The sequence below is a fragment of the Lagenorhynchus albirostris genome, chromosome 11, assembly GCF_949774975.1.
Source record: "Lagenorhynchus albirostris chromosome 11, mLagAlb1.1, whole genome shotgun sequence".
NCBI classification, from domain to species: domain Eukaryota; kingdom Metazoa; phylum Chordata; class Mammalia; order Artiodactyla; family Delphinidae; genus Lagenorhynchus; species Lagenorhynchus albirostris.
In genome coordinates, this window is record NC_083105.1 from 17045117 (window position 1) to 17117205 (window position 72089).

The 72089-nt window shown below is 41.5% G+C and overlaps 1 protein-coding gene across 2 annotated transcripts; it reads right to left on the reverse strand.

Moving 5' to 3' along the window:
- Positions 1-14866: 14866 nt before the first annotated feature.
- Positions 14867-52567, reverse strand: C11H12orf75 (chromosome 11 C12orf75 homolog). Of its 2 annotated transcripts, none has more exons than XM_060164714.1 (6): positions 52293-52567; positions 37854-37878; positions 20942-20977; positions 20043-20122; positions 18657-18687; positions 14867-15741 (listed from the first exon to the last, which is right to left on the reverse strand). In XM_060164714.1, exons 1-6 carry the CDS (start codon positions 52336-52338, stop codon positions 15693-15695), a joined length of 267 nt encoding a protein of 88 aa, XP_060020697.1. In that variant the 5' UTR covers positions 52339-52567; the 3' UTR covers positions 14867-15692. The 2 variants fall into 2 exon arrangements, with proteins under 2 accessions (XP_060020697.1, XP_060020698.1); XM_060164715.1 differs by having other exon boundaries at positions 18657-18692.
- Between the last annotated feature and the right edge of the window lie 19522 nt (positions 52568-72089).

Here is a 72089-nt window from a genome sequence, read left to right on the forward strand (position 1 = left end):
CCAAAGCTCTGGTCCATAAACCATGCAACATACGTTAAAAAGCAAAATGGTGGTGACCCCCTCCCGCTTTGCTACATGGTAGGATATGATACATTTGAGTCTTACTGTTCTTTTTAATCAATTTTATTGAGGGATAGTTAACATGCAATAAAATGAACCCATTTCAAGAGTATATTTCAATGAGTTTCCTAGATAATTAAAATTAACTTTAATAATGGTATTCTAGATTATAATCTTTAGCATTTACATGAGATCTAAACTTTCCCATCTTAAAAATAAGATCCCTCGGATTAACATGACCAGATATTTTTAAATATTATAAAGCTATAATAATCAAAACAGTTTGAGACATTGAAGCACTGTATTAGCTTGCTAGGGCTGCTATAACAAAGTACCACAAACTGGGAGAAAGGTATTGTCTCACAGTCCTGGAAGCTGGAAGTCCAAAATCAAGGTGTTGGCAGGGCCATGCTCCCTCTGAGACATGGGGAAGGATCCTCACCTCTTACTGACTTCTGGTGGTTCACAGGTACTCTTTGGCCTTCCTTGGCTTATAGGTACATCAACCCGGTTCTTCTTCTTCGTATGACTGCCTTCCCTCTGTGAAGGGGGACATCTATCTCTGTGTCCAAACGTCCCCTTTTTATAAGGACAGAAATTATATTGGATTAAGGTCCACCCTAATGAACTCATGTTAACTTCATTACCTATGTAAAGACCCACTTTTCAAATAAGGCCACATTCTGAGGTCCTGGGGGTTAGGACTTCCACATGTCTCTTTCGTGGGATACGGTTCAACCCATAATAACCAGGAATAGCAGATGAAGTAGAATTTTACCAGAATTGACCCAAACACCAAAAAAGTGATACAGGTGCCATTTCAAACCTGTTGAGAAAAGATGGATTATTCAATACATGATGCTTGAACAACCAGGCAGCCGTCCAGTTGTATCAACAACTAAGTTGTATACTTTGCACTGTGTACCTGATCACTTCCCAGTTCCTGGTTCTAGTCCCTGGGGAAGCCTCACTGGCCTTGGGTTCTATGAAATACTCCATTATCCCTCCAAATAAATTCACGTTTTTACAAGGACTGGCTTGAGTTGGTTTCTGTAGCTTGCAACCATTTCAGAGGCTGATGGCCTCCTAACTGGGCCTTCCTTCTCACAAGGAAAAGTTTATATGTTCTTCTTTAAAAAAAAAAAAAAAAAAAAAAAAAAAACCTTTCCTCTCTGTCACCCTGCCTCCTTCCCAATTCATCTGGCTTCTCGCCTCCACCTGGAAGTAGGCTACTTGAAGTCAGTTGGTTCCTTCTGCGTCTTCCATCATTCCAGGCCTCCCAGGAGAAGTGATCAGTCCGACCAGAAGCTGTCCTTTGAGGGCCACTAGGAAGTCTGCAAAGCCAGCTAAGATCGCAACTATTTTAAAACCCAGACATCAAAGTATTTGGATGGGATCCAGAGTTTCCTGCCTCCCCAAGACCTCCTTCCAGAAGAGAATCAAACTGTCGAGGAGGAGGAAAAATCCACCTTAATTGGACCTCTGATTCCCAAAACTGCTATTGGGCTTCTCACTACAGAAAGGAGCTCCTTGGTAGCTGGCTTATTAAAATATTTTTCTGAAAATTGGTGAGATGGAGGGCAGCCCTAAAACCAGACAAAGCACACTTCATGCCAGAGGCTTTCTCTCTGTGAGGTTTCCTCTTACAATGTCCGGTTTTGCTTTTCAAACAGCAGCAAGAGCCCCCATCTATTGAGCACTTATGATGTGTCTGGCGTGTGTAAGACTCACGTGATTATATTCTTGAATCCTCTCCATGGCCGCATAAGGTAGGTTCTATTTTTATTCCCACTTTACATATGAGGAAACTGAGGCTCAAGGAGGTGAAGTAGATTGCCCAAACCCACACATTTAGGAAGTAAGGAGCACAAATTTGAACCCAGGGTTTGTCTGACTTGAGTCTGCTCTCAACCGCTAATCTGAGAATCCTAAGTCAAAACGTCTAAAGGCGCCAAGTGGGAGCAGAGAGGATGGTGTGGACCAGGGGTAAGACATGGGGAGCGGCAGGCAGAACGGGGAGCCGGAGGGCCCCCATCTGAAGAAGGCACCAACTGGCGGCAGCAGCCAGTCCTAGCCCTGTGGGGAAGTGTCCCAGTGTGGCCAGATTTTCCATTTTCCAAGAGAAGCTTGAAATCTGGATTTTATATGAAATCTCCCAACTTTTATGGGAACTGATTCAAATATTTTTAGGAAAAAACACGGTGCAGCCTGGAAAACTGGCATCCGCAGTCCACTGTTAGGCAGGAACTCTTATTCCCCACTCCTCGTGTTTCCTGTGGGAAGAACTTTACCTGGACTACCTCCAGTCCCCCATCCTTCCCCTCTGATTGGTCAGTTTCCAGGAGGGAACTGGGCTTGCTCAGCTAATCTCCATCCTCCTCCTGAGCCAGCCTGCCCTGGGGTAAAGCTTCAAAGAAAGGCTGGGTGGGAAAGTCCATCTATTGAGGGATGCGGCACTCACAAACCCACTTCCTTGTGAGCAGAAAGTCATGTTCTCCAAACTGCTTTTGTGGTGTTTTAATTTCCTGTGGATGCCATAATGAAGTACTGCAGAATGTAGTCTCTCACAGTTCTGGAGGCCAGAAATCCAAATCTAAGGTATCAGCAGGGCCATACATCCTCTGAAGATTTTAGGGAAGAATCTTTTCTTGCCCTTGCTAGCTTCTGGTGCCTCCCGGTAATCCTTGGCATTCCGTGGCTTACAACTGCATCACTCCCACCTCTGTCTTCATCTTCATATGACATGCTCCCTTTGTGTCTTTGTTTTTCCTTCTTGTAAGACACCAGACATGTTGGATTTAAGGCCCATTTAAGCCGGTATGACCTCATCTTAACTAATTACATCTGCAAGGACCCTATTTCCAAATCAGGTCACATTCTGAGGTGCTGAGTGGACATGAATTTTGGAGGGGGATGCTATTCAACTCAAGAGATTTTTTTAAGAGTGATATTTGAATCTCCACCTGTCTGATTCCTGTGTCTATCTCTACACTGGTTCCAACTAGGAGAGGAAGAAAAGACTGTTGTTTCTTTATCTCCTAAAAGTCCAGCTGTCGTATCTAACACGAATGTTGCCTATTTGCAATCTCTAAACCAGCGGTCCCCAACCTTTTTGGCACCAGGGACCGGTTTCATGGAAGACAATTTTTCCACGGATGGGGGGGATGGGGGGATGGCTCAGGCGGTAACGCGAGCAATGGGGAGCGATGGGGAGCGATGGGGAGCGGCTGATGAAGCTTCGGCTGCCGCTCACCTCCTGCTGTGCGGCCCGGTTCCTAACAGGCCGTGGATCGGTGCCAGTCCGTGGCCTGGGGGTTGGGGACCCCTGCTCTAAACCACACAGTAATGAGGTCGTCTCTCTCCTGCATACTTTTTTCTTTTCTTCCCTGTCATTTCCTCTTATCTCTCTTTCTTTTTGCTTTTTAACCACTCTTTTGTTAGTTAAGTCTGTGACAAATATTACTATGCTGTAGTAGAGAGTCTTTGAGGTTGTACAAACCTAGACTCAAGCCCCACCTTGCCATCTACCAGCCCTTTGGGCCTGATTCCTCGTGGAGTCAGGGAAGGCTTCCTGGAAGAGGTGGCTGAAGACGGGCAGCAGTGGCAGGACTTCTGCTATCCAGTCACAACAGCATGAGTGTCCAGTTCCATCACCATCAGTGTCTGCACTGAGCGGCAGCAGCAGTGGTGGGATCTTCACTGGGGCAGCCCCCATGGGATGGCCTGGGTGTTGCTTCTGGCTGAAATAGCCTCAGAGCCTGACACTCTCTGCCTTCCTTCTTCTCCCGCACCCCAGATTCTTGCACTCCTAATATCCTTTCATTAATTCATTTTATGCTAAAATTTGTTAAGGCAGACTCTGCTGTTTCAACAAAAGCCCTGACTAGTGTCAGGGGTTGTCACTGGCAGTGGACACTCGAGGACAAGGGCATCAAGGATGGATTTCTGGCTCGGCTGGCTCTGAAGTTGGGAGATTACAGCTAAAATTGTAAGATGGGACTCTAGTAGTGCATGGCATTCCATGGGTAAATCCAGCAATTATATTATCACCTGTGATCTCTGGAAACAAAATGTCCTTGAAAAGTGAAGCTTAAGCGGGGGGCCAGGGGTCACATGGCCATTAAACTGAGCAGTGCGATGGGCTTGAGGGATTCAAGGACTGTGGGTGGTAGGATGGATCATGGTCTGCACTTCTGCGTTCCTGTCTAAAAGGATTCCCCATCCTGGCAACAATAAGAAAGAAAGGATGGAGGGATGGAGGGCGGGAGGGAGGGAGGAAGGAAGGAAGGAGGAAAGAAAGAGAAAGAAAGAAAGGGGGAGAGAGAGAGAGAGAGAAATGAAGGGGGGAGGGAGGGAGGGGGAAGGAACGAAGGAAGGGGAGGAAGGAAGAAAGGGAGGGAGGGAGGAAAGGAGCGGGGAGGGAGGCAGAGGGGGAAGAAGGAAGGAAAGAAGAAGGGACTTAGATTCTAAAGTCTTCAGGTTAAGTTGAAAGACCATGGATGAGACTTCACTCTGTGCTGGGTAGGAAGCTGGACAGATTCAGTATGTACTTGCACAGCAACAGTATTGGTAAGAACCGGCAGTTTCAGGTAACAGGCATTGCAGAGCAGCTGCCTGTTTCCCATGAAGCAGCCATGCTGTCATTATACCACTCGTCTTCAAAGTGAAATGGGCACCAAGCCCATCTTTCCCTGGAACGTCCTATGTGCTGGTCATTCCCTAGCACATTCTCTTAATACTCCCTCAGCTTTCTGTGTGCTGTCCTCTAGTGCTCTATTTGTTTTTTTAAAAAATCAAGTTCCAAAATGTACTCCCTCCCACCTTCAATTATCGGCCTCCATTAGTATTGGACTTGATTATTTAAATTGTCAGAAGGTCAATTTTTAATTTTGCATGAGCAGCCCTTTGATCAAGATTCAAATGTGGGACTTCCCTGGTGGTCCATTGGCTAAGACTCCACGCGCCCAATGCAGGGGGCCCAGGTTCGATCCCTGGTCAGGGAACTAGATCCCACATGCCACAACTAAAGATCCCTCATGCGGCAACTAAAAAGATCCCGCAAGCGGCAGCGAAGATCCCACACGCCGCAACTAAGACCTGGTGCAGCCAAATAAATAAATAAAATAGTTTTTTAAAAAAGAATCAAATGTAATGTCAGTTGTTGAACATTCAAATGTTCACAGTACATATATTGAATTTCTTTACACAATACCTATTTTTTCTTTTTAAGATGCAATGTAAAAAAATTTGTCTGGAATTTCCCTGGTGGCGCAGTGGTTAAGAATCCGCCTGCCAATGCAGAGGGCACGGGTTTGATCCCTGGTCTGGGAAGATTCCACATGCTGCGGAGCAACTAAGCCTATCAGCCCTTGTGCCACAACTGCTGAGCCTGTGCTCTACAGCCTGCGAGCCATAACTATTGAGCCCACACGCCACAACTACTGAAGCCTGCGCGCCCTAGGGCCCCCATGCCGCAACTACTGAGCCCACGTGCTGTGACTACTGAAGGCCACGTGCCTAGAGCCCGTGCTCCACAACAAGAGAAGCCACTGCAATGAGAAGCCCGCGCACCGCAATGAAGAGAAATCCTCACTCGCCGCAACTGGAAAAAGCCAGGGTGCAGCAACAAAAACCCAATGCAGCCAAATATATGTATAAAAATAAATAAAACTTTAAAAAAAAATTTTCTATGAGAAAATCCATATGTTAGCTGTGTTCTCAACTTGATCTGTGTCCCCAGTTCTTTAATTTCTGTTGGTATCAGCAGCATGATGAATTTCGTAAAGGAGAATTGAGGGAGAGGCCAGTGCTTAGAATAATACAAGACATGAGGGGACTCAGTACATATTTTTTGAGTAGATGAATAAAGCAATGGGCAGCATAATGAGGTACATGAATAGCTTTGGGCACCATCCTGGTTCCCTCATTCACACTCCCCATCCTCAGACCTGGGAAAATATGTGGAGATCCCATTTACCAGCAGACAATCACAAACTAATATAAATACTACATCTGCCCTTTTATCCTTTCTTCCCCTCCCCTGAATTTCCCAGGGCAGTCAGCAGTGAAATAGGCTGACCTGACATCAGCCCCTGGAGAAATGAGGAGTTATGTCCTGACTTAAGAAAAGTGTCTAGAAGAATACATATAAATAAACACAGTTTACTCTTTGATATAGTGTATGTTTCATTATGCAAGTAATTGGCATGTGTTACAAATGGGAGTAATCCAAACATAAATAAGGATCCATGTGGTCCATGGCAATGTCTTTGGCACAGTCTTGTAATCCTCATAATGTTGATGATGTTACTGCACACTTACTCCAGTCAGGCCATCTTCAAATCACTTTACATATATTAACTCACTTGATTCTCACACCTCTGAGAAGTAGAAACTATTTTTCTCTGGGTCTTTGGTTTCCTTGTTTTGTAAAATGGAAATAACATTTGTTCTTATTATGATAGGATTATTGTGGAAATTCAATGAGTTAATGCATGGCATGTAGGAAGCACTTGACACCTACTGCTTTTTTGATATTTTATTGTAGTTACTTGTCTCCATTTTACAGATTAGGAAACTGAGACACAGAGAAGTTAAGTAAATTGCCCAAGATACACAGCTAGTAAGTGGCAAAGCCAGGATATAAACTCTTGGCCATTATGAAGAAACTGATGAATCCTCGTATGCATGAATATATTAAGGAAAGTAAGATAAGGATTACTTCCCACCAGCAATAAAGGGGGAAAAAATTAAGCTGCTATTAGATTTGATTCCACCAGAGGGCAGTAAATGTATGCATTACACAGGTATGACCCTAGCCCATGGAGTTTGTCTTTTTTTTAAGACGTTAAAGTCTGAAAGTTATCGCAGATTTTATGCCGATTGTTAAGGAAGAAATCAATTCAAACTTCTTCCTATCACCTTAAAGTGTAGAAGATTGCTGTGAGGGTTAAATATAATATAGTTTAAAATGTCTTATAAACTGTCAAGATCTGGTAAACTGATGAAAGGACTTCATCCATCAATATTCACTTCATTTTTTATTCACGCCTGTGAGCCTCACTTCATTTTTTATTCACGCCTGTGAGCCTAACACTTCACTAGTGCTAGGGGTCAGGGTGTACCAGGCATGAAGGTCACTGAACAGTGAGAGACAAGGACCCTCCCCACCACTGCACTACCCCCACTCACCCTTATTCTGTGTGTACACACACACACACACACACACACACACACACGGGATAGTTCTGTATATAATTTTTATCTCTGCTTTCTGAAATATACTATGCATATTTTCCCATTGAATTACATATTCTTCAAAAGCATGATTTTTCTGACTATGTAATATTCCTGTGCAGCTGACTCATAATTTTTAAGTATTCCTTTATTGTTGAACACAGCAAAGGAGACAATTGAGTGAAGAGAAACTTATGAAATGGGTGGAAATATTTGTGAACCATATATCTTTCTGATAAGGGGTTAATATCCAAAAAATATAAACTCAACTCAAGAGCAAGAAAACAAATAACCCAATTAAAAAATGGGTAAAGAACCTGAATAGACATTTCTCAAAAGGAGAAATACAAACAGCCAAGTACATGAAAAGGGTTCAACGCGACTCATCATCAGGAAAATGTAAATCAAAACCACAATGAAGTATCACCTCACACCTGTTAGAATGGTCATCATCAAAAAGACAAACAGTAAATCCTGGAGAGGATGTGGGGAAAAGGAAATCCTTGTACTCTGTTGATGGAAATGTAAATGGTGCAGTCACTATGGAAAACAGTAAAGAAGTTCCTCAAAAAATTAAAAATAGAACTACTATAGGATCCAGCAATTCTCCTTCTGGGTATATAGCTGAAAGAAATGAAATCACTATCTCAAAGAGGTATCTGCACCCCCATATTTACTGCAGTATTATTCACAATAGTCAAGACATGGAAACAATCTCGGTGTCTGTTGATGGAGGAATGGATAAAGAAATGTGGTGTACATATACAATGGAATATTACTCAGCCATAAAAAGAAGGAAATCCTGCCATTTGCAACAACATAGATGAACCTGGAGGACATTATGCTAAGTAAAATAAACCAAAGAGAAATACTGTCTGATCTCACTTGTAAGTGGAATCTTACGACAACAAAAAATGAACTCATAAAAACAGAGAGTAGGGCTTCCCTGGTGGTGCAGTGGTTGAGAATCTGCCTGCCAATGCAGGGGACACGGGTTCGAGCCCTGGTCTGGGAAGATCCCACATGCCGCGGAGCAACTAGGCCCGTGAGCCACAACTACTGAGCCTGCGCGTCCGGAGCCTGTGCTCCGCCAACAAGAGAGGCCGCAACAGTGAGAGGCCCCCGCACCGCGATGAAGAGTGGCCCCCGCTCGCCGCAACTAGAGAGAGCCCTCTCACAGAAACGAAGCCCCAACGCAGCCAAAAATAAATATAAATAAATAAAAATTTAAAAAACAAACAAACAGAGTAAAACAGTGGGTACCAGGGTCTGGGAGAGCGGGGGAAATGGGGAGATGTTGGTTAAAGGGTAAAACGCTGCCATTATGGAGGATGAATAAGTCTAGACATCTCATGTACAGCATGATGACTATAGTTAACAATACTGTGTTGAATACCTGAAATACGTTACGAAAGTAGATTTCAAGTGATCTCATCACACACACAAAAATGTATGGGAGATAATGTGTTAGCTTGACAGTAGCACTCATTTCACTATGTATATCAAATCATGTTGAACACCATAAATATATACAAATTTTATTTTAAAATACATTTTAAAACATTAAAAAGCAAATGGTCTGTAATAGTCCTGATCTTCCTCCCAAACCCCCTTCCCAGCAGCCCTCTAACCTCTACTATGACTCTCCCATCTGCCATCCCTTTCCAGCCACACTGAGTTCTTTACTCTTCTTCAAATATTCCAGACACACTTTTGCATGGGGCATTTTAACTTGCCAGTTCTCCTTAAAATGTCCTTCTGCTGGAACCCACACGGGTAGTTACTTCTCCGTCAGTTCTTCGCCTTCAAATGTCATCTTTTCAGTGAGTAATTCCCTGATTGTCCTATTTAAGATTAAAATTGCAATACCCACCTTTCCAGCTAGCTCTTTATTCCCCCTTCTCTAGTTTAGTTTTCCCCATAGAACTTATTACTCTGACAACTACATATATAATATTTATTCACTTAGTGCATCTCCCCTCTGTAAAACCTACAACACATGATATCAGGGACCTTTGTCTGATTTGTTCACCACTGCATCTCCAATACCTAAAACAATGCCAGGCCTAGAGTAGACACTCAGAAAATAATAGTTTGATGAATGAATCAATGAATGAATTAATTCTGCTAATAATCCTAGAGGAAAATTAGAATAGATTTTGTCCCATTCATTGAAAATTTCCAAGGCACAGAAAAGCCAAATGATTTACCAAAGGCCTTAAATCTGTTCCAAAGATACTACTGCTCTAGAGAAGACACCACAGTCTGTCCCTGTCTGAGAGTCACAAATTATCTTGCTTTCACACCAACCCAAGGCCATTTCTTCATAATACGTTCCTGGGACCCAATTCTAAGAAGAATGGAAAAGAATATACAAGGCACCTGCATTCTAGGGAGTCTGCAATACTCTTCTATTAAATATTTAGAGGATAAGCAAAATAGGTAATCAAGTGCTGAATTATCTAAGTGTTACAGACTCTACTTGTGGAGAAAGAAGTTTGTCTTCATTTAAGGGATTGCTTTAGTGGAGAGAGAAGTGGGAGAGCAATGTGATGGCTTCAACATTATCAAAAACCCAATTACTAAGCACCTGGTTATACCTGCTGCTAGGGTAGGCATTGCCCTGCCCTATGGAATGTTTCTGACCTTCCTAATGGAATGTTTTGTTTGGAATATACACTTCTGTTTCTTCATTTTCCTTGACTCTCTGTGTTGGTTTCTATGCATTAGATTAAACAGCCAGCCACCTCTCCAGTCTGGAAGGAGTGTCTCGTATAGGAGATGGACCTTATTGTTTGTCTAACAAATGTTTCTACAAATTGCACTGTGTCTGAAAACTCCAAGTCTTTTGTATTATGGATTAAATGGGAAAGGCCCACCTTCACAAAACACAACTGCAAGTATTGATCATGCTTCCTACAGAGAGAGACTCACAAACCAGGAGTTGGAACAGACCATAAGACAAAGCCTTCTGATGGCCCCCAGGTGAATGGAGGGACCCAGCAGGTAAACCTCACAATTGCTTCTGTCCACAGTGGTTTCGCACAGGCTTCAGGAGAAGGTCCAGCGCGGCCCATGATGCTCTCCGCAGCTCACCTCGCCCACCTCTCCGACCCCATTCCCACCTCCTCCCACCCACCCAGGATGAACTCCCAGCAGTTCCCAGACCACGCTGAGGGTCCTCAGGGCTCTGCGCCTTTGCACCTATGGCTCTCTGCCCAAACTTTTCCTCTTTTCCTGCCTGTAGTTGGCTACCTGGTGCTCTCCCTTGTGGCTCTGCAGGGGACTGCTCTCTGGGGAGTCTTCCCTAAGCCATGAGTCTGACATGGGTGCCCCTACGCTGTGCTCCCAGAGTCATCATGGTCCCCTGGGCGTTGCTCTGTGTTTATTACAGGTTAACCAGTGTAACCCCACTATGCTAAAGAGCCCCGAATGTAGGGGGTGGGTCTTCCAGCAGTACCCTTGGTAACTAGTGTGCCCCAAGTGGGGCACAGCAAGAACTCAAGTGGTGATGATTGATAAACAACTAAAAATCAGAACGGGGTATCAGAACCCAATCTATGGAAAAGCACATCATTTTGTACTGCTGGGATTTATCATGTGCATTAAGTAAAAGTAATGTAAAGAAAATGTAAACTATCTTCCTGCAAATGAGTTCCTTACATAACTTTTCCCTCCTGAAATTCTTCACAACTTTGGGCATAGATATAACATGACTACATAAAGCTCCCATTTGCAAAACGGAACCTGTTTTCTTCTCCTCTTCAAGCTCTTCTCAATTCAAAAGCCCAGAGAGATAACTTCCCAGTTGTACTAACTTAGCCCCTTCTGTCATTCTGTTCCTCTCCCCAAAGCCTAGTCCAGCTCACTTTTTTTTTTTTTTTTTTTTTTTTGCGGTACGCGGGTCTCTCACTGCTGTGGCCTCTCCCGTTGCGGAGCACAGGCTCCGGACGCGCAGGCTCAGCGGCCATGGCTCACGGGCCCAGCCGCTCTGCGGCATGTGGGATCTTCCCGGACCGGGACACGAACCCATGTCCCCTGAATCGGCAGGCAAACTCTCAACCACTGCACCGCCAGGGAAGCCCTCCAGATCACTTGTGAGAACTCAGTTCATCAAGCCAGCCACTTTTCCATAAAATCCCAGAAGTCAGTTGTACTTGCCAAACCAGATTTCTACATTCCAGAGACTGAAACAGTTCTTCCAAAACTAAATTCTAGCAGTCTCCTTTAACCAAGTCTAGGAATAAATGTCTCCTGACCTAGAAGGTTTCTTAAGAAAACCTTTTCTAATCTAAACAAACAATTTTATTAATCAGAAATTCTCTGAAACTCCTCTCTCCAGTACACATACATTTCAATAACAATCTTACAAAGAAGCAGAATATAGTTTGAAAAGCTATTAACTCTTAAATTTCAGGCATTTTAAAGGCTTCTCTAATCTCTCACTTTTCTTTTGAAAGCTCCTAATGTTAGTAATTATTCTTCTCTAAGACTTTCACTCAAGATCTTTGCAATACTTAATAAAAATGATAATCATTAACCTTAAGACATAGGTAAGTGGGTGGTAAGTATTATTAACTGGTAAGAATCATGAGGTTCTAAATTTAAATAATGTCTAGTTGAAGGAAAATGGTAAGACTTGTCATAATATGGAAAACACTGTTCATTTATAATTAAATTTGATGAAGTTTTAGGAATGCGTTTTAACTAACTTTTGAATTGGATTTTTATTCTGCTTGCTATTAAAAGTCAACCTAAGAAGAGAAAAAGGATGGGGTTTGTCAAGAACCAACATGAAAACACTACCAATGGGCAAAGCTTGAACAATTTGAGCAATAAAATAGTGACTATAGTGTTGGATTATAACCTAAAGAAATTAATATCTATGAGTCCATATGGATATAAATAAATGATTGAATAAAAAGTAAATTTGGGAGATAAGACAAAATATTCCTTAGAGAAGAATTCCAAGTAACACATGCGAAGGAACAAGGGGAGTAGAAAATCAGCATTGGAACACAACAGTATATGCTACAGGCAAGGTCCAAAGGTGAATGCTAAAATTAGCGGACAAATCTTTAAGGAGAAACAGGACATGTGCAGAGTCTCAAAGTATCTCCCCCCAAATAATTAATAATTACTGTGGTGCTTGGTTTTTCCCCTTTCCCTCTTGATCTGAAGTATAACTGACCTACAACATTTTGTTAATTCCAGGTGCACAACAGAGTGACTTGATATTTCTATACATTTCGAAATGATCACGAGTCTAGTTACCATCTGTCACCATACACAGATGCTACATTATTATTGACTATATTCCCCACAATGTACATTTCATCCCTGCGACTCCTTTTCTTGTAACTGGAAGTTTGTACTTCTTAATCTCCTTCAGCGATTTCACTCTTCCCCCCAGCCCCTCCCCTCTGGCAAACAGCTGTTTATGTCTACGACTCTGTTTCTGTTTTGCAATGTTTGTTCCTTTGTTTTGTTTTTTAGATTCCACATATAAGTGAAATCATACAGTATTTGTCTTTCTTTGTCTGACTTATTTCATTAAGTATAATACCCTCTAAGTCCATCCATGTTGTCACAAATGGCAAGATTTTCATTCCTTTTATGGCTGAATAATATTTCATTATATACATAATATATACTGCTTATATATAAAAGTGCACGCACACATACACACACACACACATATATTAAAAATGCTTTTAACAAATTCCAGGGACTTCCCTGGTGGCGCAGTGGTTAAGAATCTGCCTGCCAATGCAGGGAACATGGGTTCGAGCCCTGGTCCAGGACAATCCCACATGACACAGAGCAACTAAGCCCGTGCGCCACGACTACGGAGCCTGCGTCCTAGAGCCCACAAGCCACAACTATTGAGCCCGTGTGTCACAACTACTGAAGCCCGCTCGCCTAGAGCCCGTGCTCCGCAACAAGAGAAGCCACCGCAATAGAAGCCCGTGCAACGAAGAGTAGCTCCCACTCGCCACAACTAGAGAACACCCGCGCACAGCAACGAAGACTCAACGCAGCCAAAAATAAATAAATAAATTTTTTTAAAATGGCTAAGATAGTAAATTAAAAAAAAAATTCCAGAAATTTCTTGATACTCTTTCCTCCAGGAGGTTGAGCTTAATTCCCCTCTCCTTTGAGTGTGGTCTAAACTTATGATTCACTTATAAGGAACAGAGGATGGAAACAGTAAACAAGAAACCTTACAGTGGAGAAACCTGACAGACGCCCCTATCCAAGTGATCATGGTTAATATCACCAATAACAAGTTATGTTGAAATCATGAGATATTATGATATGATGTGATGAGAGGGGCGCTTCACCTCTGTGGTGAAAAACAAAGAAAGACTGAGAAAAATGCCAGGGAGAGGAGACTCAGGAGACAGGATGACTAAATGCGGCAGAATGCAATGCAATCTTGGGTTGGATCCCGGAACAGAAAAAGGATAGTAATAGAAAAACTAATGGAATCCAATGAGAGGCTGCAGTTTAGTTTATAGCATTGTACCAAAGTTCAATTTCTCAGTTTTGACAAATGTGCTATGTTTTGTAAGATGTTATTTAACATTAGGGGAAGCTCGTCAGACATAGAAAGACAAAGAAGGACAAATATCATATGATATTGCTTATATGTGGAATCTAAAAAAAAAATGGTACAAATGAACCTATTTACAAAACAGAAATAGAGTCACAGACGTAGAAAACAAACTTATGGATACCACGGGGGAAGAAGAGAGAGGGATAAATTGGGAAATTGGGGTTGACATATACACACGACTATATATAAAATAGATAACTAATAAGAACCTGCTGTATAGCACAGGGAACTCTACTCAATACTCTGTAATGACCTATATGGGAATAGAATCTAAAAACGAGTGGAGATACATGTATACGTATAACTGATTCACTTTGCTGTACAGCAGAAACTAACACAACATTGTAAATCAACTATACTCCAATAAAAATTAATGTTTTTAAAAATGAAGGCATATAGGAACTCTCTGTACCATCCTTATACTCCTCTGTAAATCTAAAGTTATTTCAAAATTAAAAGTTTTCAAAAAATGAATCTGTTATCTCTAACGGGATAAACTGCTGATGTTTCACCTAAATTCCATCATGGATATGGGACAGGAGTAGGTGTATCGTAATCATTTCTCAGTGACTCTAATCTTCAGCTTTATTTTTCGGATCACTCGGATGTCCCTCTAGAGGGGTGGGAGAGGGAGGGTGGGAGGGAGGCTCAAGAGGGAGGGGCTATGGGGATATATGTATACATATAGCTGATTCACTTTGTTGTACAGCAGAAACGAACCCAACATTGTAAAGCGATTATACTCCAGTAAAGATATAAAAAAAAAATTTGATGTCCCTATGATAGTTGTATGGACCAAATATATAAGATAATGCTTTTCTTCTTGTGAAAAATTTTGGTTTTTCATAGTAATCTATTTATACATTTTTATTTTTATACTGATATATCTATACATCACAATGTGTGACTTATTTGAAAGTGCTCTTTTGAAAAATAATGAAGAAATCCAGGTAAAGAGGGATAAAAATGTTTTAATTGTTGAAATACACTGGTAAATTGAGTGATTTACATTTCAGTACTAAGTGGATACACATGATCACTATCGAATTAAGAACTTTCCAAATATCCGACTAACATCAGTGACAAGTCCTTGAAAACAGTGTAGAATTAACATGATGAGATGCTCTGATCACACACAGGTAGAATGGGAGACTCAATGGCTAGGAAGTATTTGTAGTTACCTAAGGCTTTGACTAAAGAAAATAGGAAATTAATCAAAATGTACATACGGCATGCAAACCTCAACAGTTTAAGTACTGCCATGTAGTACACTGTTCTCAATAAAGAAACTCCTCTGATATTTAAATAAAGCTGAAAACCAAATAGTAAAAAAGGAAAGAGATAACAGTAAGAATCAATTTAACAATTTTACAGCTAAAAATTAACATGAAGTAGAAATAGTGAAAGATAACAGACAAATATATTACTTTGGGTAATTCATCGATAGTGCTTTATTATTGTAAGTTATAAATAGATGAAGGATTTTGTTATATAAAAACTATCAAAAACGTATCAGTGAAAAGACATGATCTTCATGAGCTGTGGGGATGGCCAGGGTGAGAACGCAGCTGGGACACAGCAGCCAGCTGGGCAAGAACCCTTTGTAAGCTTGTCTTCCGCAGGTGGATCAAATATAGTGCCATATACGTGTGTTGTTTAACCAATTCCTTTCTAGTACCACAACATTCAATATGTACCATGGTTTTAACTATAAACTAAGAATTTGGGGCGGTGGGGGGGCGACTGCTTAGAATTTCCTTGGAGATGTCTGTGCACGTTACAAAATCCCACAAAGCAAAAATTCCAGCCAGATCTTGATGAGCAGGCTATGAAGGCAACAAACAAAAAAGGGAAAAGAGTTAGCAAGCGCGAAAAGGCACCACTTAGATAAAAACATATCAGCGTTAAGCCTGCAAATTATTTACTGATTTTCTTTTCAGTAAAACACACGTTCAACGTCTGTCCAGTACTGACTTGAGACTGAATATGTGGCCAGCACAGTGTGAAGCACTGATGACACTTATATGAAGAGACCAAGTCAGGTGGAGAGAGAGACTTCTAAACTTCTAACCAAAATACAACAGGAGGATGCCTGAACCAAGCCGCACGGCAACCTCACAGAGATACCAACTGCTCAGCCACGGTCTATCCCTTCCTTGTTTGGTCAGACCGCCTTGGGAAGAGGGGCGAGCCATCCACTTCACCTCGAGCTCCCCCCGGGGATCTGATGCAGCGAGCCCATCCACTGGCATTTGAGAAGCATCACTGTGCTGGCAGCACTCCGTATACCTAAATGGGCATAACTTTCACCCTTGGGTCATCTAGGGAAGAAACTACACATTTGTATCGTGATATAAGTAACTTTGATTCTGAAATCATTCCTCAATTTGCTTCAAAAAGTAACCAAATCAGGGCTTTCCTGGTGGCGCAGTGGTTGAGAGTCCGCCTGTCGATGCAGCGGACACGGGTTCGTGCCCCGGTCCGGGAGGACCCCACATGCCACAGAGTGGCTGGGCCCGTGAGCCATGGCCGCTGAGCCTGCGCGTCCGGAGCCTGTGCTCCGCAACGGGAGAGGCCACAGCAGTGAGAGGCCCGCGTACCACACACACACACAAAAAAAGTTACCAAATCAACTTTGAAGTTGGGTCACTTAGTGAGTTCAGTGGCTTTATTTCTAGAGAAGTTTTATATGTTAGGTCAAAAAAAAAAGTGTCTCCAATCTTTTCCATAAAATGTCTCTTCTCATCAGGGTTTCTGCCCAATAATTTAAGCTCAGATGCCATGCATACAGATACCTCACAGATAAGTACCATAATGGGCGCTTAGCAATTGAGTAAATGGACAGCCTATCAACTTAGAAAACTTTTCAGATAACTCAAAAGAGGCAAATGGATTGTTTAGCAATAGAGGTAAAGAATGGCGGAAACTGAGAGAGAGGGATGGCAATAAAATAGTTTTTATTTTTATATTGATAGCCACGAGCAGTAGGGAAATATTCTATCTAGCTGTCTAATGTTATGTGGACTGACTAACCAGCAATAGTGCTCAACTGTTATCAGGAAATTTTAGATCCATATACAAAGCTGGACAATCATCTTATGTAACTCTGTCATGTAAAAACTGAAATTGGGTGAAGCTGGGAGAAGGTAAGGGATTCATCTAAGGTCCTGTGTTAACAGCAGAGCTACCGAGTCTCCAGATATCTATCTACACAGCACTTCTTCCCACTCTATTCAGATGCTTTTTGAAATACACCCTGTTTTCAGGAGGGTAAACACTAATATATGTTTACTTTCAACTAGATTATCTTTTCTATTTGATGCAAATAGTAAAACTACTGCTGCATCAGGGAAAACTAGCAGGGAACTTAGAAATCTACATGAGAGTTAGAACTCTGTTAGAAATACTAGAAATAGAAAATCTCCAGCAAGTTCCTAAAGAGAAGCTCAACACCCTAACGCGGTTATGGGCACTAGGGAATAATGCTCCATAATGCTGTAGCCTTGATGAGAGGGTCTTTGAAAAAGCAGCTGCCCAATATTGTGGTATTTCTTGTCCGGAAGAAACCAGTTACAGCTTCCATGTCCCTTTCCTCCAGGAGGAAAGCTTATTTGTCTCCATCTGTGAGCTTATTCTGCAACCCATCCCATCCCAGACACCAGCATCAGTACTGGCCCTCAGCCAGAAGCTGGTTCAATATCAAATCAGTCTTGCTTCTGATCTACCAATGGCTGGATTCTGGTTACAAAAAAGGATGATGGTACAGTGATGATGATATTGATGGTGATGATGACAATGACAATTATAGCAGAAGCTACCATCTACTTCACATTTAATCCTAACACAAACCCTTCAATAAGCATCAGGGGAAGAAACTTGCCCAGCTAGAAAGTGCAAGAGCCTGAATTCAAATTCACGGTTGTTTGACACCCAAAAGAGAATGGGCTATCTCAGGAGACAGAGCATTCCTGATCACTGGATGTTCAAAAGAGGTGGGATGTCATTCAGCAAGACTGAAAGACAGTGGGGATCTAAGCATTGCATGCATTTTGGTCCAGGTAAACAGAAACTCTTCTCCTCAATGGAAATGCTGCTCAGTAGCTTCTAGAGACTAGTACCCAAACAGTAGTTAATAAATGAAAGCTATTTTTCTTCTGTCCTTGTTCTTGTTTGTTTGGCTTATAATTCTAACTCCAAGCTCTTCACGAGGTCCACAGTGCTTCATCTTTTAAACTTGGTCTATATTTTACTATTCCTTCCTGAAAAACTGCATCTTTGCACACTGACAATTGCCTATCTCTACTGGAGTTTTGGTACTGGTACATCTTCTCTCTGTAGGTCAACTACCCCTGACTATTGCCAAACATTTAATATTGATCCTAATCTAATTCCCAACCTCTCTAGTCTCTCCTTGTCTGTCACTTCCAAGGTCCTAGCCCCTCAAAGATTTTGGCAATGAAGAGTGAAACCCTGGTAGATATAGGCAAACAGCTTGTTCTTATTAAATGAATTAAGTTACATTTGAAAAAATATTAATGAAAAAAAGTAACTGCAAAGAAAATTGATCTAGTCATTAAAGACCTCTTTACAATAAAATATATTGGGTTCCACAGATTTAACCACAAGATGAGACCCCTCCTCATACTCAAGTTCGAGATTTCTTAGAAATATAGAGCATTAATATCTACAGTTCATTCATCCTGGCTGAATATATAGAATTACTTAGAAAAATATACAGTACCTCTTGATTATTGTCATGATATTACTTTCTTCTAATCTTAAAAAAAGAGAAAATTAAGAAAAGTTAAATATTCAGTTATAAAGAATATATTCCAGTTTCCTACAAAACTACAAATAGTTGTGACATATATGTATTTGCTAGTCTAAATCATCGAGTAGAGAAAAAAAAATGAGGAACAAATAACCATAGTACGTTAAGAAATAATAAAGGCTTGTGTAGAAATTAAATCAAATATTACATATATGTAATTTTATGTGTACATATTAACAGTTCTTTAAAACCATATTATCAGACAACTGTACAGTGATTAGTAAATCAGCATTCTTCACCACGAGCCACACTTAAAAATTTACTTAAGGGACTTCCCTGGTGGCGGAGTGGTTAGGAATCCGCCTGCCAATGCAGGGGACACAGGTTCAAGCCCTGGTTCAGGAAGAGCCCACATGCCACGGAGCAACCAAGCCCGTGCGCCACAACTACTGAGCCTGTGCTCTAGAACCCAAGGGCTACAACTACTGAGCCCATGTGCCACAATTACTGAAGCCCATGCACCTAGAGCCCGTGCTCCGCAACAAGAGAAGCCACCGCAACGAGAAGCCCGAGCACTGCAATGAAGAGTAGCCCCTGCTCGCCGCAACTAGAGAAGGCCCGTGCACAGCAAAGAGGACCCAACACAGCCAAAAATAAATAATATAAATAAAAATAAATTTAAAAAAAATTTACTTAAGCAAGAAGCTATCTACAAGGCTGCAATCGTACCTATTATCAAAAGAACTTCATTAGCCCTGCAATTACTAACTACTAAAACTCAGAAAAAGGAGTCTCCACTTCATTTCATTATACAAAAGACAGTTAATTTTCTTCTAATCACCAGACTACTTATCAGTCACATTTATAATATATTATAGGAATGTACCTTTATGTTCTACAAAAACTCCATAAACTTACTGAAATGTTTGCTTTCATTTTCACACTGATCATCACTGAAATTAACAAGAAATTTAAAATATCCATGGAGCATAATGACAAACAGAAGCTAAATTTTGCTCTGGAATTACTCTCATCATGTGGGTGGCAATTTCAACAAGTGATTACAATGAGCAGATATGGATTTTTTGGTTTTTTTTTTTAAGGCCGCACCGAGCGGCATGCGGAATCTTAGCTCCCCGACCAGGGGTCAAACCTATGCCCCCTGCAGTGGAAGCACAGGGTCTTAACCACTGGACTGCCAGGGAAGTCCCAGCTATGGCTCTTATACACAGTTCACTGCAAGTCAGAAATATGTAGGGTGAGTCAGGCAAGCTGAAATATACATTTCATACGTTTTTCACAAAACAAAAAAAAATAAACATGTAGAGAGAGTAAACATCACATGGTTTTACTTACTTTTTCGCACAGTCTTTGTTTGATTGGACACCATATTGACAGCTTCAGATGGCAGACCAACATACACCCCTCCATAGTTTCTTGATGAAAAGAAGCAGAGATAGAAAAATCAGACCCAACTACATGGTTACTAAACATTTGCAGAAAATGATGAGAGCATGGGGCCCTTCAAACAATTATAGAATTATTAAAATAACTCATGACTTTCCAAAGTAGAATTCAGAATATTATTGCCCTTGGAGAGATCATTGTTTTTCTATGTTAAAAAAAAGAAGCTATATATAAAAAAAAGAAAGCTGTGTAGTAGAATTTTTAGATATTTTACTTGCAATGAGAAAGAAGAGAAGTTAGGATTTTTACAATTTAGTAGAGTAATAAATATCAGTAGCGTGACATGTTACAGTTAATCAGTCAACATTTATCAAGAATTCAGTGGTCAATGTGGTACGAGGTGCTACGGGCACACAAAAACACTTTCCCTGTAGGTAGGTATAAAGTGAGGAGGAAGAGAGAGAGAGAAGGAGTAATGAGAGTGGAGTTCTGCTAATCAGAGGATGGAAGGACGGAGAAGGCGGAAGGAAGGAAGAGATATCATCCAATTTTAGAGAATAGCACATCCAAAGGCCACAAGATGGAAACTAGCACAAGCCGTGTACACAGGACAAACCAAGCTTGTTTGGAAGAAGCAAAGATTATGGTCCCTGGGCAAGATATTTATCACACTGCATGCTCCTACCTGTATTCTCTGTGCCAAAAGTTTTCCTGGTGGAATCTGTATTACTGGCAATGTGCTACAGTGGTCGATTAAATGCATGAGTTAAATTAATTCATGTTAAATTAAATCCATGAGGTGGGACCAAAATTATTCAAATTAAAGGCAGCTTCAACACCAAACATACCTCCTCTTGTCATCTTCTGTTATTGATTCTTCTGTTCTAAAAGGTCAAAAACGTTTGCTATGAGCTGTTTGGTTACACAGTCAGAGACTTCATTTTTGGCTCTGAGAAAAGAGGGACTGACGAGTTAAAGCCAATTTTGTTTATTTCAAGTTCTTCCATCAAGTATTTCTGTAACACAGGAGTCTCTCTTCACCTCAATCATTTATACACTAAGAAATTGGCAGTTTTCTACTTACCAAAAAGCGCAAATCCATCAAATGCCAATAAGTCCAATTGCTGAACAAGATCAAACACTGAGGTAACCATAATGGAAAAGAATATAAAGAAAAGAATGTCCATATGTGTATAACTGAGTCACTTTGCTGTACAGCAGAGATAGGCACAAGACTGTAAATCAACTATACGTCAATTAAAAAATTTTAATTAAAAAAACAGAAAACACTAATTCGAGGGACAAAAAACAAAAACAAAAAACCTGAGGGCAGCCAATACTGGAAAGAGCACATAAATTGGGTGTCAGGAAGCCTGGGTTCTTGTCTGGCTGTGCCACCCGCTCCCTGTGTGACAGGCTGTGGGCAAGTTGCCAGCCTGTATCTCATCTGTAAAATAACAGGGTCGACCAGATGACGCCCAAGGTCCCTTCTAGTCCTAACACACTATGAGTTTGTGTCTCTTATGCCAGTTCAGCAGCACAATTCTAGGTATGAAAGATTTCCTTAGTGCAAAAAGAGTTAAAGTCAATTTAACTTTCTTTTATCTAAAAAAAACAGCCATTTTATACATGATCTACTGCAAAGAGGGAAATGTTCAAAGGAAATTTCTAGAGGGAATCACTACTTTAAAATGCACGGTATCTCTCCTTGAATAAGAGGAATCCATATTCTACTAGAATTCCTTGGCGTATTTTTAGATCAGGAAGTTTACCTTGAAGTACTAGCTAGCATACATTAGTTATTTTTCTGAAAGAAAAAGAAAAAAAAAAAACAAGGTTCAAATGTATCTCGCTGAACTCAACTTGTAATTATAAGGGGCTTCAGTTAAGAAGAAAGCAGACTGAAAACATCTAAACATCTAAACAGCTTCACTGAATCTTTTAATTGCTGGGATTGTCATATCATGGTTTCACACATTTAAAAGCTGTGAATGTATATATGTACATGAGGTTTTGCTTCATTGCAACAGCCCGTAAATCAGAAGTCTATAGAGAAAGGAAGTGGAGATTTGGAAATTATCTGTTAAACACTGGCCATGCACACAGAAAATACTCCAATAGAGGGCAAAAGCCACCCTGCAATCTAATTTGTCCAAATTGAGCCCATAACCCACTTTTAATTATCAACTTCATTTATCTCTTGCTAAAGTTGGATCGTTTTTTAATTCAAAGGTGTCAAAGTCATACTGTATTAGAACTGGTGCTATGCTTATTGAAGTGGTATAACACTTTCAGGTGCTGTTTAGCAGTTTTAATTAAAATGGATTTATAACCCGTTAGTACAGATACTAGGAAAAATGATGGTGACAAACTCGTTCAAGATTATCAGAACTGTTTACTCTGGTTCTGAATGGCCAACATTATAATGAAATTGTTTGTGAAGCTGAAACTGGCAGATTTGGACATATACAATGTCTCGTTTTTTCTCACAGACATTCTTTTCATATCCAATGACATAGCTGTATATTTTAAATCTTTCCCCTTTTGCCTAATCCACCTTAAGGATTTATTCAGTGTTTTAAAATATATTTAACTTCCCCTAATGTAAAAAAATAGTGAATTATTTTTAATCTATTATCTCTCATAAATTATTCAATGCCCTAAAACCCAACTGTTTTAGGTTTTGAGTAATGGCCTGGCCGTCCGAACACCTGGGCTGTCCCACCTGTGCACCACTTTAAATCACTGTACTTGTTTCCCCTCACAGAACATATTTTGAAAGATTTTGTTATCAACTGGCCTTACTATCTCACTTGCTGATAATTTTCTTAGACACACAAGTGCCAAAGGGAGCCTCTGATGTGCATGGGATGGTTCCCACAGGGTGTTTGTGTAATTCGAATCCAAGGCAAATAAATCTTGTATTTTGCTAATGTAGAGCCTGGGCAGCCTCGTTGTAGGCACATGCGGATTTCCGTTCAGTTTCTAAACATAGCCTGTGGTCCTTCTTCGACGCTGCCAATCCAGAGCGTCGGGCTAGGAATTGCGCTCGGGCCAGATCACCCCCCACCATGGAGCCCTTGGATGAGCCACTGTTTTTCATGAGGGACTTGATAATTTTTCTTTTCTGGTCACGACAGCTTTAGTGGAAGGGCAGTGGTTATTGTGCAGCCTGCAGCTGTGATTGCTGATGGATCACAAGACTTGTTCCTAAAGCAGGGAAGGAAGTGGGGAGGAAGCGCAGGACAGAAAGCCACACGGACTCGCCTTGGCGAGAACAGCAGTCGCTGACGGAGTCTGGAGGGCCCTCGATCACGGACATCATGGCCCTATTTTCTGTTGGTACTAAAGACAAAGAATGAGATGACTTCACCCTGGAGTCTTCCCTTAGAAAACAGAGACTGAAGATTGAATTAGTCCATGCTGGAAACGACAAAGTGAAAAAGAGGTCGATTCACATTAGATGAGCTGGAAAAGGCCAGACCTCACTGCTCGGAGTTAATTGGTCCAAATATCTCCACAAACTCAGCCTACCCGTACACTTGCTCCTTTAGACAAGAAGCAAGTGGACATACCTCAACCAGGAGAAATCTCCTAGTGTAGCAACCCACTTCTAAATAATAGTTCTGAAGCACAGTGCAGGAGTCAATGCCCAGGTGCCTACAGGCAGAGGCACTGAAAAGGGGAAGTGTGAATGAAGGGATTCAGGGACGAGAACACCCCTGAATCTACCATAAATAGGGAAGAAACCTTGAGAATAAGGCTTCTACCAAGGGAACCAAAACACGGGGTTATAGGAGGCAAGGGACCAGATACCATCAATCAAATCACCTAAAAACAAAAAGTGAAAGGTAACTTTCACCAGTTTCCCTCCCCGCTCCCCCCGCTCCGGTCCCAATTTCACCACCATGGAGGCTGATGTCAATAAGGGGAAGGAAAGCCAGCACAGATTACCAAGGGGTCGACAACTGGAAACAACTACGTGGCCTAGCAACACAAAATCTGCTCTGGCCAGGGAAACTGTGCTGGACTCACCCTCCCCACGTTCTGCAACGCAGGGGCGAGGACTCTGAGAAACATCCTCCTTTGCCACCCGGCTCCCTGTTAGGTTCTACCAAATGGGATGCTCAAGAGACATAAAATGCAAAAAGAGGGGAAAGGGCTGCTCCTTCTAGCTCTGCGTGCTGCTCCAGCCTACAGCACCCCAGCAGCTGGCTCCAGTTTCCAGAACTGGCCCTGTTAACACTCCTTTTCGGGTCACTACAGCTCAAGTGGGTGGGCAGTGGCTACTATGTGGCCTCCAACTGTGGTTACTGCTGGATTACAACATTCAGCTGAGATTACACCAGCCTGGCAGTGCCCTCTCTCCAGAAGTCAGTGTCCCAGCCCCAGAGAACCGCTCCTCTTCCAGGTCCTAGATTCCAATAACCCCAACTTCCTTCCTTTGTCACTCCTGCCCTAGGAACAGTAGCCACTTCCTATTATAACTCTCCCTACGACCTCAGCCTTCCCTTCTTACATCCTCAATCCTCCATGACCTGTTTGACCAATTCCTAATAGTAATTTCTCTCTGCTAAAATATTTAGTGTGGTTTCCTTTACCCTGACTGGACACGAACTGACACATTACTTGGTAGCAAGAGTAGGGTTTATCTCCCAGCCCTGCATTGAACGTGTCTCACTAAAGCATTTAAAGTACCTGTTATTTCCTGTTTATCAGGCCCAATTACTATGTCATCAGTGTATTGGACCAGTATGACGTGCTGTGGGACATCAGTAACATCAAGATACTGCCGAACAGAGGATGAACGGCAACACTGTGATGGTATACTGTTGGCCTTGCCAGGTAAAAGCAAACTGCTTCTGTTATCCTCGCAAACCAGTTCAGAGGTATTCGCCAAAGGTTGCAAAACAGGAGCTAGGGGCTACGTTGAGTGTTTTCAATAAAGATACCACACCTTGAACAGCAGCTGAAATTGGAATCACCATTTCATCAAGTTTACAAGAATCCAAAGTCACTCTCTAAAATAAATCTGCCTTCCACATGGGCCAAAGAGGCAAGTTAAAAGGAGACATGAGAAGCATCTTCATTTTTTCAAGTCTTTGGTGACGGCACCAATTTCTGCAACTCCACCAGGAATGCAGTATTCCTTTTTGTATATTATTCTGGTATAGAAGGGAAATTCCATAGGCTTCTACTTGACCCTTCCTACCAAGATAGCCCTTCCTTCACAGGTCAGAGAGCCAATGTGGGGATTCTTCCAGTTGCCAAATACATCTACTCTGATTATGAACTCACAAACTGAGGAAATAACCAGAGTATGGGATCTGCAGACTACTGGACTCACTGCAATTTTTAGGTTAGCCAAAATTCCATTTTTTACCTGACCACTATAAGCCCACACATGGACTGATCGCCCATAATGGCATTTGGGGGTCCTCAGGTGTTAACAGCAACTCAGAGCCAGTGCCTAGAAATCGCTAAAAGGTCCAGGCACTTCCTTTTGTTCTGCACACAGTTGCTCTAGTAAATGAACACAAATCCTTTGGGGAAGATGTGAAAAAATATCTACCGTACATACATGTGGCCGTGTTTAAAATTCCCTCAAGGGAATGTGGCCTTAATTACTCTGAGTCTGACTTGGGTTTGGAAACTGGGTTAAGAGGCTATGCCTTTCCATTGTGATGACTCAGCTTAGCTTTCTGGCTCACAGACCAGAAGTCTTCCTCTTATAAAATATACAGAGGGAGAAAATGAACCCTTAGGTGGCCATCTTTCTCATCTATCCCTAGGGAGATTGTGATCAACTAGCTCTCATTAAAATTCCTTCCAGGATGAAACATTCTGCCTCTTCATCCCTGCTGTCTGTTATGGCAAGTGTGCCCACCTTGTCTTAGGTGATTCAGTTCTTGGCCTCTGCTTCTCTGGGATCCTGTCACACCCAAGGAAACAAAGAACCCATCTCAAGGGCAGCATCTCCCAACTGTCATAGCCACGTTATAGAGGACAGTCATCTTGGATACTCCCTTCACTATGTGTCTCTCAATTTGCTCAGTCTCCTAGGGAAGGGGGTCTCCTCTGCAGTGGGAAGCAGCTCACACTTGAGAAATTCACACCAGCTTTCCTATCTCTTCAAGCCTTTGGATTCCTTCCTCTCCATCACACCAGAGAAGTTCTGACATACTCCTCCCCTGGTGAGAGCATAAGCTCCTTCAGTTTAGTTTCATCAACCAAGTTGACTAAACTGTTAAGAGTCCTAGCCATGCACCTAAATTAAATCTGGAATCTCTGTTAAATACAACAATATCAATAAATTCAGTCTCAGCATACACTGCTTCTCCTTGGTCTCACACCCTTAGAAGCCATTTCCATACATATTCCTGAGGATTTTGGTAGAAGAAAATGCACAAGCCTGCAATTACTTTGCAGTATAAGCTCTTCTTCCCAGGTCAGACATTGTGCTTGTCCCGTGGGAGCATCCTGAGATCTGATTCTATTTGTGGGTCCCGTAGCAATAAGGGGTGGTTGCAGTAGGTCCTGAGGGGGACAAGCACCCCCTAACAAGGCAATCACCCAGGCGAGGGGACCCAATTCCATGCCTCTTACCCAGCTGGTCTACCCCATTCTCAAAGGCCCTGCCAGGAAAACAGGAAGTTTCTGGCTGGCAAAGATGGGGAGAGAAAGTCAGCTCTTCATCATTAGCTTCACCTCAATTTTAATTTAGCCCAGTCTAGTGCTCTTGAGAGAGGAAATGGGAAATAGATGAGGCTACAACAGTTGTCTCTAATCTAACCAGGGACTAAATGGCCACAGACTACCCCCTGCAATGTGTAACTGAATCTAAAACAGCTAACAGAGAAAGCCCGGCCACTTAACACAGTCTTAATGCCTTAATATCATGGCAAGAGAAGGTCACGGCCCCCCTCGATTTCTGGCGTCCCCAACTAAGTGAAGAGGAAGGCAGGGTGGAGTGTAAAGAGGCGGGTAGGCTGGCTTTTTTTATTCAGTGGTGTAAGCAACCACCCATTTGAATAATTTTGAGGGTCTGGAAAGGCTAAGATTTAAATATAGTTTAATTTTACCTGTTGGCTAAAGTTACAAATTCAAGTTCTCTATTATCCATCACATGTGCCTCAGTGTCAATGAAGGGAGAGGCACGTGAAAGAGGAGGCCGGGCCCCAGGGGAGGGGCTGGAACTAAGAGCTGGGGTTCGGGTATAAACAGGGTCCATTTCACAGCTGTGCCCAGGACACATTTTAGAAGGAAGACTTACTTCTTGGGTCCAAAGAGTAAAGGAGCGAAGAGGTACTGAAAGACCTCGATTAAGTTTAGCAAGTAGTGCCTCCATTTTTTTTTTTTGGCGGTTCGCGGGCCTCTCACCGCTGTGGCCTCTCCCGTTGCGGAGCACAGGCTCCGGACGCGCAGGCTCAGCGGCCATGGCTCACGGGCCCAGCCGCTCCGCGGCACGTGGGATCTTCCCGGACCGGGTCACGAACCCGTGTCCCCTGCATCGGCAGGCGGACTCTCAACCACTGCGCCACCAGGAAAGCCTAGTTCTTCCATTTTTAAATCCCCATGAGCCACTACTCTACAGAGTAAACTTGTGTAATAAACCTGTTTTTTTCCAGAGGGAGCATGACCAAAAGCCTCTTGGTAAATTGCTTTCTCCGGTCTCAAGACAGTGTCTTATTTCTGGGCATATACAGCATCTGAAAATTTGGAAAGTGATGTCACATTTAGAAAGAAAATGTAATAGTGTGATATTGTTTAATCAAAAGGTCACATCACATCTTTTGAAAAAAACCTTTTAAACCACAAGAACATTTCCTAAGAACTATGGAGCATATGTTAACAATTTGGGACCAGGTTTAAAAAATACACTGGGCATTTAATTACCATCGGGTCTCTCTTTGTTAACAAAGATTTAGCTTCTTTTATCCAAGGACAGGTGTTGGAGGAGAAACAATGTGTCCAAGTTAAAGCCATCCACTGAGTCTCATGATAATCTCCTAGAGTGAGATCACATGCTCCCAGTGTCTGACTCAGATTTTCCGCCACTGCATTCATAAAAACGTTTGCAGAGCAAAGTGTGATTGAGGGTAGACCACCAGTCCGTCATTTCCTCCCACTTTGGGGATTGCTGAAAAGCTAAATCCTCAGTTGATAGTTTAAAAATGACACATCTTGTTATAAAACAGAAACTAACACACCATTGTAAAGCTATTATACTCCAATAAAGATGTTAAAAAAAAAAGGACACACCTTTGCAGAGCAATATAGTTCTTAGTGATCGCTATCTTACCAAAGTTGCCCCTATTTGGGGCGATGTCAGAAAAAGAAAAAAAAAAGCAACCGTTGGTTTCAAAACTGCTTTCTTATATCTCAGAGTTTCCACCAAATACTTCTAGCCTACTTCCTTTGAAGCCAGCGTGGCACTCTCCTCACACTTCTCAGATTGAGTATCTATACTGATCCAGGTTCTCTAGGTCACTGCACACCCATCTGCTTCCTACTAGCTTTGCAGACCTTCTCCTAAATGAACCAGAGACACTGAATTTCTCTCTAACCATAAAGCTCTGACTTCTTTTAAGTCAAGGCTCCAGAAGGTGAGACACTTCCAAACCAGCTCCATGTCTGTGGTTGCTCTTTGGGGCTGGCTGGCTTTCCTCTGCCTGTCCTTTCTTCATTAATGTATTTCGTGCATATACCTATTTAAAGCTAACTCTCCACACAAAACACATAAACCTTTCAATCCATTTATACCGCTCTGGTTACCATCCTATCAATAACGATCACTTCAATGAAGCGAGACCTTACTCAGAGTTACTACAGTAAATATAAACCACTACTTTTTTTCTTCTTCAGTAGCACATGGTAATCAAAATATTTTCGTCACAATATTTGCTTAGTTTCTGGGTTGTATAAAATAGCTGTCCCAAGTGACCTACAAAAAGGGTTTCAAAGGCAAAATAATGGAACCACGGCATGGACACGTCATGTGCATTCTCTAGAACAAACACAGATGATAAACATCAGGCAGCCGCTAGCCACTCCAATTAATAGCTCCTCACGCACGGTGACTACAGGTGCCTGAAAATTCAGAACGTTCTCACTGCCCTAGACTTCCAGAACGACATAGTTCTGTGGCAAAGAAAGGATTTATTTTTCACTTATTCATCAACAAAAATGTTCTAAATACAGAGCTATTCTTATTAGCGATGATCTAAAAAGCAGAAAAACAGGCTGCAGCCTTTTCTTTTTCCATATTTGCAGTGTCACTACAGAGGCCAAACTTATTTTGATTTGTAAACGGTACAATTTCAACACGGAAGCCTCAGGAGATCATGCGTGTAGCTCCAATGATCTATTTTTAGTTAGCATTCATGATCATCTTTTGGAATAAGCTTATTAACTGACAATGTTTACTTCCATTTGACACTACGATCCTCTAGATAAAGTGGAATCATTTAATTTTCTCTATAATATGTTTTTATGATGACCCCTCCTTTTCACGGAGGTTCCAATCGATTCTACCGAGCATTTAATTACATAAGATATTGGACAGAATTAACACTTTATCATTGACTGTTAGGGCCTATATGTAATCTCATTCATGTCTTCGCAATTTCAAAACTTCTTAGGACAGTTAGCTTTAAGTCCCTCTCCTTGGATGGGTCCCTTTCTTTCTTCCAGAATGTACTACCGGAGAACATGAGTGACATTTGCTCTTTGTATGGGGTAATGGATCAAGAATTAAATTGCAATTTCCCTACCCCTCTTCTGTTCTCCTTCTAAGAAGCACACAGTGCTGGATTATTTCAACATTGGCTGTAGAAGTATCCTTTGCTACAAAGCAGGCAGGAGTGTTCTCTCCCCTTTAAGAAACCTTGCTTTTCCCAGATGTATCACTTTTCTCAAAACCTTGGGAATAAGCAGCTTGTTTTCCCTCGTCCCAGGGTCTCCAAACAGGAGACAGAGCCAGAATGCTCCCAACCTCCCCAAAGCACTCCTTTAGATGGGGCCAATTTCATTTCCACTCAAAAACTCTCCTCGCTGGCATCAGCCCTGCCATAACAGCCCCGGACGCACTAAACATCTTGGCCCTGACTCAAAGGTTTTCTTCCTAACCGTCATTACCTTGGACAATTTTAAATCCCATGAAAACCACCTAAACGACCTCTTGCTTCACATTTTGCTGACTTCCTCTATCCCAGCAACTTTTACTGCTGCTCTAAGAACTTAATCCCAGGAGTGCTCCATGGAGCTTAGTTCCTGCAATTATTTCACCTCTGATATTTTAGAGTAGACAATCCCACTCCTTAGGGGAAAAAAAAAATCCTTCTTTCTCCCCTCCCCACAATTCCCAAGAAGCCTCCAGCCCCAGCTCTCCCCATTCATCAGCCCCTTAGGGCTTCCCCTCCGCCTCTCTCTAGCATGTGCCTTGCAGTCAAGCATTTCAACCATACTTGCCGGTCACCACCAACCCCTCTCTATCCCTGAATGAACCCACTCAATTGCTTCTCTGCCTTTTATTCCACTGGGTCCCACCAAGGAAAATCTGACCATGTATTGATGAGCAACCAATGGGAATGTGAGATTTCTAACCACAGCAAGGCCCTCAATGCACTGGGTCTTCTGCCATCAGGGATTCATGACAGAGGCACTGCCAAATCTTTTCAACAACCCTTAAACCACCTAATAATTCTAGCTACCATTTACGGGCGGGGGGCGGGGGGACAGGATGGGGGAGCAGGATAGCAACACATAATACCAAGTATTATCCTAGGAGCTGAATATACTGTACTAATAACCATCATAACCATTAAGCAGTTACTTAACCTCTCTGTGTCCCATCTCCTCATTTGTAAAATGAAAGAGCACTACTGTCTTCATCAGCCTGTTGGGGTACTGAATGAGATAATGTACTTAAAGTGCTGGAAATCACTCTATGGTATGCAATTCTCAATAAAGATGAGCTATTAAAATTGAGAATGATGAGGATAATGATGCAGACGGTTACCCTGAACAGTTATTATTATCCCAATTTTACGGATAAGAAGATTAAAGACTCAATATCACACAGCTAGTAAAGGATGGAGAGCAGTTTAAACAGAGGTCTGTCTGCTTCCAAAATGCATGCTTTTTCAATGCTACTTCCACCCCAGAAGACGGGTAGAATTTTTCAATGCTACCTCACTTCAGAGGACAGCCTTGCCTGCCATGTCACAGAGGAGAAACAAGGCTATCAGATACCCTCAGGCTTGTAATTAGGAGAGGGCTCAGCTGACACGGGTGTATATGACACGAGAAATTTATAAAGAATTCCAAGGAAACTCAAGATCAGAGATACATAATTCCATGTTTTAAAAAAGACAGAGCTGGGCTTCCCTGGTGGCGCAGTGGTTGAGAGTCCGCCTGCCGATGTAGGGGACACGGGTTCGTGCCCCAGTCTGGGAAGATCCCACATGCCGCGGGGCGGCTGGGCCCGTGAGCCATGGCCGCTGAGCCTGCGCGTCCGGAGCCTGTGCTCCGCAGCGGGAGAGGCCACAACAGTGAGAGGCCCGCGTACCGCAAAAAAAAAAAAAAAAAAAAAAAAAGAGCTTCAGCATGTTTTTGTTGTTGTTGTTGTTTTAAAGATTTTTTTTTGTGATGTGGACCATTTTTAAAGTCTTTATTTAATTTGTTACCATATTGCTTCTGCTTTATATTTTGGGTTTTTTTGGCCTCGGGGCATGCGGGATCTCAGCTTCCCTGACCAGGGATTGAACCCGCATCCCCTGCCTTGGAAGGCAAAGTCTCAACCACTGGACTGCCAGGGAAGTCCCTTCAGCGTGTTTTATGATAACTCATTCCAAGATATTTTTCTCTATAGCTGTCACCTTCCATAACAATAAAATTACTTTACCCAGAAAAAAATCTTAATGAAATATCACTTTACAAGTTTTAAGTGAAAGAAATATTTGAATAACCTTGTTTAAATTGAGTGGCCATGAGCTTTTATGTTCAACAGCAGACATTAAATTTGAGTCAACTTGCTATTCAACATATATTTGGAAAATTCATATATATAGAATATATGTATTCTTAAAAATCAAGAGTTTTTTTTGAAATAACATGGAAGGTGACCTACATGGAGAAGCTGCTTCTCTTCTGCCTGCCCAGTTATAATTCTCTCCCATTCTGGTAACAGCATCACCACTGTCCCACTGTTTAGCCATATGGTTAGGTGAGGTTAATGACACCAATTGGCTGCAGCAGCCGGCACGTGACCCAGGCCTGGCCAATGAGAGCCCACGTTCCCCTGGCCCACTGACTGGTTCAGGGAGAGGCACCTGACCCCACGTCCTAGCCAGGGAAAGCCTAGCCCTAGGACTTTTGATCAAACTACGGAGAAAGAGAAGCTCTTTTTCTACAGGAATTATTAAGCTGATGAGATAGAAACTGGCCCTCTCCATCACCACTGGGGGAAAGCTGCCTTAGCATGGAGCCAAAAACAGGAAAGTAGAGATGAGAGTTTCTTCCTGTCATTCAATCACCTGGATCCAGCTGTGACTAAGGCCTAACCCTTGGAAGTTTTCCGTTACACATGCCAATAAATTCCTTTATGTTTGTTTGTTTAGGCCAGTTTAAGCTGGGCTTCTGCCATTTCCAACCAAAAATATCCCAACACGACCTATTTGTGCCAAATAGCTAAGAAAATTCACAGAAATAAAATAAAAGCATGGCTGGGGTAAGATGGGAATAAAGACACAGACCTACTAGAGAATGGACTTGAGGATATGGGGAGGGGGAAGGGTAAGCTATGACAAAGCGAGAGAGAGGCATGGACATATATACGCTACCAAACGTAAGGTAGATAGCTAGTGGGAAGCAGCCGCATAGCACAGGGAGATCAGCTCCGTGCTTTGTGACCGCCTGGAGGGGTGGGAAAGGGAGGGTGGGAGGGAGGGAGACACAAGAGGGAAGAGATATGGGAACATATGTATATGTATAACTGATTCACTTTGTTATAAAGCAGAAACTAACACACCATGGTAAAGCAATTATACTCCAATAAAGATGTTAAAAAAAATAAAAAATAAAAGCATGGTTGATTCGCAGGTTTGTGAAAATAGCCAAATGTCATCACATTGAATTTACTTCTGTTTTGTTCTGCATGTTAGTGTACTGTGATTTATTTTTGAAAAGAGAGGGAGAGAAAAAAGAAAGTCTCGGGCTTCCCTGATGGCGCAGTGGTTGAGAGTCCGCCTGCCGATGCAGGGGACACGGGTTCGTGCCCCGGTCCGGGAAGATCCCACATGCCGCGGAGCGGCTGGGCCCGTGAGCCATGGCCGCTGAGCCTGCGCGTCCGGAGCCTGTGCTCCCCAACGGGAGAGGCCACAGCAGTAAGAGGCCCGCGTACCGCAAAAAAAAAAAAAAGAAAGTCTCACTCCCTGATATACATGTGGGTCTGTCTTATGATGATTAAGTTTCTATATATCTTCACCCATGCTTTCCTCCTTATCTCAAGTTGCTAAGGGGACCCTTCTATGTTTTTAATCCTTCTTGCATGTTGTAGAATCTATGTACATTGATAACTCCCTCAGCCACACAGATAACATCTCCCCAAACTACCCTCAGCTCTTCGTACTCAACTTGCTCCTACCCTTTTGCCTATGGGCACACCTACCTCTCCTCCATGTAAAAAATAAACAGAAAAAGAAAAACAGACTTCAATATACAAAATCATCCATACACATAACTAGGCAGAAATAATCACAAAGAAACGGAAGAAAACAGTGTAAAATATTAATGATGATTGTCTCTGGTGGGAGGATAATAGCTGATTTTTTCTTTTTAAAAAAAATGCTTTTCCATACTTTCTGAACTTCCTTAGTATTCCTTTTATAACAAATATATTTCTTGGGACTTCCCTGGTGGTCCAGTGGTTAAGTCTCTGCGCTTCCACTGCAGGGGGCACGGGTTTCAATCCCTGGTTGGAGAACTAAGATCCCACAAGCCACACGGCGTGGCCAAAAAAAAAAAAGAAATGTATTTCTTAAAATATGCTTCCTCTTTAAGCTACTAACATCTTTCTATCTCTTACTGCCTTTTTGTTGTAAAACAAAAGACCAGGCATCCCTTCCTCACTCCTAAGTTCGCTTTCACCCTGACTCCATCAGAGAACTCACATCACCCAACTGAAACCAAGTGACCAGTGTGGCTGTCACTCTACATGCACTGGCTTCTCTTCTCCCTTTAGCCCATGTGATCTCTTTGGATCATCAGCCATCCCTTCCCTTGGCTCAAGTTTGAAACCACAGGGTCATCTTCGCCTCAGATTTTCCTTTCCTTTCCTTCCCCATTCAGTCATTCAACGGGTCTTATCAATTGTATTTCCGAGTGCGCCTTGAACACACCACCTCTGCTCCTTTCCAGTGTCCTGTCTGCTGTCTAACCCTCTCATGGCCTCAGCACCATTAATCCCCTGTGCCTCCACCCCTCCCCCATCTCACATATCCCACTGCCTTGGGAGTCATCACCCTAAAGCTCAAACACAGTCATGTAATTCCCCACCTTAAAATTCTGAATGGCTCTTGAATGCATATAAAAACCAAGTACAATGACCGGCCTGGCACCAAAGGCCCTCCACAAGCCGGCTCCAGCCCACCAGACTCATCTTCCACCTCTGCTGAGCCTACACCACAGGCTCAGGGCAGACTGGTTGACTTCCCAGAAGAGCTGGGGCTCTCCTGCACCCATGTGCCTCCTTTCGTGCTCTTTCTCCTGCCCTGGGTTGCCATCCTTCTCCTTCCTACACAAACTCTTACTCACCCTTCAAGACCCAGACAAGCATTAAATTTTGACTATTTAATAATTAACTATTTTAATAATTAACACTTAAAATCACACTGTATTTTGGTCCCCAGTAGCCACTGACCTACTTTAGGGCAGAAATATCATTTTATTTGTTATTAAATCCTGGCTTCTTGCCTATAGAAAACAGGCAAATAAACAGGTAAGTGGAGATATAATAAAAATCCCAAACCTTCCCTAGAGAACTATTTTTATTATATATTAAGGGAGTAATCATAACGTTTCTGACTTGTAAAAAACAATCGTAATTCCCCCCCAAAGACTTTTACGTGGTCTGTACACTATGGTGGTTGCCCTATTTGAAGTTCTGTACTCTTAGCATCCATTACGTGAGTTTGGCCACTTCTTTTGCCTTGAAATCAGTGTCTTCAGATTTAAAACAAAAAGAAAAAATTTAAATCTTCATAATATAAGTTTAAATTGTCTTAATTTCTTAGCTCCTTTCATGGCACCCCCTAAGTTCATAGCACCCCCCAATGTTATGGTCAAGATTTATAAATCTACAGCTTCTGATTTTTTCTTTAAAAAGGGTTTGAATATACCTTTTGTGCAAGGAAAAATAATACTATAATATTCTTCAATTTTTTCCAATTAAATTTACCATATTTATTTTTTAAAGGGTCATTTATTGAGTAAAATTACATCTTTTTAGTTATAGAAACTATGAGGTACACAAAGCCACAGAAAGTTTAAATTCTAGAGAATTCAGGATTTTAGAAAGTAGTTAAATGGCATTTCATGTCCTGGAGTAGTTAATGTTGACAAAATGTCCACAAAGGTATCACTAAATCTTCTTAGAAATTTCCATGCTTCTGAAAGAAAGAGGAAGTCATGAAATCAATCTCTCCTTAAAGAGAAATGATGGAATTCATTTATTAAACACTATGTCCACAGCACGATACTATTAACTAGAGGGGACTTCTCTCAATTCCCAAGGGAGAAAAGACAAGGAGATAAATAACACTATAAGCCCAATATGACATATCATAAGACAAGTCCAAGCTGCTGTAAAAGTTCAGAAGAGGAAGACATATCCAGTAGAGAGATCCAGGAAGTTCTTCTCGTAAAGGATAAGATATAAACCCAGGAGAACAGATAGAATTTTCACAGACAGAATTGGGGAAAATGCCATTCCAGGCAGAGGGAACAGCAAAAAAAAACAAGGAGCCAAGACAGGAAACAGGAGGTCAGTTTGAGACCATGAGAGTGGTCTCAGAGCAGGACTTCAGCTCACCTCTGGGTCCTTGGCCTCATTCACTCTCTAACTGCAGGGTTTCCTTCCCCCTAAAGGCTGAAACCTAAAGGGCCTTCCTATTCCCAAAGGATTCTGGGCTCAATCCTGTGGGCAGTGGACACTAATCAAAAGTTGGGAGTGGAGGGCCTAAAAGGGCAGGGGATTAATCTGGCAACAACATATATAAAGGGAGGGAGAGACTGAAGAGAGACCCAGATACTGCAATAACAGGAACAGGTAAGGATACTGAACACATTGTTGCTAAACGTTTTGGTAATAAACTCAACCACTGCCACCAGGACACTGAAGCATTCTATACTGCCTCCTTTTATATGGGACTCGAAAGTCCCATATAAAAAGCTTATTTAATTCCCAAAAAACTTTACAACCCTATTCTAATCTTCTCCAGATTCCTTTTTATAATTAAAAAAAAAGTCCAACTCTGCTTTTGACGAAAGCTTTTAAGGCCCACCACTCCGTTTGCCCCTGCTGTGAAAGCCTTTAAGAAAGCTGGGAACTTGTACATGTGTGCTGGCGGGGAAGATACAGCCAGGCGCTCCTCTGCCCATGCACAGGAGCCTTCACCCCAGCCCCACTCCCAATAAAAACCAAAGCTGCTCACCCCTTCCTTCACTCAGACTGAAAGGACCAGTTCGGGAGCCACCCTGCTCTCCCCAGAAAGCCTCATTATGTGAGCAATACACCTTTTCCTACCCTCTTGGTGTGTGTGTGGCACCATCGGTCTTGACATCCAAACCAGCTGGGGTGGCTTGGGCAGAGGTTGATTCCACAATCCATGGAGTGACTGCAAACACTCTTTCTGTTGTTGTCGTTCTTGGGATTCTCCATCCCCACCTTCTCCCTCCCCCAATCCCAATGTCCAGCTCCCTAATGGCACTTTTTTTTTTTTTTTTACAGAACTGCTGATTTTTATTTATTTTTTTCACTGAAGTATAGTTGATTTACAATGTTGTGTTAGTTTGTGGTATACAGCAAAGTGATTCAGTTATATATTTTCTTCATATTCTTTTCCATTATGGTTTATTACAGAATATTGAATACAGTTTCCTGTGCCACAAACACTCTTAAATAGTGAACTACTGCAATGTCCTTACTATACCTAGATTTGAGGTAGGAAGATGCAAAGAAGGGGCATGATGGAAACACTGAAAGGGTCCTGTGGTATGAAGTTCAACTCAATATTGATTACCTTGAATGGTCATATACATTCACTCAAACGTCTAATTATTGACTTTAAAACGATTCAGCGTGCATTTGGTAAATGCTTGGCTCCAGGCCCTCCTCACGGGCTAAACTCTAAGATGTTGCATAGTCATAGGAGCTAGGTGCTTAATTCTTCCATAATCATTTGCTTGCAATTAGAAGAAATCTCTACACAAGCTGGTATAGAAACAGAGTTAAACATTTCCCTTTCTTAAAGCTCTGAGTTAAAATGCTAGGGCAACTGAAACGCTAAAATGAAAAGTCACAAATAAACCCATTCTTCAAATAGCCCTTTAGTTATAAACCAAACAATAATCTTAATTTGTGCTCAGTACAGAAAGTACTTCCATGTCTTTTCAGCCAAACCTACATATCTAAAGGTCATAACCATGAAAACAGTGTCTTCCTCAGAAAGAGTTTAGAAAATCATAATATTAAGTACTTACACATCTTTAGCTGCTCCTGCAGGGCCTAGAAAAAAAGAAAAAGATAGCTTTCCATTATCTTGATAGTATTGCTACAAAAATCTTAAGCCCAATACCCAACTAAAATAATATTTTATAAGGGATGAGTTGAGAATATGATTTTTTGAAAGATCATCTTAAAAAAAGAAAAGGAGAGCAGGAAAATCATAAAATCCAAATCTTCGGTTTAGAATTTATTCTGCCCATTTTTAACAATTCCTATAAATTATAAGGTGTTGTTTCTGAAAGGGATTTTACAGACCGCCCAAACTAATCTGCTCATTTTACAGATGAGCAGATTAGGAAACTGACAGATTTGAGAAATATTTTCTTTTCTAAGCTAGTACCTACATGGAACTGTTATAAGTCACGCTATGTACTAATCATAAAGTAAAGCAAAGTCACAAGACAAAATGGAGGTGATGTCCTAAATAAATTAGCAAGACTCAAGGATGCCAGCCCAGCTCCAAAAGGAGTAACATACATTTCTAACTCTGCTTCTATTTGCTACTGAACCCTCTCGTTTCTGCTTCCCACTCACGTGCCAAAAACAACCCATCTCTTTTGGACCCCAGTCCTATCACTTAACACAGATTCTCTGCCCACAGCACAGTTCCATCTGCACGTCCTCCCCCTAATATCCTTACCTGAACAATACAGAACTTGGTTCCAACTTTACAAGCCACATGGCATTAAGTATACTTTAATCTCTTAAAAACTCACTTCCCTCTTGTGACAAATGAGGAAAATAAGAATACCTTTCTCAAAGGTTATTGTGAAGTTCTTTAAAAGATGTATATCCTTATCAAAATACTAATGACATTTTTCAAAGAAATAGAACAAATAACCCTAAAATTTTTATGGAACCACAAGAGACCCTGAATTGCCAAAGCAATCTTGAGAAAGAACAAATCTGGAGGCATTATGCTCCCTGATTTCTAACTATATGACAAAGCTATAGTAATCAAAACAGTATGGTACTGGCAAAAAACAAGTACACAGATCAATGGAACAGACTAGAGAAACCAAAAATAAACCCATGCATACATGGTCAATTAATTTATGACAAATGAGGCAAGAATATACAATAGGGAAAGGACAGTCTCTTCAATAAATGGTGTCAGGAAAACTGGACAGTCACATGCAAAAGAATGAAACTAAACTATTATCTTACATCATATGCAAAAATTAACACAAAATGGATTAAAGACTTAAATGTAAGACCTGATACCATAAAAACTCCTGGAGGAAAACACAGGTGGTAAGCTACTTGACACCAGTCTTGGAAATTAATGCTTGGATCTGATTCCAAAAGCAAAGGCAACAGAAGCAAAAGTAAACAAGTGGGACTACATCAAATTTTAAAACTTCTGCACAGCAAAGGAAACCATCAACAAAATGAAAAGACAACCTACTGAATGGGAAAAAATATTTCTAAATCACATATCTGATTGGGGTTAATATTCTAAATATATAAAGAACTCATGAAACTCAATAGCAAAAAAGAGAGAGAGAGAGAAACCAACCTGATTTTAAAATGCATGAACATCTGAATAGAAATTTTTCCAAAGAAGATATACAGATGGTCAACAGGCACATGAAATGATGCTCAATATCACTAATCATCAGAGAAATGCAAATCAAAACTACAAGATATCACCTCACACCTGTTAGAATGGATACTATCAAAAAGACAACAAATAACAAGTATTGGTAAGTGATCTGGAAAAAAGGGGGCACGAGTGCACACTGTTGGTGGGAATGTAAATTGGTGCAGCCACTATGGAAAACAGTATGGAAGTTCCTCAAAAAATTAAAAACAGAATTACCATACAATCCAGCAATTCTACTCCTGGGTATTTATCCAAAGAAAACAAAAACACTAATTCAAAAAGATATATACACCCCTATGTTCATTGCAGCATTACCCACAATAGCCAAGATTGAAAACAAGTGTCCATTGCTGGATAAATGGATTAAGGAGATGTGAGACATATATAGATATACCTATATATATGAGGCTAGAATAATAGAATTCTACTCAGCAATAAAAAAAAGAAGGAAATCTTGCCATTTGCGAAAACATGGACGGACCTTGAGAGAATTATGCTAAGCAAAATAAGTCAGAGAAAGACACATACCATGTGGTTTCACTTATATGTGGAATCTAAAAAACAAAACAAATGAAAACAAAACAAAAGTCAAAGATATAGAGAAAGGAATGGTGGTTGCCAGAGGGGAGGTGGGTTAGGGAATGGGCAAAACAAGTGACAGGGGTCAAGAGATATAAACTTCCAGTTCTAAAATAAATAAGTCATGGGGATGTCACGTACAGCACAGTGACTACAGTCAATAATACTGTAGAGCATACTTTAAAGTTGCCAAGACAGTAAATCCTAAAAGTTAACTATGCATGGTGACAGATGGTAACTAGACTTGTTGTGGTGATGATCTCACTGTGTATACAAATACGGAATCATTTCATTGTACACCTGAAACCAATACAATGTTATATGTCAATGACACCTCAGTAAAAAACATTTAATAAATTTTAAAAATTATAAAAAGATGTAAACAGCACAAAGTCTGGCACATAAAAATAGTTCACTAAGTTGTTATTATTAGCAGTCACATTTTCCTTAATATCTCAATTTCCATATCTATGAAATGGGAATTAAATTAACTTCTGCACAAGTCACAGAGGTGTGAAAATAAAGGAAAATGTGCTACAAAATAAACAAGTAAGTCTGCAAAAAAGTTATTGCCAAAATTGTAAAAACTGTACCCCAGTGATATTAATCTAGGATCTATAATTTTGCAAATTCAAAGCAGAGCATAAAGGTAATCAAGACTATGTCTCAAATAAATTCTTTTAAGGCTTTGACCAAACCTGAACTTTGTAACAAACTTGAGTCTTTACTCAGGGAAGAGTAACATTTCTGTTCCCACAATTCTCATTAAAATTATATAAATAAAAACTGCTTTGGAATCTGAGATCATAAAACCAAAAAAGAAAAACGTAAAATTTTTAAAACCTTAACATAAGAACAGTGGAGTGTTTTGATAGGTAAAAATAAAGGATTAGTGCCACCAAAAACCCATAAAAATTAACGTTTTATTTCAGAGTCAAAACAAGCATAAGAATCTGGAAGAAAGTCTAAAAAGAAAATAAATATCCTCATTTTCTTATTTTCATTTTCATGGAAAAGGACAGGGAATGATTGGGGGGTTGCTGCACTCAGGGGAAGGGAGAGCTGGAGGTGTTGGGGACTGATTCTGTGATGTCTTACAGAGAGAAGAAAGCGATCATGATGGGTCATGAGTGCTGGGCCTTTAGAGATGAAGGGCCATCAGGCACAATCCACAGGGAGGGCACAGCAGACAGAAGCTGCCCCACTGTGTCTCAGGGAATGGCAGCAGGGTGGTAGGGAAAGAACAGCGTGGAATTGGAAGGCAGAAGACCCAAGTAAAATGCCTGCTCCAGTATTTGTTTGACAGTCACTAGTTCACCCAGCTTCAGTTTCTAATACTGGGCCGACAAAGGCAGCTGAGAAGACAAAGTACAATAAATGGCTGTGAAATTCACTTCAAAACAGCCACACGTTGCCTCCTCAGTACCTATTTTAATCAGCCACCAGCAACCCTGCATCCACTTCACCTTGACTGCACCAGGCTCCAGGCACCCTTATGGCCACTTCCCTGCTGGGTTCACCATCTAACATCCCAGCAGGCTCAAGGCAGATGCCAGGTACTACCTTCCAGAAGGAAGTCAGCAGGCCATTTCTTCTGTTCTCAAATGTCCCTCATTTAAAGGGCAACGTCTATTTAATAACTGCAAAGTGAAGGAGGCCAAGAAGTCAAAAACACTAAATCCAGTCTATACATATGATTGTAATGTACACTCCATCTTTATAAAAGGGAAGAAGGTATGCATCTTCTTAGGAGCAAGGTAGCAGGGGGTTAATGATAAGGTTATAACCAGGGCAGGTAGAACACGACTCCCAACACACAGCTTCACAGAGAAAAAGGAAAAAAAAAGACGACTGTAATTGGTGAAACCCTCAGCAAAACTATCAGAATATCTAGGCATAGAAAATGTGAAATATCTCTTTGTTCTGCAAAAGTATAAAATCATAAAATTACTAGAAATAGAAGAAAAACTCTGATTACCCTCAGTGCAACATTTTAATCACACTTCACCTATGTATTGATGATAATTAACCAGACGGAGAGTTCTTCTCTAGATAATTCATGCAAAAGATCCTTTGACTACAACTATTCAGATAGTGCCAAAATCCCATTTGCTTTAAGTTATGTTTATGGTTCATGTGATTCATCATTTATTGAACAAGTATTTATAGTGGTGTAGCTACTTCTTTCAAGCCGTCTGGGATAGAACATTTGTTCCTGTTAGTACCACTTCATTTCCTGCCAAAATGACTCTTTACTATTTGAACATAGCCGTGGTACCTTAATATAAGGGAGGCAAGGTAAAAATGTTTCTTGTGGGATAAAAGCACCACAAAATATATAGACCATTAGAATTTTTGTCAGTCAAAAGATTTAATGACTATTTTCCTAAATTGTAGTACTGATAATTATAATTTTAAATATCTTCCTAAAAAGTAGAAGGGGGGAAGGTCTGCTCTCAGAAAAGTATCATATAGAGTTCCAGTGACAAATATTGTAAATGGTTAGGGTGTGTAAAGAAGAATATTTCCTTCTGAATGTAACTGTTTCTTTAACACTTAAAGATTATTGCTTGTTCACAATATCACTTCACTTCACCGTTATTATGTACACCGTTGGTTTTTTTTTTTTGGCCGCTCTGCATGGCATGTTGGATTCGCCGACCAGGGATCGAACCTGTGCTCCCCGCAGTGGGAGCGTGGAGTCTTAACCACTGGACCGCCAGGGAAGTCTATACCTTTTATCAACACTTTCATCAAAATATTTTAAAATTGTATTCATGATTCTCCAAGTCAAAAGCCTCAGTCACTTAAAAATGCATAGCAAATTCAATTTATTTTAAACATTTAAAAAACTTAATCTGATATTGAGGAGTCATAGAAAGATATTTGATCTTTGTTCCCCATTCCTGGCACAGAGCTTCTAGAACCCTTGGAATTTCCTGAGAGATAGGGGTGATAGGAACCTCTTTCATTCCAATGAGGAGACTCTTGGCAGCCCCTACACAGCTTCAGGACGGGAGCTGGTCACCAGAAAAGGCAAGGCTTGATTAGAAGCTTGGAACTTTCAGCCCCATTCCCTGTCCTCCTGGGAAAAGAGAGGGGCTGGAGATTAAGTTAATCAGCAATGGCCAATGATTTGAACAGTCATGCCTATGTAGTGAAACCTCCATAAAAACCCCTATAAGGGGCTTCCCTGGTGGCGCAGTGGTTGAGAGTCCGCCTGCCGATGCAGGGGACACGGGTTCATGCCCCGGTCCGGGAAGATCCCACATGCTGCGGAGCGGCTGGGTCCGTGAGCCATGGCCGCTGAGCCTGCGCGTCCGGAGCCTGTGCTCCCCAACGGGAGAGGCCACAACAGTGAGAGGCCCGCGTACCGCAAAAACAAACAAACAAAAAAACCCTATAAGGACAGGGTTCTGAGTTGAACACATCCATGTGCCAGGAGGGGGCAGCCCCCAACTCCATGGAGACAGAGACCCCCTGCCCCTGAGACCCTTAACATGTCCCCTGTACCTCTTCATCTGGCTGTTCATTTGTGTCCTTTATAAGAAACTGGTATGTTTAAACCAGTAAGAAAAGTGCCTTCCTGAACTCTGTGAGGCATTCTAGCAAATTGTCAAATCTGAGGAGGGGGGCTGTGAGAACCCCCAAATTTGCTGCCAAGTCAGATGGCAATGCAAGTAAGCTGGGGACCTGATCCTTGCTACTGGCATCTGAGGTGAGACCATCTTGGGGGACTGAGCCCTCAAACCTGTGGTGACAGACACTAACTCTGGGTAGGAGCATCAGAATTGAACTGGATGGTAGGACATCCCAGTTGTTGTACGAGAACTGGAGAAGTGGATAGCATCTGGAGGGAATAAACCTCTCAGATATTCTTCATGTTTTATAAAAATCAGGTACCCCCATAAAAATCGGGTACCCCCTGAACAACCTTGAAATGCTTTATGAATCACACCAAGATTAAATTGCACTGTATTTGCTTCAGCAAATAATTATTTATGCTCCAGGTATAGTTTGTAAACTATATTTTCTTATTTTATCCCATTCCCAGAACAAGTGCAGAAAAAGCCTTGTGTATTAGTTCCACAGGGCTGCTGTAGCAAATCACCACTAGTTGGGTGGCTTAACTCAACAGAAATACGTGCTCTCAGAATTCTGGAGGCCAGAAGTACAAAATCAAGGTGTCAGGAGTCCCCAACTACCTACAGAGGCTCCGGGGAAGAATCCGTTCTAGGCCTCTTAGCATCTGGTGGCAGGAGGCCCTCCTTGGCATTCTTTGGCTTGTGGCCACATAGTGCGTTTTCTGTTCTACACCTGTCCTCACACCACCTTCTCTCTGTATCTCTGTCTTCTCCTCGTCTGTCTCTTATAAGGAAACTTATCACTGGATTTGGGGCCTACCCAGACAACCTAGGATGATGTCCTCATCTCAAAATTCTTCATTTAATTATACCTGCAAAGACCCTTTTTCGAAACAAGATAGCATTCACACATTCCAGGGATTAGGATGTGAACATATCTTTTTAGAGGTCACCATTCAATCCACTACACCTTCTCATCCCTGGCCTCCTCCACCTCTCCAAAAACAGAAATTCCCTTTTGAAAAGAAATACGTAGCAAAATTAATCTTGGGGGAGAATTACGTTTAATATGACATATCATACATTCTGCAAACACAGACAAAATTTTACTCCTTGTGCATGAGAAAGCCAGCTGCAAGATACTACATCAGTTCAGTGATATTAAGTAGATATTTATAACATCTTGGTTCCTATAGACAGATGTTCCTTTGTAATCTAATCAGTCTTATAAGTTAAAAAGATTGAGCTGTACTGCCCAGCATGTTTTCAATATTGTTCAGAGTCATACGTTTATTGTTATGAGTTTCCTTACATGTGCCAAATTCTAATACAAAGAAAATATTTCTCTCTTTTAAAAGGTCACATACATCTGTCTATTAGAGAATATAGTCTATTAATGCCTTTTTTATCACTGTTCTCTATGCACTTTATAGCTTTCATGTAACATACTGGAAATATTCACAAGTAAATGAATTGCTAAATTACATATTAAATCATGTCTCTTTGTTCAGACTGAGTAGTGATAATTTAAACACACACACCAAAAAATAAAACTATGTATATGAAGAATTTCTAAAAGGTACTAAAGATTTACAAATCACTCTTCTTTCAGCATAAATCATCAGAAATATAAATGATTATGGCTCTCATGGGAAATAATAAAAATATGCAGAAACATTTTACTCTTTATTTGTTTTATAAAAGAAAAACGTCCCTCTGAGAACTGTATAAACATAACTACAGAAAAATAAACAGAGTTCCCTCTAATTTTGACAGCTTGCTACGTCTCCTCTGACCCATAATAGTTCTAAAACTATGTCATAGTCTCAATTTGGCCCAAAGAAGGAGAACAACAGCTCTTTAGTTCATCTAAAGCAGTGTTTATTTTTTAATAAGCCAATAAGAGATACAGATTCATTAGTCATTTCTTCAGTAATGCAGAAAAAAATTCAGGTCAACGTGTCCTAGAAATATAATTTTTTTAAAGTATAGTTGCTTTACAATATTATATTTCAGGTGTAGAACATAGGATTCAATATTTTTATAGATTATGCACCAAACTTATTAAAATATTATTGACTATATTCCTTGTGCTGTACCTTACATCCCTGTGACTTACTTATTTTATAATTGGTAGTTTGTACCTCTTAATCCCCTTCATCTATTTCACCCGTAACTCCACCCCCAATCCCTGGCAGCCACTAGTTTGTTTTCTGTATCTGTGAATCTGTCTCTGTTTTGTTATAGTTATTCATTTGTTTCATTTTTTAGATTCAACATGTAAGTGATAACATAGAGTATTTGTCATTTTCTGTCTGACTTATTTTACTTAGCATAATACCCTCTAGGTCCATCCATGTTACTGCAAATACAATTATGTTAATGAACGTGGAAGCTCTTACAGAAAATCTCTTTGCTTACAGGTTGTCCTTGCTGAGTAGCTATGCTTTCAGCAGGTAAAAATTAATAAATAAAGGTAGCCATATAAGTACAGACATAAAGTAACACATTGACAGTTAGCTGCTATAATTTAAGCCATGTCTAGATTGAGCTGTAAGTGGCTCATGGCAGAACTTGGGTAATTCACTTGGGTCACCTTCGTGAACCATTCACATGGTTGCAACATCGATTCTGGGGAGTTGGAACAAGTGAACCTCCTGATTCTGCTGCATCAGTGGTAACTGTCTGAGCACAGGCGTTTCCACACCCCTCATCATTCACATCACGTCAAACGCGGTACACCCAAGAGTATATGGGTCGCCTGCATCCTCTTACCTTCCTTTAGAGGAAGTAACATCTCCCAGTCGCCCAGGCTTTAACAGTTTGGGTTCATTTTTCCTTCTCCCTTCCCCTTCCTCCCTCACATGGAGCCCATCCTCAGCCTAGCTGGCTTCCAGGGGTCCCTGACATCAATGCCTCCATCACTCACCGACGGCCCTCTCACTTCACTCACTCCTGACAACAGCGTTAAATTATGTCACTCTACATGCTCGCTCTTTCCTTCTATACCAGTCATGAATGTCTTTCCCTATATTAATAATAAATAGCATACTGAGTACTTACATGAGGCACTGCTCTAAGCACTTTACATATATTAACTCATTTAATCTTGAGTAGGTTCTATAACTACTCTCCCATTTTACAGCTGAGGAAACTAAGGTACAGACAGTTTAAGCAAGTGGCCCAAGGTCATGCAGCTGATAAATGATGAAAGCAGGATTCAAACTAGGATTTTTTGGCTCCGGTGCCTCCTCTCAATTCTGAGGCCTTCCTGCCTCTCTGTCCTCCTCACCCCCATCCTAACTGTTCTTACTTCCAACACCCTGCAACCAACATGAACTACTAACCCAGTCAGGCCTGACTTCTCACTGCCCTGAAATGCACCGAACCCATTTCTGTCCCTATGTTTTCATACGGCTCTAAAAATGCCCTCCCTTCTGTTTTCTGCTTATTCAAATCCTACCTATTCTTCAAAGTCAAATCGAGTCCCACCTCCTCCAAGCAGGCTTCCCTGATTGCTTAAGGTTTTATTTCATTCCCTCCAGTGTTACATCAGTCACAGGGCACATGATGAAAATTTAGGACTCAATTTTACAACTTCTTTGTTTCCCCAATATAGTTATTTATTCAACAAAAGAAAAAATTTTAAGACCCTAAAAATTCCATTGAAAGTTTGGATATTGGTCTAGAGGCTGAGGGTCCAGCTGTGAACAAGATGTGCGAGGCTCTCATGAGGCCTACCTTTGGGGAAGGGGAACAAAAAAGACAGTAAATAAATTAACAAAATATCAGCTCTCCAGCAAAGAGTGTTTCAAACAGATAGAAAACAAGAGTGAGTTCAGCATAAAGAACAGAAAGAAGGATGGTGGGGCTGGGACCTAAGTGAGATGGGGGGAAGTAGCACAAGATATTAATGACTTCTTTGATGATATCAGCAAAATTTTATATTATTCCCCCCCCACATGGCCTGGACTAATACTGAGCATGGTGGAAGAATTTTAATACTACCAAACCATTTACAGATGTAGATTAAGGGCGGACCATACAGCTACAGCAAAAGAAGAGAATGCAATTACCTATCTAATTGAGGATAAGGAGATAACTAACCTAAGTAATTGGACTCAAAAGAATTAGAGTAACTCCCTGGGTACACTGATAAAATAGGATAAAGAACTGGTAAATTCCTCCTCCACGCCTTCTCAGACTATTAGTATATAAATAACAGAAGAACCATTATAGAAACATTCTAGTAGTAAGCTATGGTCAGATAGCTGCCAGTTACACATCTCTGGTAGAAAACCCACAACTCACCAATTCAATCAACTACCATGAGCAGAACACTTCTGCAATGACTCTGCCCTGCAAAAAGCTTCTACAGCCTGCAAAATAGCCTGCATCGAGATAGGCTCTTGTAGATATCTGGAACCGTCCAAACTTTGAAGGGATTTTCTGGTTCACATAAAATAGGATTTTCTGGTTTACATTACAGACTTGCTCAACAATCTACATGTATGACTGTATACAGGAAACGACTGACCTGTTGTGGATCATCAGTTCAAATGCAAGGGTGTTCATGTCTCGGCCTAATTAGAGAATACATTCAAGGGAAAACAAACGGCTAGAGAATCTGATTGCTGAGTGAGAGAGTGGTGGGGACGGAGAGCAGAGAAAAACACACAGAAAGCAAAAGCTCCCTGCCCTATAGCAAATGCAACTCCTTAAAAAGGGACTCTTTATGTCAGAAAGAGAAAGATAAATACCATATGATATCACTTATATGTGGAATCTAAAATATGACACAAATGAACCTACCTATGAAACAGAAACAGACTCACAGACATAGAGAACAGACTTGTGGTTGCCCAGGCGGAGGGAGGGTGAGAGAGGGATAGAGTGGGCATTTGGGGTTAGCAGATGCAAACTATTATATATAGGATGGATAAATAACAAGGTCCTACTGTATAGTACAAAGAACTATATTTAATATCCTGAGATAAACCATAATGGAAAAGAATATAAAAAAGTATATATATGTATAACTGAATCACTTTGCTGTACAGCAGAAATTAACAAAATGTTATAAATCTACTATACTTCAATTTTTAAAAATGGACTCTTTAACCCAGATGTTTCTCTACAGTTTAGGGTCTAGACTCTACACTATGCAGGAAAAATGTACTGAGTCTTCAATGAATGGAAAATACAAGAAGTCCTTGTATAATTCTAAGTTGGGAAAAATCAAATCCCTACATTGAGAGGGTGATCTTATTAAAACATTAGAATGGAGAGAGTGCTTGTGTAAGCAGAATGGTTCTCATGATCCCATCTACACTGAAGCACTGATAGCTTGACTCCTCCCCAAAGATTTCTCCGATTAAACTAGCATCTTATTCAACATCTCCTGGGCATTTGGACGTTTGATGTATATTCTACTACACCTTGCTTTGCAACTGTTCTCAAATGGTTAACCCTCCTACCTAGACAATCAGCTTCTTAAGAGGGGGAAAGTCTGATTTCATTCTACAATCATCCCTTGCTGGCTGCCCCTACCCTTGCCCTAAAATTTCCTAAAAGGGTACAAAGCTTTGCACATAGAGTTAGAAATCTACTATAAAGGAAATCTAACCCGAATTATCTAGGGACTGAATGATCTGATTCCTTCTGGCCATTTGACCATTGTATTGCACTTTAGTTTTTCCACATGTTGGACATACAGAATCAAATTTACTCAAGTACACCACTAAATATCAATTTGTCATAGAAACCAATTTCACCAGACAAAAGCCAAGAAAGCAGTTGTCCAAATAGCCCAGGGAAAACAGAAACAATTATCTGGTTTTACCTGAATTACTTAGGTAGTAAAACAGGGCTTACAATGGAGATTTCAGGTTGGGGCATCATTATAAATTGCAAATGCATCCTCTGAAAGTAGATTTGCCATGTTCTTATAGAAAAATATTCAAGGAAAACCATTTCACCTTCAACGTTGTAGTTTCTACTACTATATAATAATTACAGTACAGAGTACTGTAATATAATAATTACAGTACAAAAAAGTAAAATGAAATGCCCACAGTAACACAGCCAGCACAGTGCCCATGTCAAGCTTGAGCCTCACTCTCCAGACTCAAGTTCAGCACCTGCCCACCATCCTTCTCTGAACTGTTTTCTTAACCTTCCATCTCTCCTCCTTTCTGAAACAGAAGTCCTACCACCAGCTGATAGAAAATTTCAAAATAACAATGAACAAATCCCGAAGCTAGCCAGCTGGACTCACTAGCAGAGAAATGTTTGGGGGGTGACTTCTCAGAGACAAGGGCAGAGCCATCAAAGAAGCGATGCAACAACTCCCAACTCAAATGTTTTCTCCTCCTTCATGTTTTACAGTCTGCCCTCGGCATCTTGCTCTTCTCTGAACATACAGTAATTTTTAGCAAAGAGCGAGCTTGAGGAGAGAACAGCATGCTCTTACAGGAGCTGTCCTTCGTGAACAAAAGTGAGGCTACTCATCAAGAAGACATGCACTTGGAGTGTTTTTTTCAATATAACTGTATTTCCCTTTACATAATAAGGGATGTGCTCCTGGGGTGGGGGGGGGGGGAAGGTCAACCAAATATTTGTAAAGAGGATTATATTTTCTCTGTTTGTTACATTACCATTGCAGAGCTCCCTTATCATCATTCTGGTTTAGCAGTGGAACTCCTCCCTCTATCCCCAAACCTGACAAGCAGTTCATTAATAAACAAAAATGTAAATGAAGTAAACTAGCTCCACTTTAAAGGAAATCTGTTACAAATCCTTCCTATGATTTCCTTTTTTGTGTATTGTGGTTAATGGTTCTTAACCTTTTTAAAAGTAGGGTGAACATGCAGTGGAAGGCGTAGGGCCACAGTGCATGTTAGATTGAGAGATATACCCTTGACACTTGAACAGCGCAGGGGTTAGGGGCCTCAACCCTCCACAGAGTTGAAAATCCGAGTATAAATTATGGTCAGCCCTCTATATCCGCAGTTCCACATCCTCGGATTCAAACGACCAAAGAGCGTGTAGTACTATAGTATTTACTATTGAAAACTATCCGTGTATAAGTGGACCTGTACAGTTCAACCTCATGTTGCTCAAGAGTCAATTGTAATTCCTGGTGCAGGAAATGGCCTTGACACTGTTCCAGGTTTCCACGCAGAGCTCTCTGGCCACTCTCAAGTTAGAATCCTGTCCTTGCCTTAAGGCACTAACTAAGCTAACTAACCTATGTCACTGTTACAGGAATTGAAAAATGTGTTCCCCAGTGGCTCTCTGCCTATCACAAGATTGAGAACTTAATTCGCGATGGTAAATGTTACCTGCAAGAGATAAACTTTTCAATGAATTATTACCTGGGTTCATTCAAAGCTCTAGGACTAGAATCCCACATATTGTAGCACCGTTTCTTAAAATATTCCATTTGTGTGGTCACTGACAGCCAAAGAGGAATAACAAACTTGGCCAATTAAATGAGCAGATTTCCATATCTGATCCCATACGTGAACATCAAAATAAACTTTAAATAAATGAAAAAGGCTTAAATTTTAAACTACATCTTCCAGGAGGTCTGGGTTAAGGGAAGTGACAGACCCAAGGTCACAAAGTCATTGACAGGGCATCCATGCCCGCCTAGGAAAATACTGCAGCATCAGAGTGCTGTTCCCATTTGCTGGCTAGGATGGAATGTGGCATCTGATTGATCTCAACTGGATGAGATATGAGTTCTTTATCCAAAAGACACCAAAATAGGTCAGCAGATATTACTCAAAACAGATCCAGACTCGTAAATCAGTGGACACTAGCTGGATCAAAGAGAACGGTTGAGTTTTGGAATAAGTCACTCGATACAAAGCCTGGCTGACTGCGTAAATCTGTAAAAGACTTCCCCTGCCAATCAACAAAATGAAGAGGTGTAAACAAAACTTTCAATATTTTTTTATTTTTTAAATGAAAAATATGCGAACAGATCACTGCTAATATTAAAGCTCTGTCACACATATTCTAAAGCATCCTCAATACTGCAGGTTCTCAGAGAAATCGTACAAGCAGCCCAGCGGGTCTTAAGCATCAAGACAGACTCGGATGAATTTTTAGAGCCCTGTTTGCAGTTCTTCCCAACGCACTAGCACCCCCCTCCCCCCAAAAAAGTCCTGAATTGTTCTGCTGCACTTTTCCAGGTGCAGCCTCTGGGTTCCGAGGGGCTGGGGGCGAGGCCTGCGGGAGCGACTGCGGGACGAGGGGGTGCGGACGCCGGCCACGAGTAGGAACCCTCTCTCCCAGGAGGGTTCCAGGTCTACGCGCTGCAGGGGAGCCCCGCCGCCAGGACTCCCCGCGCTCCCTCCGCAGGATCGCTCTGCAGGCTCGCCTCGTCCCGGCGCGACCGCCCCCCGCACAGGGGGGACATGCCCTGCTTTCGGTCTTTCCAAAACCGGACAGTCTGCACCTGTCCCGAAAATGGGGACGGGGAGAGGGGGCTGCTCGCCCGCCCTGCCCGAGGTCCCTGCATCCTTCCTTCTCGCCGCCTCTCTCCTGGCCTCTCCCGCAGAGGCGGCCCGCCCTGCAGAGCTCCCCACAGCCCCCGAGTCGCCGTCACCGCGCCCCCAGCCGCCCGCCGCGCTCACCTTGGCCCGCGCCCGCGCTGGTGGCGGTGGAGTTCCCGCAGCCCATCGCGCCGCCGTCCAGGGAAGCCGCGCTCGGAAGCTGGCAGCCGCAGATCCTGGGGGCGGAGACGGAGGCGGAGGGCGTCGCGCCCCTAGCGGGAGGCCGGCAAGAAACACACTGGGCGGAGGGGCGCGCGGGGACAGCCCCCTCCAGCTACCGACGGGCGCAAACCTGGGCACCGCAGGCTTGGGCGGGCCGGGACGGAAACCACCGGGCAACCCTCGCCCCCGCCGCGCCCGGCTCTGGGACCCAGCAGGACCCACCCGTCACCTGGGCAACCGCGGCGCCGGCCAATCCGCAGCCTCCTGCGGGCTCCCCGGCTGGGCATTGGTCGTCGTTAAGAGGGGGCGGGAGTTTAAAGTAGGTTGGGGCGAGGGCGGGGCCGAGGGGCGTTGCCGGTGCAGGCTGGAGGGTGAGGCTGGACGGCAGAGGATGCCCACCTGCTTGCCTTCCACATCCTCTTTGCCTTTTCTTCCTTTTCGCCACTTCCCCACCCTGCTCCAGGATGTGGGGAGGAGAGGAAGTGTCAGGAAACAGCTGTTTTGAGCACGGTGGGCGCCCAAAATATGTTACAGACTGAAGCCAACACTGAAATCCATTTCTGCTCTAACAGAAAACCAATGCAACTCTGTTCCCCCATCCACAGTTGCAACATAAGTCTTCCCCATGTTGGTCATATTAACCTACTCGACTTTAAAATGGATATCTGCCACAATTGTGATGATCTGGATCCAGAACCTTGAGCCAGGAGATAGGTGGGCCCCAGGCTGAGCAGCTGGAATCTGTCCCCTGTGGACAGATACTCCAACATAAAGATAATGGCAGGAGCAAAGATGACCTGAGTCCTGCTTGGATAGAAGATAAAGAGACCACATATTTCTCTTTTTTTATTTTTTTGAATTTTATTTTATATATTTTTTTATACAGCAGGTTCTTATTAGTTATCCATTTTATACATATTAGTGTATATATGTCAATCCCAATCTCCCAATTCATCACACCACCACCCCCACCCCCCGCCGCTTTCCCCCCTTGGTGTCCATACGTTTGTTCTCTACATTTGTGTCTCAATTTCTGCCCTGCAAACCGGTTCATCTGTACCATTTTTCTAGGTTCCATATATATGCGTTAATATACGATATTTGTTTTTCTCTTTCTCACTTACCTCACTCTGTATGACAGTCCCTAGATCCATCCACGTCTCAGCAAATGACCCAATTTCGTTCCTTTTTATGGCTGAGTCATATTCCATTGAATATATATATACCACCACTTCTTTATCCATTCGTCTGTCGATGGGCATTTAGGTTGCTTCCATGACCTGGCTACTGTAAATAGTGCTGCAATGAACATTGGGGTGCATGTGTCTTTTTGAATTATGGTTTTCTCTGGGTATATGCCCAGTAGTGGGATTCCTGGATCATATGGTAATTCTATTTTTAGTTTTTTAAGGAACCTCCATACTGTTCTCCGTAGTGGCTGTATCAGTTTACATTCCCACCAACAGTGCAAGAGGGTTCCTTTTTCTCCACACCCCCTCCAGCATTTGTTGCTTGTAGATTTTCTGATGAAGCCCATTCTAACTGATGTGAGGTGATACCTCATTGTAGTTTTGATTTGCATTTCTCTAATAATTAGTGATGCTGAGCAGCTTTTCATGTGCTTCTTGGCCATCTGTGTGTCTTCTTTGGAGAAATGTCTATTTAGGTCTTCTTCCCATTGTTGGATTGGGTTGTTTTTTCTTTTAATATTGAGCTGCATGAGCTGTTTATATATTTTGGAGATTAATCCTTTGTCCGTTGATTCGTTTGCAAATGTTTTCTCCCATTCTGAGGGTTGTCTTTTCGTCTTGTTTATGGTTTCCTTTGCTGTGCAAAAGATTTTAAGTTTTCTTAGGTCCCATTTGTTTACTTTTGTTTTTATTTCCATTACTCTAGGAGGTGGATCAAAAAAGATCTTGCTGTGATTTACGTCAAAGAGTGTTTTTCCTATGTTTTCCTCTAAGAGTTTTATAGTGTCCAGTCTTACATTTAGGTCTCTAATCCATTTTGAATTTATTTTTGTGTATGGTGTTAGGAAATGTTCTACTTTCATTCTTTTACATGTAGCTGTCCAGTTTTCCCAGCACCACTTATTGAAGAGACTGTCTTTTCTTCATTGTATATCCTTGCCTACTCTGTCATAGATTAGTTGACGATAGGTGCATGGGTTTTTCTCTGGGCTTTCTGTCTTGTTCCATTGATCTATCTTTCTGTTTTTGTGCCAGTACCATATTGTCTTGATTACTGTAGCTTTGTAGTATAGTCTGAAGTCAGGGAGTCTGATTCCTCCAGCTCCATTTTTTTCCCTCAAGACTGCTTTGGCTATTCGAGGTCTTTTGTGTCTCCATACAAATTTTAAGATTTTTTTGTTCTAGTTCTGTAAAAAATGCCATTGGTAACTTGATAGGTATTGCATTGAATCTGTAGATTGCTTTGGGTAGTATAGTCATTTCCACAATATTGATTCTTCCAATCCAAGAACACGGTATATCTCTCCATATGTTTGTATCATCTTTAATTTCTTTCATCAGTGTCTTATAGTTTTCAGCATACAGGTCTTTTGTCTCCCTAGGTAGGTTTATTCCTAGGTATTTTATTCTTTTTGTTGCAGTGGTAAACGGGAGTGTTTCCTTAATTTCTCTTTCAGATTTTTCATCATGAGTGTATAGGAATGCAAGAGATTTCTGTGCATTAATTTTGTATCCTGCTACTTTACCAAATTCATGGATTAGTTCTAGCGGTTTTCTGGTAGAGTCTAGGAATCTCTATTTATAGTATCATGTCATCTGCAAACAGTGACAGTTTTACTTCTTATTTTCCAAGTTGTATTCTTTTATATCTTTTTCTTCTCTGATTGCTGTGACTAGGACTTCCAAAACTATGTTGATAATAGTGGTGAGAGTGGACATCTTTGTCTTGTTCCTGATCTTACAGGAAATGCTTTCAGTTTTTCACCATTGAGAATGATGTTTGCTGTGGGTTTCTCGTATATGGCCTTTATTATGTTGAGTTAGGTTCCCTCTGTGCCCACTTTCTGGAGAGTTTTTATCATAAATGGGTGTTGAATTTTGTCAAAGGTTTTTTCTGCATCTATTAAGATGATCATATGGTTTTTATTCTTCAATTTGTTAATATGGTATATCACATTGATTGATTTGCATATATTGAAGAACCCTTGCATTCCTGGGATAAATCCCACTTGATCATGGTGTATGATCCTTTTTATGTGCTGCTGGATTCTGTTTGCTAGTATTGTGTTGAGGATTTGTGCATCTATATTCATCAGTGATATTGGTCTGTAATTTTCTTTCTTTGTAGTATCTTTGTCTGGTTTTGGTATCAGGGTGATGGTGACCTCATAGAATGAGTTTGGGAGTGTTCCTTCCTCTGCAATTTTTTCCGACAGTTTGAGAAGGATGGTGTTAGCTCTTCTCTAAATGTTTGATGGAATTCACCTGTGAAGCCATCTGGTCCTGGACTTTTGTTTGTTGGGAGACTTTTAATCACAGTTTCAATTTCATTTCTTGTGATTGGTCTGTTCATATTTTCTATTTCTTCCTGGTTCAGTCTTGGAAGGTTGTACCTCCCCTAAGAATTTGTCCATTTCTTCCAGGTTGTCCATTTTATTGGCATAGAGTTGCTTGTAGTAGTCTCTTAGGATGCTTTGTATTTCTGCAGTGTCTGTTGTAACTTCTCCTTTTTCATTTCTAATTTTATTGATTTGAGTCCTCTCCCTCTTTTTCTTGATGGGTCTGGCTAATGGCTTATCAATTTTGTTTATCTTCTCAAAGAACCAGCTTTTAGTTTTATTGATCTTTGCTATTGTTTTCTTTGTTTCTATTTCATTTATTTCTGCTCTGGCCTTTATGATTTCTATCCTTCTGCTAACTTTGGGTTTTGTTTGTTCTTCTTTCTCTAGTTCCTTTAGGTGTAATGTTCAGTTGTTTATTTGAGATTTTTCTTGTTTCTTGAGGTAGGCTTGTACTGCTATAAAATTCCCTCTTAGAACTGCTTTTGCTGCATCTCATAGGTTTTGGATCATCGTGTTTTTGTTGTCATTTGTCTCTATGTATTTTTTGATTTCCTCTTTGATTTCTTCAGTGATCTCTTGGTTATTTAGTAATGTATTGTTTAGCCTCCATGTGTTTGTGTTTTTTATGTTTTTTTCCCTGTAATTGATTTCTAATCTCACAGCGTTGTGGTCAGAAAAGATGCTTGATAAGATTTCAATATTCTTAAATTTACTGAGGCTTGATTTGTGACCCAAGATGTGATCTATCCTGGAGAACATTCCATGTGCACTTGAGAAGAAAGGGTAATCTGCTGTTTTTGGATGGAATGTCCTATAAATATCAATTAAATCTATCTGGTCTATCGTGTCATTTAAAGCTTGTGTTTCCTTATTAGTTTTCTGTTTGGATGATCTGTCCATTGGTGTAAGTAAGGTGTTAAAGTCCCCCACTATTATTGTGTTACTGATGATTTCCTCTTTTATAGCTGTTAGCAGTTGCCTTATGTATTGAGGTGCTTCTATGTTGGGTGCGTATATGTTCATAATTGTTATATCTTCTTGTTGGATTGATCCCTTGATCATTATGTAGTGTCCTTCCTTGTCTCTTTTAATATTTTTTATTTTAAAGTCTATTTTATCTGATATGAGTATTGCTACTCCAGCTTTCTTTTGATATCCATTTGCATGGAATACCTTTTTCCATCCCCTCACTTTCAGTCTGTTTGTGTCCCTAGGTCTGAAGTGGGTCTCTTGCAGACAGCATATATATGGGTCTTGCTTTTGTATCCATTCAGCGAGCCTGTGTCTTTTGGTTGGAGCATTTAATTCATTCATGGTTAAGGTAATTAATGATATGTATGCTCCTATTACCATTTTCTTAATTGTTTTGGGTTTGTTTTTGTAGGTTCTTTTCTTCTCTTGTGTTTCCCACTTAGAGAAGTTCCTTTAGTATTTGTTGTAGAGCTGGTTTGGTGGTGCTGAATTCTCTTAGCTTTTGCTTGTCTCTGAAGCTTTTGATTTCTCCATTGAATCTGAATGAGATTCTTGCTGGGTAATCTTGGTTGTAGTTTCTTCCCTTTCATCACTTTAAATATGTCATGCCACTCCCTTCTAGTTTGCAGAGTTTCTTCTGAGAAATCAGCTGTCAGCCTTCTGGGAGTTCCCTTGTATGTTATTTGTTGTTTTTCCCTGCTGCTTTCAATAATTTTTCTTTGTCTTTAATTTTTGCCAATTTGATTACTATGTGTCTAGGCGTGTTTCTCCTTGCGTTTATCCTGTATGGGACTCTCTGTGCTTCCTGGACTTGAGTGGCTATTTCCTTTCCCATATTAGGGAAGTTTTCAGCTATAATCTCTTCAAATATTTTCTCGGGTCCTTTCTCTCTCTCTTCTCCTTCTGGGACCCATGTAATGCGAATGCTGTTGCGTTTAATGTTGTCCCAGAGGTCTCTTAGGCTGTCTTCATTTCTTTTCATTCTTTTTTCTTTATTCTGTTCTATAGCAGTGAATTCCACCATTCTCTCTTCCAGGTCACTTATCCGTTCTTCTGCCTCAGTTATTCTGCTATTGATTCCTTCTAGTGTAGTTTTCAATTCAGTTATTGTATTGCTCATTTCTGTTTGTTTGTTCCTTAATTCTTCTAGGTCTTTTTTAAACATTTCTTGCATCTTCTCAATTTCTGTCTCCATTCTTTTTCTGAGGTCCTGGATCATCTTCACTATCATTATTCTGAATTCTTTTTCTGGAAGGTTTCCTATCTCCACTTCATTTAGTTGTTTTTCTGGGGTTTTATCTTGTTCCTTCATCTGGTACATAGCCCTCTGCCTTTTCATCTTGTCTATCTTTCTGTGAATGTGGTTTTTGTTCCACAGGCTGCAGGATTGTAATTCTTCTTGCTTCTGCTGTCTGCCGTCTATTTCTCATTCTTGAGGTCGAGGAGACCTCCTAAACTACACACAGCAAAATGTTTCCTCAGAGGTCAGAGAAGGGAGGGGGCACTAGACCATAGTATGCTCTGTCAACTACACTTTCTCTGAGCCCACCCATGTGTGTCTATGCACATGTACTTTTTTCCTCCTAATAAATGCTTTACTTGTTTCACTACTTTCCATCTCTTGGTTGAAATTCCTTTCTCCAAAGCAGACGATCCAGGGCCTTGTCACTAGCCACTGGCCCTCATGGTCTAGTGGCTAGGATTTGGGGCTCTCACTGCCATGGCCTGGCTTCAGTCTCTGGTCAGGGAACTGAGATCCTGTTTCAAGCCACTGCAGGCCAAGTCCACCCGAGATCAACCTGAACTCTGATTTAATGACAGAACTGTGAATTTATGTGGCATCTTTCAACCTAATAGTTGGGCAAGTATTACTGGAGTCAGACTGTCTGAGTTAAAATCCCTGCTCTGCTGCTTAATAGCTGTGTTACTTCAGCAAAATTACTTAACTCACAACTTATCAGTTGTTTTACCTGTAAAACGGCACTAATAATTCTGATACATGCAAAGCACCTAACACAGTGCTTGACCCTAAATAAATGCTGGCTTTTCTTTTTTTAAACCTATTAGAAATGAGCACTATTTCCCTGAAAGTAAGGACTATCTGGTTTATCAAATTGTCCTCCTGGCTCATAGGACAGACTCAATAGATGTTGTGTGAGATGAATTCAAGCCAGGAATTAAATCTCCATTTTAAATCCATTTAATATTTATAGAGACTATAGCCTGGGCCAAGACCTTTGTTAAAATTAAGTTCCAGGGATACTAACATGTGGGAGAGGGTCTAACCAGGCAGACAGATTATAAACAAATTAATTACAATATAACAGGGATGCTAACAGAGGAATACAGGGAACCCAGGGGATGCTGGGATACTGGTACAAAGACTTTCCTAAAGGCATACAGCTGTGTTTAGATGAAACCTTGAACTAGAACAAAGGCCCTGGTGGATGGTTGAACATGATCTTTGGGACAATGGTGAGGAGTGGGTAGTCCTATCATTCAGGATACAAAAGACACACCATGCTCCGTTTGAAAATTAGGTATAGCTGGGCTCATGCTGAGATGGTAATTAACTCTTGGGCAAATAGGGCATTTTTGAGTTGTCTGCCGTCTTAGAAGCGCTGCTTTTCTACCTTGGCCTCCACCATCTTGGTTCAGCGGCTACCCCCTTACAAATACAGAATTGGTGAGGGAGAAAGAGGGGAATTATCAAACAGCCAAAAGAAACACTCTTGCTTATTTCTTCACTGTATGACACTGGAGCCCTAGAACACTCATAAGAAAGAGAAAAACAGACCCTGACATCCAGAAAATGGTCTGACATTCACAGCTAGGTCTTCATGTTCTCCTATTAAAGATAATTGCACAGAACACCAATATCAGAGATGGTGGCTCAATAACTCTGAGGAAGTAGACCAAAAGTAAGACCACTCAGTTATCTTGTCTGAATATGACAAAAACAAAGTCACTGGCAAACCAGAAAACACCACCCAATCCTGACTAATACAAATGATTGCTACTTTTTTTTTTTTACCAGTTATAATTTTAGCACTATTCCAGTCTTCCTGCCTTGTAAGTGAGATTCATTAAGGATATCCTGTCATAGAACTGTCCATGCTTCCCGACAACATCCAATCCAGAAATAAAAGTGCTGCTGCCTTAAATCCCAACCAAAATCACCTAACTTGAACCCAGATCTTTTAAGTCCTTTTCTAACACTCTGTTACTGAGATGCTTCATGGTTCCCCATGGTGTGCATTCTCTGTCACTATGATGAGCAATAAACCCAACTTGTTCAACTACCAGGATGTTCCTGGAATTCTTTGACTGGAGGACATTGGCCCTTGTAAATCATACGTATTCTGCCTTATAAGGTTATAGAGTGTGTTATCTGCCTATTCTTTGGACAAACACTATTGTGTGTCTCATTTGTGCCAGCCACTCTTCTAAATGCTTGACATACAGCAGTGAACAAGGCATAGAGGAAAAATCTAATGCAAGGAGACAGATCAAAATCAAAAAAAAATAATTTCAGATACTATAAGTGCAATGGGAAAAAAAATAAAGCAGCATACTGGACTAGGTTCCTAAGAGGGAGGTCTGTGTTAGGTTGGATGGTCAAGGAAGGCCCCTCTGAGGAAGGGCTATTTTAGCTGAGGTCTGATTGATGAGAAGAAATTAGACATGTGAAGACCAAAGAAAGAGCATTCCAGGTAGAAGGAATGTGACGTGCAAGAGTCCTGAGGCAGGAACAAGCTGGGTATGTTTCATAAATGAAAAAAAGGCCAGGATGGCTAAGCTAGAGCAGAAATGGAGGGGGTTCACTGAAGAAGTAGGCCAAATTGCACTGGGTAGGATGGGCTTTGGAAGAAGTTAAGATTTTATTCGAAGGGTAATGCAAAATCATTTGATGATAAGTTCCTAATAAAATGTCAGGCATACAGTAAGTGCCCCATGTTAGTCAGTCCTCTCCCTAACATGGAGTGAAAGAATAAGTCTAGTGTCTCCTTTTTCCTTTTTAAGAACTTATTTTATTTCATGGACAATGGCTAACTGCATTTGGATGTTTTCGAAAAACAATGAATCAAAAGGAAATCATTAACGCATGCCTCATTTCCTGACTGGGCAATTTTAGCTTCTCTCTCTGTGCCAATTTTAAATCACACCATTTAGCTGTTGTTTTCATTCTTCAAACAAGAACTGATGTGGTGTGAAAGAGAGAGAAAAGGCATGTGACTGAAAAGGATCCGACAAGGAAGAGTAAACAAGGTGCAGGAGAACATGGAGCTCAGTCAGTCTCAGTTTTCACGGTTCGTCTTCTGTAAAGGACTCTCCACAAAAAGTTGGACAACCTGAGTTTTATTTTTGTTTTTCTATTTTTCCCTGTTGACAGGTTGCAAGACAGCTGCCTCAGCTCTGAGTAGCTCAACCACACATGACAATACTCAGCAACAAAGAGGGAGGTTTCCCTCCTTCATATTCCTTTCTAAAGCCAGGAGGCACCCAGAGAACTTCCTCTCCCATTTCATTGGCCAGGATCAGATCACATGCCCCTTCCTGATCCAGCCACTGGGAAGGCAAATAGGACACTTATAATTGGCTCTGGTAAGTTACAGTTGGCCCCGGTCATGACAGGAAGTGCAGGATAGACACCTGAACAAAATTGGGGCTCTGCTGGCAAAAAAAAAAAGGAGGAATAATTAATCGCTGCTTAAATCAGTAGTTGTGATAGATATTACAAATGTGCCCCAATATCTAGTTGTCTTCTGGATTAGGTGTCCCACCCCCCTTGAAGATGGGCACAGACATGTTATTAGATTTAGCCAATGAAATACGAGTAAAAGTAAAATGTGACTTAGAGACTCCATGAGTTCTGGTCTCCTGGGAGTTAGGAGTTAGCAGAGCAAGAGATTTATTACAGGAAACACCTGAAAGATACAGGGAGGAGGGATCAGAAGGAGGCAGGGAAAGCCTTTCAGGCTGCATTGCAGGTCTGTCACCCACAGGGAGACTAAGAAGAGAGGTCTATAAGGAGGACTGGGTAGGAAGAAGCTCAGACTGTGGTGCAGCTTTGAGAAAGTCTTAGCCAAGGCAGCAGAACTTCAAGTGCAGATTGCCTGTAAGGGTGGTTCCATGCTGGGCAGAGATGGCCAGGCCCTAGTATCCCAGCCAGGCTGCAAGCTGCCCAGAGAGATCTTGACCTCAGCTTTACTACAGCAGCAGATCCCAAAGATGCCAATAGCTGGAGACTGTCAGCCAGCTTCACCCCTCACAGCTGGTTCTCTCTTGAAGGGAAATCTGAGCAGCACAGCTCCAAGCCTGCTGCACGTGCCGTGCATGAATCTTGATTGCAAGTGCTAGATTCTCCAGCTGTGAGGACCCTAGAGGCACATGTGGAGGAGTTTCATCCTCCAACAGCCTGGAACCCTAAGTCGCTGCATCAGGCAGGTTCCCACCCAAACCCCCACGGGACCTGCAGCATGAGCAAGAAAGACACTTCTGCTGTGTTTAAGCCGCTGAGATGTTAAGGTTATCATAATATACCAATAGGTATATCATAACATACCATATCATATCAAAACAGAGCATAGCATTTCATAATGTATCATAACACAGATATAGCAATGAAACCTGTGTTTGGTACAATATACATTTTCAAATGTATGAGCATAAAATTGACCACAGTATTTTTCTTGGATTTTGATCTCTTTTATATCCATGGGTGTGCTCTCTTTTGCTGTCCCACAGTGTTTATTTGCACTTTCTTTTCTTTCTTGATTAGTCTTGCTATAGATTTGTCCATTTTATTGGAGCTTCAGAGTCCACTTTTAATTTTTTTACCATCTCTTTTTTTGTTTTGTTTTCATTTATTTCCAGCCTTTATCTTTATTGTTTTCTTCTTTCTAATCTCTGAGTTTACTTTGTTATTTTTACAACTTCTTGAGTTAATCACCAAACTCATTTAAATAGTTCTTCTAAATATTGCTTATACTGCATCCCAAAAGTTTTGATATTTCGTATTTTCACCACTGTTCAGTTGTATTTTGTAACTTCCATTACCTATTAATCCATGAATCATTGAGAATGTTTTTGTTTCCACATGAATTTCTTTTTAAAATGCATTAATATTTTTACTACTGATTTTAATTTGTCTTGGAAAGAATTATCACTATGAAAATGATGGTTTGAAATATACTGGGACTTCCCTTTTCATTCTCCATGTTTAGTATTTGGACATTTTCAAAACATTTTCATATGGCATGTGCTGCTTATTCAGCCCATAAGTGACTTTTTTTAACAGACAACATTGAATATATGTATCTCGCATCTCTCTGATTAAACCGTTAGCTCCTTGAGGACAGAGATGTGTCTTCCATTTTTTATTTCCTTTAGTGCGCTATGAGAGCAGGTAAAATGTCTTTGTGTGAGTGTAAATGGACAGGGGTGAGGGAGAGAGAAAGAAAATCATTCACTGTAAAAACATTTTTAGCCCAAATGCCGTTATTCATCTAGGACTGGTTTTTCCAGAGAACTTACATCATTGTTCTGAAAACAATAATGAATTTTTGAGCACTGACTGTGGGTCAGGCACAATGATAACTACATTGCATGAATTAGCTCATTTAATCCTCAAGGGGATTAAATTAAAATCCTAAGGAGTCGATTCTGTTGGGTGGTTCACAGACTTAATAGGAAGATTGGGAACAGACCTGGGAAGCAGTCAGAAGGCAAGGGAGACTGAGCAATGGGGACACTGCAGCCACGGTGTGCTGTGCCTGTCCACGAGTGCCACTATACCTGCCACCCGTGGCACTATATTTGCCTCTGTCTCTATCCACCACTGCTGCTATCACAAACCCCACCCCACCCTCACTTAACTATGTGCCACTCTGCGGCAAGATTCAAAGCCCCAGGAGGAAAAATCCAAAGTGAAATGCTATGTAAGGTCAGAGAGAAAAAGAAGTTGTCTCCCTCCCATTGAGAGAGGGAAAGGGGAGCTCTGCCTCCCATCGTGACTTAGTAGGTGATTTCCCCCAAACCTGAGAGAGGGCTCATTTTCTGAGTAGTTTTAAAAGGCATTTATCTACTATAACATGTACAATGTTTGACTTAAGAGATTCCGATGCTCTCATCTGAGGGTGAGGAAACTCAGCCAAGAGGTCTATTCACCATGGCTCCGTTAGATAGCAGAGCAGGAACTTGACACCCCCCACCCTCCATCTCCAGACTATACTGTCCTGCCTCTTTTATCCTTAAAGATACACTGGACCACTGACAACCCTCTGACGGTTCTCTTCCCTTGCAGATATTATTCTTCCTTTGGTAGACAAGAGATTGAGGGGTGTGAACTTTTGAATCTCAAATAACCATCAGATTTGGCAGGCGGCTTTGGCTCTGAAAACCTAGAACATCAGTTAGAACTCAGAGTTCCTGGCTGTAGAGGCAATGTTGGCAGGTACTTAGCAGGAGTCCCCATCATGGGTAGAAGAGGACAGTCATGTCTCTCCCTGGTGACCGGCCACAGGCACATCTCCCTGGAGCTGAAGTTTGGCCTCAGTGGCTGCCACACCATAGGCCTCCCAGCTTCCAGGGCATTCTGACCTCTCTGGTTCCCCGATTCCCTCCCTTTCTCCCTCAGATCAGCCAAGAGCCAACCCGAGCTTCCAAAATGAACTTTACCAGGAAACCAAGAGACAGCAGCACCTACACCGTAATTTTTTCAACATAGAGAAGGGTAAGTTTACACATCTCATCCTAACTAGATAACCAAGTATTGAGAAATACATCTTCCCAGGCCAGGGTCCATTTCCCTCTCACTCCTCCTCTGGTGTCCACGCTCCTTAGCTGGAGTAGTTGAAACAGAAATTCCCATCCCTTCCACAGTCCTAATGCATCACATAGCATGCCCAGATGAAGACTGCTTCCACATGCCCCTACTGCCCATCAGCCCTCTCACCCTTTGGGTTAAATTTGACAAAAGCAAACCAGGAAAGCATTGCCTCATGGAACTGAAAAGTACATAAGCAAAGACTACTTCAGCTGTGCTTTGACAAGATACAAAAAGTCATCAGGACTCAGTTTCACACCATCTCTCAGCTCGGTCCCATTCTCAGGTCCTCCTCAGTGGCCCCTGGTAGGATCAGACTCTCCACATCATGGTGGCCAAGACAGCTGCATGAGATCCTCATGTGTGCTCAAGTTCAAGGCCAAAGAGAAAATTCATGCATCTTTTCTGGTAATTCCTGCTCAATTCCCAACTGTCACTCTGACTGAGCCATTTTGCATCACATGCTCATCCGTGAAAGAGTCATTGAGGACAAGAGGGTGTGGCAATTTGATTGGCCAGGCTCACTTCACCCAAATCACTCTGCCCAGGCTGCAGGGAGTAGGACTGAGGGCCGGGAAGAGAAGACCTCAGTCAGGCACCAAGGTGGGCTCCCCTTCCCTTTTCATTCCTTGTACTAAAGAGAGCCTTTTCAAGGGACTTCTCTGGTGGTCCAGTGGTTAAGACTCCACCCTTCCAATGCAGGGGGCATTTAGTTCCCTTTCCTGGTCAGGGAACTAAAATCTCTGCATGCCCTGTGGCGTGACCTAAAGAAGAAAAAAACAAAACAAAACCAGAGTGCCTTTTCAGAATGTAAATCCGATCAAATCACCCCTTTCCCATCTTAGAATCTTCAATAGCTGCCCATCACTCTTATGATAAAAAACAAAAGTCCTAGACTTGGCCCCCAAGGCCAGTCTTGGTCTGATCTCCATCCCCCTCTCCTCCTTCTATGCTCCTCTTATCCCCTTCTTGGGTTTCTCTTTGTGTCCCTCCCACCACTACGGGTTTGCACTAGCTGTTCCCTTTGCCTGGAATACTCTTTTTCTCTCCTCTTTGCCTAATTAATTCCTGGTTAGCCTTCAAACTTTACTCAAGTGTTACTTCTTCAGAGAAGCCTGGTCTCACCTCCCTGAAAGGGTTAAGTCTCCCTATTACAGAGCCTCTTTGTCCTCAAAGCGCTTGTCACAGTTGCAGGTTTAGGTTTCTGTGTGGCTCTTAGCTTAACCTCTGTGTCTCCTATGAGGCTATCTGTTCATTAGCACAGAGATCGGGGTTGGTTTGGCTTCATCATTGTTTCTCCAGCACTACGCTCAGTGCCTAGACCAGTAGGGATGCAGGAATATATGTGAACATCTATCCATGCCACTGTAGGGCTGACCTAGAGAAGCCGACAGACAAAAAACCAAAATGAAACAAAACAACAGCAAAAACCCACAGATACATGCCCCCAAATCATCAGCTGAGGTAAGTACAATGAAGAGATTCAGCCTTGCAACAGGCTGAGATCAAATACACAAGTGGAGGAGCTCCTTACATGGTGACGGTGACTTTTAAGGTGACATCTGAGGGTAGGATGGAGCTAGGCTCTTAGAGCTTCTTGGCTATGTGTTTCATCAGCTATGACAACCTCAGGACTCCAAGACTTGGGGCTTAGAACCAAGGAACAGGCGGGGCCCCAAGAGTGGAGAGGAAAATGTGCTGAGCAAATTTCCTGGGATTTCAGAGCAAGAAAGGATCCCAGGAATTGTGGTCCAATGTCCTGCCATCAAGCCTCTGGGGGGACCCCATCTTAGAGCTCACACGATGTACCTACTTCTTTTTCTCTGGGCTAACGTCTAATTACTTGGCCATGTTTAAAGGAAGGGACTGGGGCAGAGACCAAAAATAGGTATGTGGTTTCAATCTCCTTGTAAATCACCCATTTTCCTCACCAAGCATCATTGCCAGCCCTCACAGTTTGAAGTTATTACATTTTTTAAATTGACCTACAATACACATAACATAAATAAAGCATTTTCAACTATACAATTCAGTGGCATTTAATCTTCATAATGTTTTGCAGCCATCACCACTATCTAGGTCCAACCATTTTCATTATCTCAAAAGGAAACCTTGCACCCGTTGAGTGTTCACTCCCCATCTCCCACCTTTATTCCCAGCCCCTGGCAACCACTCATCTGCTTTCCATCTCTGTGGATTTGTCTATTCTGAGTATTTCATATAAATGGAGATGTTATTACAGTTTAAATTTGGGGTTATTCCATAGTATTTTTACATTATCAAAGCTTGTATATCATTTTGTGCGCCCATGAATTTACAGACTAAATAGGTCCAAGTGAGATTGAGAATAAAAAGTTGTATTGGGAGTCAGTAGCTATTTATAATAATGAAGAGAAGCTGGGAAAATTTTGCAGTGGGCAAGTGGCAAACCTGCTTCTTGGGGCCTAATCAGCACCATGATGAAAGTTTAATGCACGTGTAAAACAAATAATGTCACATCCTTTTCTCTGAAGCATGTCCTCATTTCCTACAGGGAGCTGTGAGCATTTTCCTTGGGCAGCTAAACATTCAAGATGTGAAAGACAACTATTAGCCTGTGTAGAGTGGATGAGTTTGCCCTGATGAATTAAAGAGAGATCAAGCTAGAATTCAAACCAAGAACAGGAAGTAATTTGCCTGAAATGTTTTTTGTTTATGAATTTATTATTTTTTTTTTTTTGCGGTACGCGGGCCTCTCACTGTTGCGGCCTCTCCCGTTGCGGAGCACAGGCTCCGGATGCGCAGGCTCAGCGGCCATGGCTCACGGGCCCAGCTGCTCCGCGGCATGTGGGATCTTCCCAGACCGGGGCACGAACCCGTGTCCCCTACATCGGCAGGCGGACTCTCAACCACCGCGCCACCAGGGAAGCCCTGTTTATGAATTACTTTTTACATGCTATTTTTGAAGATTTGAAACATGGTTGAATAATCTTCAATGGCTTAAGAAAACATGCAGTAACATTGACAATGTTAAACTTGTAAATAACCTTTTACTTGAATTACATTTAAGATCACGTATTTTAAATTATACAACACGACCAAACCTTAGAGAAAACTGGGAATGACAGTTTAGATGCATATATATGAAGTTTTCCTTACAACAGGCTGTCATTTCTATAAGTTCAATATTTAAAAATGGGATTTTAACAGTTACATATTTGTTTCTCTAAACAGGAAAATAAAAGGAAGCTTGATATTGAAATCCTCAAATCCACATTTCTCCTGAAAAGCCCCTTTCTTCCAAAGGAAGTCCCTTCCTTCTGGATTATTTTTTCACAGACGACTTTAAATGAAATCAAACAAGCTGCATTGTCACCCCTTAGGTTTGCCTTACCAATGTATTTGAAAGCCAAAGCAATACAGTCTAACATGCTAAGGAAACTTTTTCCTCTAGATACAACATGATCATTTCCAAATGAATTGGCCATCCATGGAGATCAGTCAAACCTTTATGCTAGAATATCAAAAATTTGGCTAACAGGGCCAGACTGTCAATATCATGTCTAAATTTAGTTGCTAATTGGCCTATCAAAGAGCCTCGTTGCCATGACTAACTAAACAATATACATGAATGGTTAAGATTAAATTGCTTGGAAAAGAGGGAAGGAACTGGAAGGTGAAAGGGGAATATTTAATCATTAGCTAAAGCGCACGAAATTTGGACTCCTGTGTCTGGACACAAAGGGATTTCCGAAGAAAGTGATTTCCACATTCAGGCCCCTTTATTAAAGAAAATCTTTCAGGATTCAGGGAGATAATAAGGACGTCATTTTCTGATTTTAAATGCTTCAACAGATGACCAAAAAGATTTATTAAATTACAGATGTTTGCTATCTTGAAGATCTTAAAATGTGATCTTGGTTACAGAGGCTCAGGCCAGAAACTTCCTCGACTAAAGCGATTCTAAATCCCAGTCTCTTACAGACGCTCAGTCCACTCACCTTGAGTTTCTCCTTCTTCCCCCACAACTGGCTGCTTCTAACCTCTCCGTGAATCAGACTTCTCCCTACCATGCTTTGTTTAATTCTGCAGAAATTCAGTTTTCTGAATGCCTTAATGATAACCCTGGTGAACATTCATATTATGTTTAAGATAAAACAGGGCAGGAAATTGAAGCCTTAGAACTTTGAAGTCAGACAGACATAGGGTCAGTTCCCTGTCCTGACATTCATAACTGAATAACCTAAAACCCCCTAACGTCTTTAGACCTACCGTATGGAGATCATATAACAACGGAAAGCGCACAGACTCTTAGAGCCAGACTGCCTGGGTCCAAACCCTAATTCACCACTGACTAGTAAGTTATCTAGGCACCCTCTGTCTCAGCTTCCTTATTTGTAAAAAAAGGGAAAATAGAGCAGCTACGTCGGTAGGTTGCCATAAGAATGAAATGAGTTAATATACGTAAATCACTTCAGTATCTGGCACAGGCAAGAGCCACGTAAGAGATTTCAGTAGTAGTCATAGTAGTAGTCATAGTAGTAGTCATAGTAGTAGTCATAGTAGTAGTCATAGTAGTAGTCATAGTAGTAGTAGTAGTAGTGGTGGTAGTCGTAGCAGTAGAAGAAGAAAAAAATGTTATTATCACTATTGCTAACAGTTTTGTGTGAGAATTAAGTGAGATCATAAAGTATCTCACAGAGTAAGCATTCAATCAATAGTACAATACGTATTGTGTATTTCCAGCTTCAGAAAATATAAAGGCAGTGGGTGCTTACTCTCATTCCTTTAACGATAAACATTTTTAGTGAGCAATTATGAAATGCTGCAGACCGTGGCAGGTGATGGCCACACAGAGATGCAAGGATAGGAGGCCAATCCTCACAGCTCTCAGGCTAGCAGGGAAAGAAATGTGCCATTGGTTGTCTTGGGCGCTATGGTACACATTTGCATGGGATTCCATGGCGTCCCAGATGGAGGAGATCAGAGAAGGCTCTAAAGGGGGTGACACTTGAGCTGAACCTTTAAATATGAATGGTCCAGCCTGATAGAGAAGACAAGGGCTCATTCCAGCAGAGAAAGCAGCCACCTCCCACACTGCTGCCAAGGCATCTTTCTGTCCCAACACACTTGATCATATCATTCTCCTCCTTTACATCCCATCTTGGCTCCTCACTGCCAAGAAGACAAAGGCTAAACTCTCTAGTTGGCATTCAAAAGCTTTGTACCATCTGACACTTCCTCCTTTGTAGCTCCATTTCCAGCCACTCCTCTTCCTGAGCACTGTGTTCTGAGCACCCCAAGCAACTTTGCTCACAGAGGTGCCCCTGCCTGGCATGTCTCCCTCCCCCATCCTCCATCTAACACTTTCATATTCAATCCTCAAGACCCATCAGATGTTACCTTCTCAGCAAAGGTAACATCTCCTATCTTCCCAGGAAGAAATCATTCCTCCTCCCTCTATAACGTAGGTGCATTCCTTACCACATTGTATCATTAGGTCTTGTTTATCCACCACCCTCCCCCACCAACACTAAAATACAAATTCCACAAAGGTCAAGGTTCTATTCAACTTTCCATTTTCAGAGCTTAGCCAAACACATGGCAACCTCTCAGTAATCTTGAGCTATTATTTCTCTGGTGGATGCTGGGAAAATATTCACTGAGTCATGGAGTCAGTCAAGGAGAACTTGTTGAAGAAGGAGTCACTCAACCAGATCAGAGGTCATCCACAGCAATTTCGTGCAGGAAAATCAAGCAGCATTTCCTGACTTTCTCGCTCCTTAGTCTTTGGAGCACTTGCTTTTGAAATGTACATCCAATAAGAGAAAAGTCATTGGAAGAACTACACCTTTGGAGTCTCCCATCCCATGAGACCCAGTCCTGGAATTAGAGTTTCTCTTGCCATCCAGTGAGCTCTCATAGGCTATTAGAGACCGTGACCTAAATTCCCCTTGGCAATAAATTGGAAGTAATTCCCACCTATTGGCGCAGAATGAAATTCTTATCCTCCATAGCTGGCCAGGGACGTACATGAGACCAATTCAGGCTCTGCCATTAGAAGTGGGGACTTCCCCAGATCCCCTCACTGAATGGTGCTGAGAAGTGCTTCACCAACATCACTGGCAATGAACTACATCTAACAGGAGAAAGCCTATGGCAGCAAAAGCAGAATAAGGGCATTTAAAATTAGCAACTTTGTTTTCTCTCTCATTTGCCTTGTTATCAGGGTTGGGCTGCTGGAATAGTCATATTATGCAGTCATGCACATCAAAAATTGAGATGGGCATTATCTACCCCATACCACATGTGAAAGCTCCCACATGTACTTTTTCTGCAAGTAGGTCACCCTCCTGTGCCTTAGACCCCACCCCTGTGCTACCGAAAAAGACATCTCACTGCTATCACTTTTCCTCTTTCCCACAGAGATCATCAGCTTTCACTTCTTCTCTGGCTTTCAGAACGAGAATATCTCTCCCAGTTGTAGAAATAAATTCTACTGTTCAATTCTATCCCCCTACTGTTCCTTCCAACTGTTCTCACTTCCCCAGTTTATGGCATACCTCCTGTCTTTCTAGATCTCTCTGTCTACTCATCATGAGTATTTGTTGAGTAACTTCTAGGGCCTCTGGACTTCTTCTAAGGTGGTGAGATTAGTAAAGCCTCTACTTTCCACCATACTGTTAGGTATTGCTTCTTGCCACTGAAATCATCTTAACTGATATACTTGGTGACAGTAGTGGGCTGCTCTAGTTTTGTTTTTTTTATTGCAGTATAGTTGAATTACAATGTTGTTAGTTTCTAGTGTACATCAAAGTGAATCAGTTATACATATACATGTATCCACTCTTTTTAGACTCTTTTCCCACATAGGTCATTACAGAGTATTGAGTAGAGTTCCCTGTGCTCTACAGTAGGTCCTTATTAGTTATCTATTCTATATATAGTAGTGTGTATATGTCGATCCCAATTTCCCAATTTATCCCTCTGGGCTGCTCTAGTTTTGACGTACCCAAAACTTCTTCTCCCTTCTCCTTATCACAAGAACCAGACTTTCATTTGGGTAACTCTGCATCTCCCATTCAATGTGGTCCTGATGGGACTGTGAGCCATGACAGCTCACCAAGGAGAAGAATTGGTTCACAGTGGACTGTGATCCAAGCTGGGCCAATCCAGCTCTTCCCCAGGAATCTGAATCTTGAGCAGAGTAACACTAGTATGGAAAGTAGGTGGGGCTGAGTCATCCTGATGGCAATGCCTCAAAGATCCTGTTCGTGGAATCTCCAGGTCTTCCGTGTTTACTTTTTTCCAAAGGCCTGCTGTTAGCTAACATAGTTAAGGCAATTCACGAGGACCCAAATTCAAGGTAAATACGATTTTGATAGAAGGAAATACTCTTAGCTTT

What these genes read in the sequence shown, in the direction of transcription:
- C11H12orf75 (XM_060164714.1), bottom strand. Translation starts at nt 52,338, where the DNA reads ATGGGCTGCGGGAACTCCACCGCCACCAGCGCGGGCGCGGGCCAAG. An exon ending in CAGCGCGGGCGCGGGCCAAG is followed by an intron (nt 37,879 to 52,292) that starts GTGAGCGCGGCG and finishes CTTTTTTTCTAG; the next exon opens with GCCCTGCAGGAGCAGCTAAA. An exon ending in ACAGAAGATGACAAGAGGAG is followed by an intron (nt 20,123 to 20,941) that starts GTATGTTTGGTG and finishes CTTTTCATCAAG; the next exon opens with AAACTATGGAGGGGTGTATG.